Source organism: Pogoniulus pusillus, chromosome 1 (assembly GCF_015220805.1).
Source record: "Pogoniulus pusillus isolate bPogPus1 chromosome 1, bPogPus1.pri, whole genome shotgun sequence".
Lineage (NCBI taxonomy): Eukaryota > Metazoa > Chordata > Aves > Piciformes > Lybiidae > Pogoniulus > Pogoniulus pusillus.
The window spans coordinates 18,199,246-18,270,636 of NC_087264.1; the positions used below are offsets into that span (position 1 = coordinate 18,199,246).

General features: G+C 47.9%; 1 long non-coding RNA gene across 1 annotated transcript; it reads left to right on the forward strand.

Annotated features, from left to right (window-relative positions):
- Nucleotides 1–10,494: 10,494 nt before the first annotated feature.
- On the forward strand, nucleotides 10,495–34,946 carry LOC135180591 (uncharacterized). The gene is made up of 3 exons (XR_010304496.1): nucleotides 10,495–10,697; nucleotides 20,601–20,730; nucleotides 34,385–34,946. It is a non-coding gene; the product is annotated as an uncharacterized LOC135180591 (long non-coding RNA).
- Nucleotides 34,947–71,391: the final 36,445 nt, after the last annotated feature.

Genomic DNA, 71,391 nt, shown 5'->3' on the forward strand with positions numbered 1-71,391 from the left:
GGTTTGTAAAAGCTTTCCATTACATCAGGTCTGAGCAGAAGGCTAAAACAAAGGTCCTTTGACTTCCTCACTCAGGGGCCTCATGGTGCATTCCTTGAGCACCTGTCATTGTAAGGGGTGTGTCAAGTGCCCACAGGGTTCCTGGTCAGGCCACCTGCCAGAGATATGTGTTTATAAAGTGCTGTTGAAAAGGCTTAGCAAGTGCTGGGTTTTGATCCCAGCTTAGAGCTCCTGTAGTAATTTTCACCATCCAAGCACACTTTCATCAGTTTAGTTATTAACAGTGACATTTAATGGAATGGGATGAAGATGCCTACAATAAAGTCATGGCAGAGTACACAATCCAGTTCTCTCTCCTGAAAGCATACAGGACTATACTGAAATCAGTGAAAACGTTTTTAGTTTCTTTGGGGGGGGGGGTGCTGGTTTGTTGTTGTTTTTTTTAACATCTCATCCCATGGTACCAGTAGTTGCTTTTTACTTAGCAACTGGATTGTGTTATTTCTGTTTATGGGGATGGCAAGGATTTAGCCAGTGAAGAGCCATGTTAATAATGTGGAACAGAGCACTGGCAGCAAGAAACTATATTCTGTTCTTGGTTTAAAGCTGAATTTACCTTAACTTGGTGAACTGGTGACTAGTTTGAACTTGGAATGTGTTCTGCTTTTTTTAACATGTAAAAGGTCATCGTAAGAAGAACCCACACTGCATATTAATGAGACACATGAGGTACAGCTTAAGGAACCTTCAAGTTCCTTAAACTTTACCTACACATGAGTTAAAGCTTAAGGAACTTCTCTAGAGTTACTGTAATACACTTGAAGACTCGAGCGGCACCACTGGAGACTTTTAAAATGAATTTGTTTACATTTCAGTCCCAGCCTATTCTCATTTATACTACAATCTGTATTTCCAGATGTAACTGATTAAGCACATTTTGACTTTCAAAGCCCTTCTGTGTTCACTCCTGTTTGCTGAGTTTGACACATGAGCAGCTCTTTGCTGATTCCTGAATGAGTCCAGGTATAACAGGACCAGGCCCACCATGACTTATGCTGATTTTCTGAGGATGTTATTTTATTACACTTAATTTACATAGTGAAACTTTGATATTTTTTTTCCCTTTACAGAGCTCCCTGTCGGCAATATGACTTTGTGTGAATGGTATAGAATCTTGAACCCTTTTGCATTCATGTGGTCTAATGCCAACTTTTTGTTTAGAAAGGGCGTGAAAGGATTTGATCTACAAGAAGCTTACGCTAAACGTTAACTGTGGCATCATTTTGAGCACCTGCCTCCTGAGTAACCCCGGATACTCTCACAGATGCAGAGCAGAACAGAATGGAGGCTTTTCAAAATCAACGTCAGCAAGAATTCTGTCATAAAAATCCCATCTGTCTTTCCGCCTTTAGTTGCAAACTTACACAGAAGTTATGTTTCTGTTTGATGAACAAAGAATTTTTAGCTGACACAGAATGCCTAATTACTATAAACTCTCTGCTCTGGACAAAGGCCAACAATGATAACCATACTTTGCCTTAGTCAGCTTCTAATTAATTTTGTAAGCTGTTTAAGGTGGTTGTCGACTTTCCATCTCCACTTGTGCAATGTTGCTAGGCGCTCTTACAACACCTATGATTCACCCCTGCTCAGCTGGTTTTCTGAGTTCTCTTCTGGGCACAGAAAGCTTTTAACATGCATAGCCTGTGTTACGGTAATAAAGGCATCACCCACAGAAACAATGAATAGAGATTAGTGCAGATTAAAATGGAATATGCAGAAGATTTGTTAATTTTCTAACTGTTTATACCTTCTGCCTTGGAATGAGTATTTATTTAAATAAGAGTCAGTGGCCACAAGCACTTCCATGATTTGCATGTGAAGCACTGCATGAAAATTGGAACGTAATTGTCTTGAGTACTTTCTGCCACGTTCTCTTCAGAGGCTGTTTTCACAGTATCACAGTATCACCAAGGTTGGAAGAGACCTCACAGATCATCAAGTCCAACCCTTTACCACAGAGCTCAAGGCTAGACCATGGCACCAAGTGCCACGTCCAATCCTGCCTTGAACAGCTCCAGGGATGGCGACTCCACCACCTCCCCGGGCAGCCCATTCCAGTGTCCAATGACTCTCTCAGTGAAGAACTTTCTCCTCACCTCCAGCCTAAATCTCCCCTGGCACAGCCTGAGGCTGTGTCCTCTCGTTCTGGTGCTGGCCACGTGAGAGAAGAGAGCAACCTCCTCCTGGCCACAACCTCCCCTCAGGTAGTTGTAGACAGCAATAAGGTCTCCCCTGAGCCTCCTCTTCTCCAGGCTAACCAATCCCAGCTGCCTCAGCCTCTCCTCGTAGGGCTGTGCTCAAGGCCTCTCACCAGCCTCGTCGTCCATCTCTGGACACGCTCAAGCATCTCAATGTCCCTCCTAAACTGGGGGGCCCAGAACTGAACACAGTACTCAAGGTGTGGTCTAACCAGTGCCGAGCACAGTTCTTGTGGAACAGGCAAAACAAATTATTATTCATCCTCTCCACTGCTGTTATTTTTGTGAAAGGCTTAAGTGTTAAGGTAAGATCTCAATGTGAAAAGCTCTGCCTTTCTATTATTGTAGAGACTTCCTCTAAGTGCTTCTTTGTATGCAGCTGAGGGGAAGAAAGAGACTTGTACCCAAACACGCAAGTCTTTGCTCATAAATATTATGTTCCAGTTAGGGGTGGCTGCGGCCAGGAGGAGGTTGCTCTCTTCTCTCAGGTGGCCAGCACCAGAACAAGAGGACACATCCTCAGGCTGTGCCAGGGAAAATTTAGGCTCGAGGTGAGGATAAAGTTCTTCACTGAGAGAGTCGTTGGACACTGGAATGGGCTGCCCGGGGAGGTGGTGGAGTCACTGTCCCTGGAGCTGTTCAAGGCAGGATTGGACGTGGCACTTGGTGCCATGGTCTAGCCTTGAGCTCTGTGGTAAAGGGTTGGACTTGATGATCTATGAGGTCTCTTCCAACCTTGGTGATACTGTGATACTGTGAAATGAAGCAAACAAACAAAACCCCAAAATAACACACAAATAATTTTAAGTGACGGAAAGAAAATGGGGAGTGGAATAAAAAGAGCTAACAACATCTCATCAAATTCAGTCACCAGAGATAGGGCTGGGGAAGTCAAAAGACAGATCAAAATCACACTGTAACTGAATGTTTGGGTTTGGCATTTCACAAATAAATCAAAACTCCTGCAACAGAACTGCCCTCCTTACAGACAGCTTCCACCTCCAGTGACTCTGAACAGAGTTGCAGACAAAATTAACTTCAGCTGAGTAACTGCTGTAGAAAGGTGGTTGCCTGAATTTGTCAATGAATCATAGAATCAACCAGGTTGGAAGAGACCTCCAAGATCATCCAGTCCAACCTATCCCCCAGCCCTATCCAGTGAACTAGACCATGGCACCAAGTGCCTCATCCAGTCTTTTCTTGAACACCTCCAGGCACAGTTCCTCCACCACCTCCCTGGGCAGCCCATTGCAATGCCAATCACTCTCTCTGGCAAGAACTTCCTCCTAACATCCAGCCTATCTGAAAAAGGGTCTTCCCTACACTCCCTTGAGATGCTGAGCAGAAGCCATTTTAAGAGAGCACCTTTTCTGTGAGGATAACAGCCACTTGAAACCATTGGAGTTACTTTTGTGTCATGGGTTGAGTTGAATCTGCTGCTGGTATTCAATACCATGTTGGTGTCTTGTCAGCTTCAAAATCAAAGTGCTGGCTGCAGCAAAGTATCATGAGGCTTGAAGTTCAGATTGTAACATGAGGGGCTTCCTGTTCTGGTTGCTGCTTCCCATTCCCGGTTTTGGAGTGCTGGTCTTTTCTGCTGTGCTGGCTGCTGCATGCTCAGGTGGGGGCAATGGTTTTATCACTGCATTTTGCTGCAAACAGGTTCAGGTAACTCTATAATATAATTTCCAGTAAAACTCTTTATCTCAACCAAGAGGTTTGTTACTTTCCCTTCTAGCTTCTGTGAGGGGTTGTAACAATGGGGGCTTGTAAGAGTGGACAATGTTAACCCAGGACATTTTGAAATGTAGCTTCTAGTGGTATGCTATTCCTAAGGAAAATGAGATTTGTCTTATAAAGTTACAGAATCATCATTAACTTTCCTTTATTTTCTTGATAAATTACTCATTGCATGAGGTACATTCCACATGTATGGAGTAGGAAAAAAAGTAGAAGACTTCGGAGTAAGCCATATCCAAGCGAGTATGGGGCAGTAAAAAAACGATGTGCACTTCTTTCTGTGAGTTTACACATCTGTTTTATGTTTAACTGTATCTATACAGAGGTATCTGCAGAAGGAACTGTAGATAAATCTAGTAGAAGAACCTCAAGATAGTTGTGTGCAGAGTGAGGTCCAGCGAAGAACAGAGAAGTCCAAAAGGTAGAAGGCAGCTGACAGGAGCAGCAGAGTTGAGTTTGTCTAGACACTTAGGCTGCTCTGGCAACACCAGGCATTTCTGAAAACTATTTGGTTATTCAGTGCACTCTTTGTGCTTTAGAATGCTCTAGATTAAATAAAACCAAACATAACCCTTTTCCATAACTGTCGAGTTAAAGCATAAGATGGCAAAAACTAAAGTAACTTTCATGCTCAAATGATGCATTTTTCATGTCTTTAAAGTGCTAGGTTTTTGTTAACCTTAATTCTGAGTTTCCTAGGTTTATCATGTTTAGTTTAGGAGTATAACAACACTACTCTGAAGTCATCTGGAAAAAATTGCCTGGATTTTACTTTACATTATGAAATCCATTTTCAAGTAGTTCTGTCAGAGAATGTAATTCCCAAGCATTGGTTGAAACAGTTTTGGCGGAAAATTAGATCTTTATTAAATGCACATTTTCAAACAAAAAGCTGCTTTCTGGGGAAAACCTTGTTTGCTTTTAAATTAACTAAATGAAAACTCAGAACTAGTCTTCTAGCCAAAAGCTGAAAAGCTTCACTTTGGAAATACTCCCATCTCTTCCCATGGGAGCTGTAGCTCAAATGCCTCATTGTCCTCTATTAGGAGTTGCTCTTTCTAAGGAGACTGCAACTCCAAAGAAGCACTTTAGGCAACTGACAAGACAGGAGGCTGGCATTTACAAGCCAAATCTGCATCCTCAGTTACAGCTCCAAGGACCCAGCAGGATGACAACTTCTAGACTCAAGCTTTTGGAACTCTTAGGGAATGGCTGGAAATGAGACTTCCTCTTGTGTTCCAAGATTCAATACTTTTTCTGCAACATAAAATTTCCAAGAGCATTGAAAAAAAAAATACTACCAGCTTCTCTTGCTTGGTCCTTAAAAGCTGGCATTACTCACATATATCTGGACATGAGAACTAGACAAGGGTTTGATGTTGGCTGCAGGTGCTTGGCATCTGGTGGTACCGGTCCCACCATGTTCCAGAACTCTCACCTGCCAGTTCACTTAAATCATGTTATACTCAGTGTCTGTAAATTTGTTTGCCTGTACCAATTAGAATTTATATAACCCTTAACAATATTGTAAAAGAAAGTTCATGCACAAAATATCCATCAGCATAGCCTAATAAACAGCCTTATCTGCATTTACGTTAGGCTTCCACTCTTTCCCACTCAACATATGGTTTCACTTTGAAAGAGCAGACTTACAGTAAACTGTGTCATCAGTAGGCTGATAAATGCTGTAATTCATAACAGTATGACTGTTTGAGGAAGATTTCCCATGCCCAGTGAATACTTTATGGATTTCTGAAAAACACATTTTATATATATGGTGGAGTCACCGTCCCTGGAGGTCTTCAAGAGAAGACTGGATGAGGCACTTAGTGCCATGGTCTAGTTGACTGGCTAGGGCTGGGTGCTAGGTTGGACTGAATGGTCTTGGAGGTCTCTTCCAACCTGGTTGACTCTATGATTCTATGATTCTATATTTTGACAATGAGTCCTGTACATAAAAAAGAACTGATGGTTCTTGCCCATCTCTAAGAATTTTAACTTTTCATTTATTTCACAAATTCCTGCCGATGTTTGGATACTGACAGAGATACTAACTACAGGATCCTTTGTACTTAAAAAGGCAAATGAGATCTTGGATCTACCTCAATGCCCCTGGGTTTTCTCATCATGTAATGTGGCACTAGAAGTTCTGGAATGATCTCATTTACATTTTATAATCCGCAGCACACTGGATGTGGGAAGATGAAGACCTGGGCCTTCCTGTACTGAAACCCTTTCCTTGGAGGTCAGATGAGGTGCAGAAGTGATAAGAGGTCTTTGAGGTTTTTGAAGCTCCTTGGACCTTATTTTTTTTTTTCTTCCTTTTGTGAATGAGCAAAGCTGGTCATCCTTGGAACACATCCCTAATTAACAGGTGAGAAAGCTAGTTCCTGCTTGAACTGTCAGTGTCCTTTGCCCCTGGCAGTGAAGCAGATGACTACAGTCAGACTATTTCTCTGTATGTGGCAATTGTGGATCATCTACACAGCCCCAAATGCAGGCAAAATGCACACACCCTTAAAATAACAAGTCTGGTGCAAGTTAATGAGCAGTGCTTTGTCTTCGTAGACTCCAGTTTCCAAGGGCTTGGAGTCTGCCTGGTAAAGTACTACCATGACCTGTAAACATGAGGAAGGATTAAGGTTGTATCAACATGCTGATGCAGGAGGTTTATGGCTAAGTTAATTGTTCTGTTTGAAATGCAAACTTGCACCTGTAAGAAAGGCATGCACATAAAAATTCCCAGATTCTGCTCTCGGAGGCAGGGTAACTGGCAAAGGCAGGTTCTGTAGAGGGATCAGATGTAAAGCAAGAGAAAATGGGACTACAACATCCCGACACTCCTTCCCTAAGTGGCACAGAATTCTGCTACTAACTGTAGCAAAATCATCTCCCTACCCTTGGTGTTGCATGCAATGACTTAAGCCTCAGGATAACAAGTCCTGGATCATTTGTGAAGGGAAAGAGGTAAACACTGACCAAGCTTTCATCAATCTTTCCGCATTATTAAAAATCAATTCCGCACCACCTTCAGGAAGATGATGCTGTGATGCATACACTGGTCCTGAAGTTATAGCCTGGAATCACAGAGACTGTTCATGGTTGGAAAGTGCCTTAAACATCAGCTAGTTCCATGAACTCCTGCTGTGGGCAGGGACACCTTCCACTACATCACTCAGCTCAATGCTCCATTCAACTAGCAGACCAATGAATTGAAACGTATCTACTGAGTAATATGTTTATATGGCTAGAGAGACAAAGATACAGTTTGTAAAGCTGATTCTGGAGCCCCTGCTCAAAGTGCCAACTTGAAGCAACATTTCAACTGCTGCTACTTAAAGGATATGATCCAGGAAACACCCTAATCATCAACAACATAATTAAATCAAGCTTTGTTAATTATGCTTTTTGAAGAGCAACTTGAGTAGCTAACCAAAGGAAGTCGCTCATCAAAAGGAGCAGGTTGTCTTTATACAAACTCCTGAAAGCGACTCTGAACAACCAACAGTGAAGATAAGCAATGAATACTGACTTTGAAACTTACAGGGAAAAGTGTAAACAACCCAGGGAAAAGTATAAACAACGCACTGAGATGCAGAGTTCAAGTTCACCCTCTTACTGTTACTAGCTTTGCCTGGCTATGAACTAAGGAAGCTGACATTTGATGACTGTCTTTGCAATCAGAACAATATTTCTTCTTCTCACCCCCCACCCCCGCTCGCCCCCCTTTTCTTCCCTAATAGATTTTACAGTAATTCATAGATTCTGTGTCAAATTCTACAGTCCTCAAATTGAGTTCCAGCTGAACAAATGAGCAGAAGTTTGGTACATGCTGATGACTTCTTATTAAGTGCTTCTCTGTTTTTCACTTCGCAGTGCACAATGAAAACCAATCTCAAAGGACTAGCAATTTAACAAGACCAAGTAAAAAGATCGCATGAATGAGTAAGTCTTTGTGAACTGAGTAAATCTGAGTAACTTTCAGGTTTTTTTCTTACTCTAGGCTCTTTTGTTTGTTCCATTTGGACGTTTATGCCTCTTTTGGCCAGTGACAGATTTATTCTGCTTCCTCATTCCACGTACACCCAAGTCTCTCTTGAAGCTTAGCCAGAGGATCAGCTGTTGAAAAAGGATTAGTTTTGTCATAGTTGTTTCTTGGAGCAATAAGGTCTTCAGCTGTTTAGTTACAAACCTGTAATTAATGCAAAGCTGTTACTTGTAGAAGTGAGAGGTTTTAAAGTTTTATGTGAGTAGTCATCCTGTCAGGCCAGCTTAATCAAACTTTTAGCAAGCTAAGTAGCTCCACTGAGACCACTGCCCACATTCACACGCTGTAAATACATTCTAGGTGTTTTAGAAACCCAGGCCATATGCATGTTGCCTTTCAGAATTAATACTGTTCTGTAAAACTCTACAATGTACCATAAGAAATGGAAGACAAACACTTTGGCCATTGAACTGCAGCACGGGTTTGTAAAACAGAAGCCTTCTCCAAACAAGGTATCAGGCACAGATCCATTACAGAATTCCTAAGCATTCCCGCAGTGAGCAAACAAGAAATTAACAGTTACATTTGCATGCCTTAAATCTTTAATTTTCATGAAAACATTTGCTTAAAATTCAGCTGGTGTTCCATGTAACTTTTGTAAACCCTTATGGGTGTTTCTGTGCCTTTGCCCATTTTTGCAGCCTTGGATTTCAACATCAGCTGTTCCCATGGTTATGTTCAACACCGTTCTCTAAACACAGTCTGTATCGCCTGAAGTGTGTTATGACACAGTGGCTTTGCTTAAGAGATGTAGATTTGAACTGTTTTATTGTGGTTTTGTCTTTTAGTCTGGCCATTATCTAAGCAAATGTACTGAGACTGTAGCTCATTAGGCAAACTACATTGTAGACAATCACATCTGTATGACCCAACTCTCATTCTGTTGTCTGCAAGCCACAGAGTCAGCACCAGCTCTTTCTCTTTGTATGTGCTGACTACTTCAAATAGTTGAGCGTGTCCAGAGAAGGGCGACGAGGCTGGGGAGAGGCCTTGAGCACAGCCCTACGAGGAGAGGCTGAGGGAGCTGGGGTTGTTTAGCCTGGAGAAGAGGAGGCTCAGGGGTGACCTTATTGCTGTCTACAACTACCTGAGGGGTGGTTGTGGCCAGGAGGAGGTTGCTCTCTTCTCTCAGGTGGCCAGCACCAGAACAAGAGGACACAGCCTCAAGCTGCTCCAGGGGAGATTTAGGCTGGAGGTGAGGAGAAAGTTCTTCACTGAGAGAGTCATTGGACACTGGAATGGGCTGCCCGGGGAGGTGGTGGAGTCGCCGTCCCTGGGGCAGTTCAAGGCAAGGTTGGACGTGGCACTTGGTGCCATGGTCTAGCCTTGAGCTCTGTGGTAAAGAGTTGGACTTGATGATCTACGAGGTCTCTTCCAACCCTGATGATACTGTGATACCTCTTCAGCCTTTAGTATCTAATAAAAAATCAACATGCAAACCCCACAATTTTAGAATTTAAACTCCCCATCAGGGCATATACAATCTGTCAAGAATTCCATTCAGCATCAATCTTAAACACTGAAATGGAACTAATTAAAACCCTGCTTGTCCTTGAGACGCCTTTTTTGCCGTTACATGTGGATAACGACACACATGTGGATAACGACACACATGTGGATAACGGCACACATGTGGATAACGGCACACATGTGGATAACGGCACACCAGTTCTTTCAGTTCAGTGGCCAAACTAAACAGATGGGAAATAATTTTGGTCTGGGTAGAGCAGAAAACATTTCAATAAACACAAAACAAAAGGGTTTATTTTGATTTCTTGTTATGCATTGCATGGAAAAAAAGCAAGTTGGAAATGAAAATGTAACTGTACCACTGGAACCATCTCCCGAGTGTGCACCACCAACATATGTTGACCTTTCTCTATTATTTCCAAGCCTTCAGAAAACTTTCATTAAGTGGCATCTGACTTCGTTGTATGTTCTGAAAGCATGTTTATAGAAAATGCAGTATTTACTAAAGACAGAGCTCCCTAACACTGCTGTGAACATGGGTCAATGCTTTCTCTGTCTCTTCCATGGAACATCAGACTGTAAAGAAGGGAAAAGCCAGTTCAGTATTCCCGTCGCGCCAGCAGCAACTCCCTGGCGTTCTACTTATTGTTCTCCACTGAGGGGTTGATTTTTAACTTCAGTTTTGGTTCTTTGGCCTGGCTGTCCTGCACATCCATGTCCAGACACCTCTTTCTGCTCAGAACCAGCTCTCCCACGGTCCACAGCCGCCGGTCAAACCCTGCGCCTCGGGGGCTCCTCCGGACCGGGCACCTCTGCTGACAGCCCCTCCTGGACGCCCGCCCAGGGCTGGGGAACGAGGTCTCCGGGCAGTGAAACTTGCGCCAGGTGTTGGCCCAGGCCATTTACTGAACGAACTGCCTTCACGTGGGCTTTTTTCGCATCCTCAGAATTAATTTACGCTCAACTAACAGCACACCTGCTCGCCTAGCGGCTACTGTTCCCCCAGCATCGCCTCACCCCGGCGCCGCGGAGCTCTGCCAGGCGCCTGCGCCCGTCACGCAGACAAGATGGCGCCTGCGTTCTGCCGGCGGCCGCCTCGGGCAGTCATAGTCTTGGTCTCTTCTGCCACTCAGTGGCTGCTGCGGAGAATTGCCCGAGAACCACATGGCAGACCTGCGGTAAGTGCGGAGTTGTGAACGGCGAGGTGACCCTGAGGGTCTTTTCCAGCCGGGATGTTTCTGTGAGTCTGTGGTTGCGCCGCCCGGCTTTGGTCAGTTCGAAGTGCAATTGACTGCCCCTTCCTTAGCCTCGGTTCCATTCCTGGGGTCCCACATCCAAGCTTGCACACGAGCACACTCTGAGCCCTCTTCCAGGCTCTTTCCCAAGCACCTGAGCTGTTCCTTACCTCTCTTTTCTTTTGGTGTGTGTGTGTGGGGAGGGTGGACCATGAACAGAAACAGTAATGAGTTTGGTCTGTTTAGCGCCGTTGCTGATCTTGTAAGCTGACCGTTTGAAAACCAGGTACAAACCATAGAATCAGCCAGGTTGGAAGAGACCTCCAAGATCATCCAGTCCAACCTAGCACCCAGCCCCTAGCCAGTCAACCAGACCATGGCACCAAGTGCCTCATCCAGGCTTTTCTTGAACACCTCCAGGGACGGTGCCTCCACCACCTCCCTGGGCAGCCCATTCCAATGCCAATCTCTCTCTGTGAAGAACTCCCTCCTAACATCCAACCTATACTTTCCCTGGCACAACTTGAGACTGTGTCCCCTTGTTCTGTTGCTGGTTGCCTGGCAGAAGAGGCCACCCCCACCTGGCTACAATGTCCCTTGAGGTAGTGTGTCGCTCTACGCAGCCAGTGCGGCCTTCTAGGTGTTCCCACGCCGGTGCCGTTCTGAAGCGACAAGGGTGCCACTAAAACATGCAGCGCAGCAGGACTGCTGAGCCCACGCTCATAGGGGTTATGTGTCTCTGGGATCTGAGCTGATGGCTTCCACCTGTGCTGAGAATTGCTCATTAGCTCCAGCCTCTTCAGTGGGAAACTGTACCGAATCATAAAGGCACTGCTTTAGCTGCCGCCAAAGTTGAAACCAGAGACAAGCACTATTAGGGAGCTGTAGTAGGAACAAAGTAGCCCCGTATCCTCTTAGAGTTGATTTAAAGGGGAACAGGCCTTCTCAACTTGGTTTGGTAATTTTAGCACAAGTGGCTACCTTCAGTGAGGTGAGGGAACCTGCTGAGTTCTTCATTGCACAGGATATAAGTGCCTAGCAGGGAGCTGTTTTTTAATTCATAACTGACAGAAATGGATTTATGGTGTGCATAGTCTCTGATAAGAAGCATACTGAAGTAAGGAGACAGCTGATGCATATGTCTGATGAACTGGAAACACAGATTTCCCCACAACTTTGATCCACTTCAGAATGGACAGAGGCTGGGAAGTGTTTCTCTTTGCTTGTTACAGTAGGCTAAGAAGATTGTTAAACCTGTGTCTTGCCTTCTGCCTCATTTCTGATACTACTTGGCAGAATGAATTCCTGCTCTCCCTTGAAAAGGAACTTTTTCCATTTAAGGTTTCAAACTGTACAATCAGGATGGTATTACTTTCTATTTAGACTGTCCAAGAAAAGTTCAATGTAAAAATATGGCTCAGTTATGCTGAAAAAAATTAAAAGTTTCCATGTTATTTGAAAAGGAACAGTGACAGCCTTGTGCTTCCAACAGTTTGCATACACGTGTACAAAACAGATGGTTTCTCAGTTGTCTGATTGAACACTCTGAGGGTTTAGCCTTTTAGGGTCCAGATTGATAAGACAGACACTTTCAGTTATTTTAATCTTAGAACCTCGGAGACTCTCTCTTCAGGTATTACTCTCTGAGTGTTGGAGAAATTCTTGTTAGCAGAGCACACAAGAATTGATAAACAATGAGTAACCCGTGCTGGGAATGTCCTTGAATCCATCTTGGGAGTTTAGATACCAGGCACAGGGTAGCTTCCCCCCACATGCAGCTGCAGGGGGTGGAGTGCAGCTGCAGGTGGGCAGAGTTTAGACAGCCCCAGAGGCTGACCCTCAGATTGTTATGGAATGCTGACCTATTGATGCCTTACAAGTAACTCTGGACCCTCTGACTGTAACCAATCTTAAGCTGAGCACGCCTCTTGCTAGAATGCGTATAAGTTACTGTATCATGGAAATAAAGTGGATTTGACCATCTAACCATATTGGTGAACAAAGAGTCATCTTCCCATAGCGCTCCACCGAACGTGTTTTCTAACATTTGGGTATGAGGGAGCTGGGGTTGTTTAGCCTGGAGAAGAGGAGGCTCAGGGGTGACCTCATTGCTGTCTACAACTACCTGAAGGGAGGTTGTAGCCAGGTGGGGGGTGGCCTCTTCTCCCAGGCAAGCAGCAATAGAACAAGGGGACACAGTCTCAGGTTGTGCTGGGGTAGGTGTAGGCTGAATGTTAGGAGGAAGTTCTTCACAGAGAGAGTGATTTGGCGTTGGAATGGGCTGCCCAGAGAGGTGGTGGAGTCTCTGTGGCTGGAAGTGTTCAAGAAAAGCCTGGATGAGGCACTCAGTGCCATGGTCTAGTTGACTGGCTAGGGCTGGGTGCTAGGTTGGACTGGATGATCTTGGAGGTCTCTTCCAACCTGGTTGATTCTATATTACTAAAGGGTCTGATTCATTGTTCATTGAAGCCAATGGCAGATTCTCCCCTGACTGACGCAGTGGTCACAGATGAGGGCCAGGCACGGAGCAGGTCCCTGTTCTGCCAAGTTTCAGCCAAAGACACACACACGCGAAAAGGCGATGCTTCTTCCAGAGAACTTGCAGTCTAAGATAAAAGATAACAGTACTTGGCTATTTCCTGCTGTTCCTAAAGAACAGTTTGAGGGTTCATAAATTCCAAAGACTTCACTGCAAAAAAATTCTTCAGTTTTAACATAACTGTACCGATCTGTTTCATTTGGGACACCCTAAAAGTTTTCTCCATCTAATAATTCACATTCCTGTATTAGTTGAGAGACACGTATTAGCACTAGAATGAACTTCAGGAAAAAACTCCTTTTAAACAGATGCACTCAGCCAAGCAGTTTCCATATTGCCTCTCTAATTCTGGACCTAAATGTATTTGAATGGAAATGCATTTCCTTAACCTTTGTTTTCTCATTTGGCTAAGTCTACAGGGATCCTGTGTTCTATGTTTGCAAAACGACATTTGCTGCTACAGATTTACTTCAAGGTCAAGTATGATGCAAAAGTATGCTGAGAGAAAGCCAAAGCCTTCTTAAAACGTAGATGTCTTAAATATTATATATGTCTTCTTGCTTAGCAAATAGAGTAGGTGGTTGGATATAACTGAATGGAATGGTGGTGAGTGATTTACTTTCCACTTTTGGACCACTAGTCTTAAGCAAGCACAGAACCATGATGATTATATTATAGAAGGCCTTCATCCATTTCAGAGTGAACAAATCTGCACTTCTTAAACACCTACAGCAACATAAGAACTAGTTGCTTTATCACAGGCATCAACTAGTATAAAACATTTGTTCTTGGCCCGCACCTCTTCTACTATGAAAGAGTTCAGGCTTTAGGAGCATAAAGAGCGCTCCCAGTAGTAGCAAGAAATTCAGAACATAAGAAGTCAGTCAAAACTTACAGAAATTAGACTCTGGGACACCACTGACCTTTAGATACTCTGTAATGGAAACAGAGTGTGCTATTTACAAGAAGTATTTTGTCTTCCTTGAGACTAATAGAAATGAGCTTGGCAGTATGGACTATGGTATGAAATACTTTATCCTTCCCAGTGATTGTTCAGGCTTGTTCATGATTGACCATCCGGCGAGCACTGAATTTGGGAGAATATTACTACACTTCTTTGAATTAAACTTCTCTTTACTATAAAAGCTTCCTTTATTTCTGATTTTTCTTCTCTTTAAATATTCTTTCCCTTCAAATATTATTTGCTGTTGTTTAAAGTGGTAATTTTCAGTACTAAGTACAACTTTCTACAGCTTAATTGTCGTGGTTTACTGGCTTATCATTGCTTTTGCAACACAATGTTTGGCTAACCATTGCTCTCCTACAGCAATGATGTTCTGATATCATAATGATAACATGGTCTTATTTTTAAGAAACTGACCCAACTGCTTCTGTAATACATAAAATTGTTTGTGCAGATTACAGTGCGCTTTGGATCAGTGTTGGAAATCAGAGACTGAAATTCTGAGATCAAAAGTCTTCCCTTGGCTATATTAGAGACATTTTTAGGTGAGCTAGGGACAACAGTTTTCACCACCATGTCTTGTTTTCACCATCTGCTGTGTGACTGTACCTTGTCTGCATCTCAGGCATGTTGGAACTCAGCTTGCTGGCATTTGCAAAATACTTCAACATCTTTGCAAGTGTTACTTGCAGTTACATTTAATTCTGTGGCCTGGACATTGTAATATATATGTGGTGTTCTAAAGTGGTGTATATTGTGACAAGTTTCACTGTGAAAGGCTTATTGCTGTTGTCATTTTCATGATTCTGTTTATTTAAGAGGCTGTTCCTGTATCTTATAAACATTTGTATTTATATGTATATATTAATATGCACAGGATATGTATAAGCTATGTAGAGGAGTATTGTTGCTGCTGGTTTTATTCCTTCAGTCAGTTCCTGATTCCACCTGTTGAACTTCATTTTGCAGTTTACTCCAGTGGACATTTGCCACGGATGACCAATTATTTCCTGGTTTTATTATCCAGCATGTCAAGCTCTTCTTTATAGTGGGGGGAGGGGGTGAGGGTGTGAAGGGGAAATTTAGATGTGCTGATATCATCACCGTATGGTGTTTGGCCAGCTAGAAATGCCTAAAGCTTTGTGGGCAATATATTCTTTCACAGCTGTTTATGGCACACTAAGGTGCATCCACACTTGGCTTTCTCTGTGTTCTGCAAGGGAGTGGAGAAAATGCAGAGCATCAAGCTGAGTGATGCTTTCTCGCTGTCTGTAGAGAGATAAGTATGGGTACTTGTAAAAGAGACAGCATCTTTGAAAACAAGGGCCATTAGCTATTCTCTTTCAGTTTTGTTCTTCACCATACTTGGTCTGGAGTCCAAGAGATCTGTCATAAGCCTGTCAGAGGAAATAATGTATCTCATACCAATTCACAGTATGATCAGATGATTGCAAGCAGATGTGTGAGGGCTGCTTCTGATGTTGCTAACTGCTAAATTCAGCTGGCTGCAAGCACGCATCTAATTATTCCCCCTAGAGGAGAGAATTGTGGCAGGCAGCTCTGGTTGTCAATTTTTCTTTAAAAACTGCTAAAGGGTAAACACAAGCTGCTGCTCTGATCTTCATGGGATCAGAGTGACCCCATGAGGGTGAACTTCAGCACTGTAGTGACTGAAGCAGTTGAGACAAAACTGCTGTCCAAGGCATGAGAGGAAACAAGGCCAACAGCCCTTGGTTCATTCTCACAGGTGATCTGCAGTTCCATTTTGCTAAAGGGGAAAGCCTGGTCACAGGGGACAGTTGGAACTACCAGTGGTCACCTCAGGCAGATGAGTGTGTCCTAGCCAAGGAGCCATGGCCACTGGTTGCCAGCCCAGCAGGGCACAGATGAGGTAGCCCTGTGAGGTATCATCAGGTGTAGTGGGGAGGAGAAAGAAATGGTCTCTCCTGATGACTGCATTGCAGCTGTGCTAGACAGAAGGACTGTAATGCCATCCAGATGGACCTCAGCATCCTGGAGGTGTAGGAGTAGGGATCTGTGAACATTCAATGTAAAGAAGAGAAGGTTTGGGAGAATCTTATCAATGTGTACAAACACCTGAAGAGAGAGTGCATAGAGAATGGAGCCAGGCTCTTTTCAGTGTTCAGTGACAGACCAGAGGCAGTGTGCATAAACTAAATTACAGGCATTTCCTTCTGAACAGTGGAAAACACTTTTACTGCCATGTTATCTGAGCACTGGCACAAAGTACCTGCTGTGAAGTCTCCATCCTTGGAGACAGTCAAAAGCTGACAGGACATGACCCTGGGTACCCAGCTCTCTGTGACTGTGCTTGCCCAAAATATGTTGTGCTGTGACAAGGAGTTGGCCCCAGCAGAACAAGAATATGTGACATCTAAGCTAATTTTTCAGTCCCTTTCTCACTAAGGCCTGATATAGCATTGATGTTCCAGCTTGTTTCTTCCCCCCAAAACCCAAATCATTCAAATTAGAGAACAGTTTTCTGTCTAGTCTGCTTTGCTGAGGCTTTCCAGGCTTTGTCCTAGTCTACAGTCATGTTAACCTCGCTTCATTAGAACATCTGGAAACATCTGTGTTCTTGTGCAAAGACAGGTTAATAGAAACTAGATAAATCATAATGCAACTTGCTAGCGTAGGTTGTGCAACTCCAGTTCTGATTTTGTTGCCACTTAAATAGTTGCAGGTATCATAGCCATTCTACGTGTGTCTGTTTTTGTTAACTTTCCTAAAACACAGAAAACTTAATTTTTTTCTTTGATTTTTTTTTTCTTTTCATTTCCAAAGACTTTGCTGGTAGAAATGCAGTAATGAAATGATGAGTAAAGCATCTACTTCTTACTATAGCAGAAGTATAGCCTGGAGAAGAGGAGGCTCAAGGGAGACCTTATTGCTGTCTACAACTACCTGAGGGGAGGTTGTAGCCAGGAGGAGGTTGCTCTCTTCTCTCAGGTGGCCAGCACCAGAACAAGAGGACACAGCCTCAAGCTACACCAGGGGAAATTTAGGCTGGAGGTGAGGAGAAAGTTCTTCACTGAGAGAGTCATTGGACACTGGAATGGGCTGCCCGGGGAGGTGGTGGAGTCGCCGTCCCTGGAGCTGTTCAAGGCAGGATTGGACGTGGCACTTGGTGCCATGGTCTGGCCTTGAGCTCTGTGGTAAAGGGTTGGACTTGATGATCTATGAGGTCTCTTCCAACCTTGGTGATACTGTGAAATGACTGGAGTTTAGTCTTTATAAACTATTTTGAAATAACATGTCTCCCTACTTCAGAGTTCACATCCAGAATCATGCTGGCATATGCAATTTCAAACTCCTGCCTTTTGTGCATTAATACTCTCTTTCAGCATCGCTGTTGCTTATATTTGTGTTTTGGAAAATACCTGGTTTTCATATTATATTTCTTGTAGCAAAGTGGCTTAAACTTTCCTACATTGAATCCTTGTTATAGTCTCCTATTTACCAAAAAAAAAAAAGGAAAAAAAAAAGACCTCTATATTTCTCAGAGTTCATTTATGCCTGCAAACTCTCCCATCATAATAAAACCAATTCAGAAGCATCCCACAATTGCATAGCACTTGGCAACCAAACTCCCTGGTTCATGTGAACATCTCTCAAGTAGTGCCGGGGTAGGTCTAGGCTGGATATTAGGAGGAAGTCCTTCACAGAGAAAGTGATTGGCATTGGAATGGGCTGCCCAGGGAGGTGGTGGAGACACCGTCCCTGGAGGTGTTCAAGACAAGACTGGATGAGGCACTTAGTGCCATGGTCTAGTTGACTGGATAGGGCTGGGTGCTAGGTTGGAGTGCATGATCTTGGAGGTCTCTTCCAACCTGGTTGATTCTATGATCTCAGTTCTTAATTGTCAAGTATCTCTTTGATTTTAGAGCTACTCAATCTCTTAGATTTTATCCTACTTATAATATTCATCCACATCTTCTGGCGGAAGGAACAAAACCACACGATTTTGACATGTCAACACATGGAAATGTTAAAGCTGGATGGCGAGAATCTTGTGCTTTCTAACCGTGCTCAGCAAAGCAATACGGAATCCTGCCCTCATGCCCTTACCTCTTAGGGCGCCTGGTGACAAGAGCACCACCTTGAGCACAGAGAGCAAAGGACACCTGTTGATAAAACCATGCTGGGAAGTGACACTCGAGGTACAGCTCTTTACTGAGATGAGGATTCTTTCTCGCTAGTTCATGTAGCATTCATGTGAGACAGTTTCAACTTAGGGAAAAAGAAATAGCTTGCACACAAGTCAGTATATATAGACAAATATTTTGAATTATACATTAGTGTCACTCAAACTTTGCACATATTTTGTACAAGCAAATCATCATTTGATGTACCACATCAAATACCAGTGCCTAGTTTTTAGTATTGCTTAGCATAGCTGTTTAAATTCAAAACAGCTACTCTTGCAATGCAGATTGGAAGCAACCTTTGAGAACTCCAGACACTGAGCGCTTGACTACTGAGTGTGGCCATCCAGCCAATTCCTTTTCCAGTGAGTGGTCCACCCCTCAAGTCCACGCTCTTCCAATGCGGTGACCAAGGTGTCATGTGGGACAGTATGAAATGCTTTAGAGAAGTCCAAGTAGATGGCATCACTCCTGAGCCAGGCCAGGATGCCATTGGCTCTCCTGCCCACCTGGGCACATTGCTGGCTCATCTTCAGCTACTATCTGCCGGTACACCCAGGTCCCTTTCCTCCTGGCTGCTCTTCAGCCACTCTGTCCCCAGCCTGTAGTGCTGCTTGGGGTCGTTGTGGCCAAAGTGTAGAACCCTGTGCTTGGCCTCGTTAAATCTCACCCCATTGGCCTCTGCCCACCTACCCAGCCTGTCAAGGTCCCTCTGCAGGGCTCTCCTACCTTCCAACATCTCCACACCTGTTCCTAGCTTGGTGTCCTCTGAAAACTTACTGATGCTGGACTCAATCCCCTCATCCAGATCACCAACAAAGATGTTGAACAGAAGTGGGCCTAGCACTGATCCTGGTGCCACCTTCTACTCTACAACTCCCTAAATGGAGGTTGGAGCCAGATGGGGTGTTGATCTCTTTTCCCAGGGAACAAGTGACAGTACAAAAGGAAACAGCCTGAAATTGTGCCAGGGGGAGTTTAGCTTGGACATCAGAAGAAATTTCACTGAAAGTCTTCTCAGGCCTTGGAACAGGCTGCACAGGGAGGTGGTCGAATCCTCATCTCTGGAGGTGAAGAAAGTCAGAGATGTGCTGCTGAGGGACATGGTTTAGCACCAGCCTTGATCACATTACAGGGTGGATGGACAGGATGATCTTAAAGGTCTTTTCCAAACAAAATGAGCCCTCAGCACTAGAAGGACATGGAACTGTTGGAGTCACTCCAGAGGAGGCCACCAAGATGCTGAGAGGGCTGCAGCAGCTCTGCAATGATCATAGGCTGAGAGAGTTGGGGCTCTGCAGCCTGGAAAAGAGAAGGCTTCCAGGAGACCTTGGAGTGGCCTTCTAGGATCTGAAGGGGGCTAGAGGAAGGCTGGGGAGGGACTATTGAGAAGGTCTTGTGATGAGAGGAGGAGGAGAAATGGGTTTAAAGTGGCAGAGAGGAGATTTAAAGTGGATGGTAGGAAGAAGTTGTTTGCAGTGAGGGTGGTGAGACACTGGCACAGGTTGTCCAGGCAACTTCCCTGGAGGAGTTCAAGACCAGGGTGGATGAAGCCTTGAGTGACCTGTTCTAGCAGGAGGTGTCCCTACCTATGGCAGGGGGTTGGAACCGGCTGAGCTTTGAGGTCCCTTCCAACCTAAACCATTCTATGGTTCTATAAATGTCTCAAAATCACACTTAATTCCTGGCAGTTTTGTGCTTTAGACTCCAGAGTTCCCTTCTGACCTAAACCATTCTATGATTCTAAGAAGACAACAGTAAATCTATCCTATAACCATTAACTTAAACAGGGACTGTAATTAGAGCTCTGAAAGCACAGGCAGGCTGTCGTGTATCTTTGCCAGAAGATTAAATGGTGGAGTTTCCTATTTGAGACAGGAAAGGAGGGAAGTTAACTTGCATAAGGCATGCAACAAAAGAACTGCTTTAAGCAGCTGCCTGCCTCTCCCTGCTAATGAGAGGCACAGCTCCTGGAGTCAGGTGCTTGATATTTAGATTAGCCCCAGTAATTAGGCTTAGAAACTTAGGTTTGGCTAAGGAATGACCTCACTTTTTACTGTAATTGACCAAATGCCTGTAAATAGAAAGGAGCAAAAATCATGCTGGATGTTTTTTTTTTTTTGGCTTCTAGTTGGTATTTTTTTTTCTCTAATTAAAGTCTTTTGGGCTTCTTACAGGGAATGCAGGAGCTAATTAGCACCTCAGGTTATATGTCACACAAGGATCCTGTGCCTGCTGTTAGACAGAATTTCTGGGAATTCCTGTGTGGAGGAGGAAGATGCAGGTATGCAGTGTGAAGAATCAAAGGTAAGTGTATATCCAAGGAGGGGTGTCATGAGCTGTAAAGAAAATAATAAAATGAGAAGCGTAGGAGAGCAGGTTATGTGGAAGAGGAGTGTTGTGAGAAGAGATTCTGTGGTCTTGGAGGCCTTTAGTAAAGGCTTCATGTGTTTCTGAGTTGTTAAAGAGGAGAAAATCCCTAGATGGATTAAAATCTGGGGGTGAACGAGCTAGGCAAGTGCTGCCAGTTACACAGTGTTCTATGAATGCTCGGGGGTCAAGAGCAAGATTTCAGAGGTGTTCAGTCACAGAAGAGATCTCTGGAATAGTTGTTGGTGCCTGCTGCTGGCCTTGGCTTTGTGGATGGTTCCTTCTGAGGTCCTTTGTGATCTCTGTAGAAGGTCATAGTGTTGGTGGGGAGAACAGTTGGAGAAGGCAGCGGAGGAAAACGAAGTAAAAGCATGAAAAAGTCAAAACAGGAATGGCAAAATACAGACTGTTTGCATTTCACCTGAGCTGCTGGATGTCTGATGGTGGTTTGTATACAGCTGGCTGTCCAGACAGTTGTTATGGTGTCCTGGGTTCACTGAGATGGAGGCTGTTAGCAGTTGGTAATCAGTCAGGACAGCTGCTCCAGGCTGGCACCAGGTGTATCCCGTGCTCTCTTTACCACTTCGTTGTGATGTGTGCTGCATTGTAATGGTTCAGCTCCTCTTAAAAGGAAAAACAAACAAAACTCAAGCAATATCCCAAAACCCTTCATCTCACAATTTATTCCATGTTTCCAGTGACATCTTGTTGCTGTCACAGTTCCTTAAATACTCATCAGATCAGTATTTTAGCCTTTAGAAGCCCAGCAGTGGGGTCTGACTGGTAACACAGCAGCTTCCACTGTGGTGTCAGGTTCTAGCTTGGCTTGGTGTGATGGCCATAGCATGTTTCTTCACTGATCATTTGTTTGGATTGCTTCGGTGTTCACCCTTTCCCTTCTTGTATAAACCATTGACCCCTTCTGAGCCTGCACAGCTCACTAAAGGAGGAGCATTCCTCTGCCTTCTCCCTTCCTGTGTTCTTGGCCATTTTCATAGAATCAGTCAGGGTTGGAAGGGACCACAAGGATCATCCAGTTCCAGCCCCTCTGCCGTGGGCAGGGACACCCCACAGTAGATCAGGCTGTTCTGAGCCTCATCCAGCCTGTCCCTAAGCACCTTCAGGGATGAGGCTTCCACCATCTCCCTGGGCAACCCCTCCCAGATTCTCACCACTCTCATGCTGAACAACTTCTTCCTAACATCCGCTCTGAATCTGCCCATTTCTAGCTTTGTTCCACTCCCCACAGTCCTTTTACTCCCTGACAGCCTGAAAAGTCCCTCCCCAGCTTTCTTGTAGCCCCCTTCAGATACTTCAAGGCCACAAGAAGGTCACCTGGGAGCCTTCTCTCCAGACTGAACAGTCCCAACTCCCTCAGTTTTTTTTTTGCTGGCTTTGCTCACTCCATCAGAACAGCAGTTCCTGGATATCAGAACCAAGATGATGGCAGGGTCACACTGAGAGAAGAAACATGTATCTGCCTCAGCTTTGTGATTTTGTTTACCACATTGTTGTGGTTCTTGTGTTGGCCTTCTCTAGCTTTCTATGGCGAATCAGCACAGAAATGCTGATAGAAGGAGAAATGTCACCTGTAGAGGAGTACTCAAGATAGCTGTAATTGCAAGAGAAGCTACAGAGTATCACAGAACACTTTAGGCTGTAAAAGACCTTTCAAGATTATCAAATCCAGTCATTCTCTAACTTGCTAAACCATTCCCTCAGCACCACACCTCTGCCTCTTAGAAACACCTCTGAGGATGGGGATTCAACCACCTCCCTCAGCAGCCTGTTCCAGGGCTTGAGAACCTTTTCAGTGAAAATGTTTCTTCTGATATCCAACCTAAACCTTCCCTGGTGCAACTTGAGGTTGTTTTTTTCTTGCCCTATCACTTGTTCCTTGGGACAAGAGCAACTTGGCTCCAACTTCCTTTCAGGAAGTTGTAGAGAGCAATGAGGTCTCCCAGGCTGAACAGCTCCAGGCACCTCAGCTGCTCTTCACCAGACCTGCTCTACAGACTGTTCACCAGCTTCACTGCTCTTCTCTGGACCTGCTGCAGCCCCTCAATGTCCTTCTTGGAATGAGTGACCCAAAACTGAACCTACTGGTCAAGTTGTGGCCTCACTAGTGCTGAGTACAAGGGGACAGTCTCTACCCTGGTCTGGCTGGATTGCTGATCCAGGCTGGGATGCTGCATCCAGATGGAAAGGCCCAAGAAGCATTTCCATATGGGAAACACAGAAGCCAGAAACCCTGGATTTTGTTAAAGCTGGTGTGATGTGGAATGATGCAGCAACATGCTGAGGAGCTCGCGTCCACGAGATGGCAGGAGCTGCCTGCTGTGCTTCGCCTGCCTCTGGCCAGCTCACCCAGCTCTGCCTGCAACTCCTCCTTCTACAAACAAAGTTATGATCCTGGTAACGTTTAGCGATTCAGTGCCCTTTTCTGTGATTCTTAGAGACGAGAATGAGGGAGGCCTTGAAAACATGTTCTCTGGGGCACAGCTAAGCTTGTGCCTGAGTCAGGAAAGCTGTGCCTCTTCTGCATGCTCCACTGCTGGTTACAGCTCCTTTCATGGGTCCTCGGACTAGACAGGAGGCTCTGCAGGCTGGATTTTGCTGTCTTACAGGACGTAAAATTTCCTGCCTTGTTTCAGTTGGACTTGCAGGAGAGATGAGCACCTGCTAGGGAAGGATTTCTGATCTGGCCCAGAAGCCAACCACAGGTGTAGAGTCCAAGAATAGAATATTTTCAGTTGGAAAAGACCTTTAAGAACTTGTGTGAGGTGTCCCTGCCCATGTCAGGGGTGTGGAACTAGGTGATCCTTGTGGTCCCTTCCAACTCTGACTGATTCCATAAAGATCATCCAGTCCAAGCATTCTCTGGCTCTATCAAGGCTGGTGCTGAACCATGTCCTTCAGCACCACATCCCTGCAGCTTTGTGACACTTCTGGGGATGAGGATTCAGCTACCTCCCTTGCTAGCTTGTTCTGTGGTTCAGGAACACTTTCAGTCAAGAAGTTTCTTCTAATGTTCAACCTAAATCTCCTCTGGTGCAACTTGAAGCCGTTTCCTCTCATCCTGTCACTTGTTCCTTGGGATGAGAGACCATCACCCTCCTGCCTTCAACCTCCTTTCAGGGAGTTAGAGAGTCAGAAGGGGACAGTGTCTGCTGTGCAAGTTTGCTGCTGACACCAAGCTGGGAGGCTTGGCTGATAGAGCTGAAGGCTGTGTGGCCATGCAGCGAGACCTGGACAGACTGAGGGCTGGGCACAGAGAAACCAAATGAGGTTCAACAAGGACAAGTGCAGAGTCCTGCACCTGGGCAGCAATAATAAAGTGCACCAGTACAGGCTGGGAGGTGACCTGCTGGAGAGCAGCCCTGTGGAGAGGGACCTGGGAGTGCTGGTGGAGAACATCCATGGCACAGCAATGTGGCCTGGCGGCCAAGAGGGCCAATGGGATCCTGGGGTGTATTAGGAAGAGTGTGTCCAGCAGATCAAGGGAGGTTCTCCTCTGCCTCTACTCTGCCCTGGTCAGACCTCATCTTAAGTACTGCCTTCAGTTTTGGGTTCCCCAGTTTAAGAGGGACAGGGATCTGCTGGAGAGAGGCCAAGGGAGGGCTATGAAGATGATGAAGGGACTGGAGCACTGCCTGATGAGAAGAGGCTGAGGGATCTGGGGCTGCTTAGTCTGGAGAAGAGAAGAATGAGAGGGGATTTAATCAATGTTTATCAATGTCTGAGGCGGGGGGGAGGGGGAACAAACTCTGCTCACTTGCTCCCTGGGATAGGACAAGGAGAACTGGATGGAAGCTGCAGCACAGGAGGTTCCAGCTCAACACAAGGGGCAACTTCTTTCCTGGAAGGATCCCAGAGCACTGGAACAGGCTGCCCAGAGAGGTTGTGGAGTCTCCTTCTCTGGAGCCTTTCAAGGCCTGTCTGGATGTGTTCCTTTGTGATCTGTGCTAGATTGTATGGTCCTGCTGTGGCAGGGGGGTTGGACTCGATGATCTCCTTGGGTCCCTTCCAACCCCTAACATCTTGTGAGCCTGTGAAGGTCTCCCCTCAGCCTTCTTTTCTCCAGACTAAAAAAAAAAAAATTCCCTCAGCTGCTCCTCACCAGACCTGTTCTCCAGACACTTCACAGCTTTGCTGTCTCTTTCTGAACCTGCTCCAGCCTTGTAATGTCCTCCTTGTAGTAATGGCAAGCCTCACTGAGTACTTCCAGTGCCTCTGCCTTCTTGGTGTTAAAACTGAGTGCTCTGCCTCCCACATGAAATGCTTTCCCATCAGTTCCTAGAGGCTTCCTTTTCTCAGCTTCTGATAGAGCCAAAGCTTTGAAAACATTGAGAAAATTAGCCAAGGAAATGCTTTTCAGAGCCAACACAGCAATGGCTTTGATGTTACCTGAGAACTGTGTGGGGCTGGCACTGTTTGTGGCTGATTAATGACCTGCTTAGTTCCTTGCTGGTGAGGGTTTATTATGGCTTGTGTCTGTCACTTCCCTTCTTATTCCTGTGTATCTCACAAGTGAATACTGCAGCTCATAGATTCCAGGGAACAAGTCTGAGGTTTCTTAAGGAGAGGTGATTTTAATCACCCTGTTAAGAGGACAACACCACTAGGTTACAGAGTTTGATGTTATTTCCCAGACAGGTGAGATAGCTTCACAGTGTCATGGAATCTCAGGCTGGTTTGGATGGGAAGGGACCTTTAGAGGTAATCCTGTCCAGTTCCCTGCAGTCAGGAGGGACATCCCCAACTAGGGCAGGTTGCTCAGAGCCCCCAAAAACCTCACCTGGAAGAGTTCCAGGGATGGGGCATTCAGCATTTCTCTGGGCAACCTGGGCCAGACTTTCACCACCCTCAGTGTCAAACATTTCTCCCTTCTCCCCTGTCTTGATCTCCCTCTTTCAGTTCTAACCATCACCCCTTGTCCTGTCACAACAGGCCCTGCTCAAAAGTCTGTCCTCAGCTTTCTGCTTGGCTCCTTGAAAGGCCACCAGAAGGTCTCCCTAGATCCTTCTCCAGTTTGAACAATCCCAACTCTCTCAGCTTGGCCTCACAGCAGAGTGCTTCCAGTCCTCACATCATTGCTGTGGTCTCCTTTCATCCTCCTCTGGCAGCTCCATGTCTCTGCTGTGCTGAGGACTCCAGAGCTGCCCCCAATTCTGAACATGGAGTCTCAGCAGAGTGGAACAGAGGGGCACAATCCCTCTCTGGGAGATTGTACAAGCAGTTCTGCAGAAATAACAGCAGTTTACAAATTCTGGTAGATGGATTTGGCTGTGGTGGTCCTTTTCTGGCAGTGTTATTTTGCACTATTTGCATTCATGGGCAGCGAACCACCCCAGGTGTAACATACTTCAGAGCTTAGGTACTTGAAGTTCCTGACCTAAAAGTTGCAAACTAGGGCAGTGCTTTGGGCAGAGGCATTTGTGTTTTTACTGCTTTTGTCTTCCTCCCACATCTGCTTAGGCCAGCATCAGAGGCAGGGTGCTGAGCTACACAACACTTTGATTCTCCTGCTTTTCTGTAGTCAAGGTGATTTGCCTGAAATGCTGAGCAAAGTTCATTGAGTCAATTCCTGGTCCAAAGGGCTTCCAGCCTTGTTGAATCAAAGAGGAGAAGAAACATCCAGACCCCAGGTTGAGTGAGTGATCTGGGTCTGTGCAGAGCTGTAGCTTCTAGGCCTGTGTTTTAAGAGGGACACAAAGGGGTCCTTGTGGATCAGGGCAGAGGCCCACGTAGGGCAGTGCCCTTGCTCTGCTTGTAGCTGTTGGTGGGTACTTGGGCAGAGAACACACTAAGAGAAGCAGGCAGTGATGCCTTTCTGTTGTGGCCTCAGAGCACAGTCCCATTTACTTGCCCAGAACCAGTCCTGAAGAGCCTTTCTGTTGTAGCCTCAGAGCACAGCCCCATTTACTTGCCCAGAACCAGTCCTGAAGAGCCTTTCTGTTGTGACCTCAGAGCACAGTCCCATTTACTTGCCCAGAACCAGTCCTGAAGAGCCTTTCTGTTGTGGCCTCAGAGCACAGTCCCATTTACTTGCCCAGAACCAGCCCTGAAGAGCCTTTCTGTTGTCAGTAGTGGTGCAGGACAGGACATGAGTTAGGCTAGAGACATCTGAACCTGAGAGACTTCAGCCAAAAGCGTGTGCTGGACAATTTAAGCCAAGGTAAAGGCAAAGTGCTTGGCCAGCCTAGTGCCTGTGAAGCCTGAACAGCTGCTTTGAAATATCCCATTGCAGTAGCATTGGTATTAAGGGTTAGAATGGATTTGGTTGGAAAAGATGTTTAAGATCATCCAGGCCAACTCTTCTCTAACTCTGCCAAGGCTGGTGCTAAACCATGATCCTGAGCACCACACCTCAGCTTTGAAGCACCTCTAGGAATGGAGATTAAACCACCTCCCTGGGCAGCCTGTTTCAGTAACTCCTTTCAGTGAAGAAGCTTCTTTTAATGTCCAACATAAACTGCCTGGGTGCAACCTGAGGCCATTTCTCCTTGTCCTGTGTCCTAAGGAGAAGACTGACTCCTCTGATCAGGGAGATCAGGGGTGTCCTCACTGCTGTCTATAACTCCCTGAAGGGAGGCTGTAGCCAGGTGGGGTTGGTCTCCTCTGCCAGGCACGCAGCAACAGAACAAGGGGACACTCTCTCAAGCTGTGCCAGGGGAGGTCTAGGCTGGATGTTAGGAGGAAGTTCTTGCCAGAGAGAGTGATTGGCATTGAAATGGGCTGCCGAGGGAGGTGGTGGAGTTGCCTTCTCTGGAGGTGTTGAAGCCAAGCCTGTCTGGGGCACTTAATGCCATGGTCTGGTTGATTGGTTAGGGCTGGGTGCTAGGTTGGACTGGATGAGCTTGGAGGTGTCTTCCAACCTGCTTGATTCTATAATTCCTTTCAGGGAGTTCACAGGCTCACAGGATGTCAGGGGTTGGAAAGGACCCAAAAAGATGGGAGTCCAACCCACCTGCCAGAGCAGGACCATACAATCTAGCTCAGGGCGCACAAAAACACTTCCAGACAGGCCTTGAAAGGCCCTAGAGAAGGAGACTCCACAACCTCTCTGGGCAGCCTGTGCCAGTGCTCTGGGACCCTTACAGTCAACAGATTGCCCCTTGTGTTGAGCTGGAACCTCCTGTGCTGCAGCTTCCATCCATTGCTCCTTGTCCTATCCCAGGGAGCAGTGAGCAGAGCCTGTCCCCCCTCCTGACCCCCAGCCCTCAGATATTTAGAAACCTTGATTAAATCCCCTCTCAGTCTTCTCTTCTGCAGACTAAACAACCCCAGGTCCCTCAGCCTCTCCTAATCAGACAGTGCTCCAGTCCCCTCATCATCCTCATAGCCCTCATGGTTGTAGAGAACCAGAAGGTCTCCTCTCAGCCTCCTTTTCTCCAGGCTGAACATAGAGTACTATCATAGAATCAACCAGTTTGGAAGAGACCTCCAAGATCATCCAGTCCAACCTAGCACCAACCCCAGGTTCCTCAGCTGCTCCTCACAGGACCTCTTCTTCAGCCCCTGTTGATGGATGCTGAACTGTGAGCTCTACATTAGATCTGCACTGTGTGGTAGCAGAGGGAGAGCCACCTCTGGTCCCAGGGACACCTTCTTCCCAATCCTGCCACTTAGGAGACACTGTGATCTGTCAGCCTGCTGGCTGCTAATGCTTGTTCTTACCACAGCACAGATTACCAAGCCATTAGCAGAGTGGATGTTGGCTACCTGCAGATTACTCATCGGTGAGCACTTGTAACAGTTGGAAATCGCTGTTACCATTTTTTAAGCGCCTCGTTTTCCCAGCCCCCTGGATGTCTGCCAGATGTCTTGCTAGGGGCAGGCCTGAGAAGGACATTTTTCAGGTTTGAGAGCTCCTGTGTCCCTCAGCATCGCATCTCTGGCTCTTTAAACCCCCTCCAGGGACTGGGGGAGGGGTGGGATTCAACCAGCTCCCTGGACAGCCTTGTTCCAGTCTTTGAGAACCCTTTCAGGGTTCTTCTCATGTTCAACCTAAACGTCCCCTGTGGGCAACCTAAGACCATTTTAATCAGTCCAATTCACATTTACATAGAATCAACCAGGTTGCAAGAGACCTCCAAGATCATCCAGTCCAACCTATCCACCAGCCCTAGCCAGTCAACTAGACCATGGCACTAAGTGCTTCATCCAGGCTTTGCTTCAACACCTCCAGGGACGGCGACTCCACCACCTCCCTGGGCAGCCCATTCCAATGCTAATCACTCTCTCTGTGAAGAACGTCTTCCTAACATCCAACCTAAACCTCCCCTGGCATAGCTTGAGACTGTGTCCTCTTGTTCTGTCCCTGGGTGCCTGGCAGAAGAGACCAACCCCACCTGGCTACAGCCTCCCTTCAGGTGGTTGTAGACAGCAATGAGGTCTGCCCTGAGCCTCCTCTTCTCCAGGCTAAACAACCCCAGCTCCCTCAGCCTCTCCTCATATTTTTTTTCCACTTCCATGCAGGAAGAGGAACTTTTCCTGAGGAGCTACTGTGTGTTCCTGGGATAATCCAACCTGGTGCCGCTTCTAGCCGTGCCCTGGGTAGACCCCCAGAGGTGGGAAGGGTGTTTGCAGGTGCTCCCTGCTCAAAGCAGAGTCACTTTGTTAAGGGAGAGTGGCTGCTAGGGAGTATCTGTCACTTATTTAGTGTCTGCCAGCTCTAACCCTTGCCAGGGTTGCTCTGGGTTGTGTCGAGGAGAGTTTTCACTGCCTTTTGAGGGTGGGCAATCCAAACCTTAATGCAGGCAGCCTGTTCCAGGGTCCAGTCACCCTTGGTCTGGAGTTTTCTTTCTTATGTTCAGATGTTAATTCACATATTTACACCTGTGCCTGCTGTCTCTTCACTGGGTGCCGCTGAGAAGAACACAGATCTGTCTTCTTTGTACCCTGCCTTTAGGAACTGGCAAGATCTGCAGCCTTCTTCAGGCTGAACAGTCCCAGCTCTCTCAGGCTTTCTACAGGCAAGGGATGCTCCCATCCTTTCCTCTTTGTGGGTCTTCACTGGACTCTGAGGCTAGCCCCATCCCTTGATGCAGCCCAGCATGCTGGTGTTTGTCTATCATGCCATTGGCTCATGTTCAATTTGTTGTACACCAAAACCCTGAGTGTTTTCCAGCCAGTTGGCCACCAGCATATACTGGTTCAGGGAGTTATTCCTCCTCAGCTGCAGGACTTGGCTTTTCCTTTTATTGAACTCCTTGAGGTTCTTCTCAGCCCATTTTTCCAGCCTATCCAGGTCTTAAGTTTCAGCACAGCCTTGCAGTCTATCGGTTACTCTTCCTGGTTGCCTCACAGAGTCATTTAGGCTGGAAAAGACAGTTAAGATCATAGACTACAACCATTGCCCCAACACTGCAAAGTCCACCACTAAACCTGGCTTAGTGCTGGTTCCTCAGCACCACATCTACACAGCTTTGAAACCTCTTCAGGAATGGCAACTCCACCAGTACTCTGGGCAGCCTAAGCTAGGCCTTGGCAATCTCTTTGGTCAGCTTGCTGAGGATGCTGTGTTTTGTGCCACCATCCAGGTCGAGAGTAAAGATAATGAAGAGATTTGGCTTGAATATTCACCTCTGGGATATGATCTGAGGAGCAGTGGAAAAACATGCTTGGAATCATCTAGCAAGGCCAGGCTAAGAAGGTGTCTCTCCTGACTCCCTTTTCCCCATTGTAACAACTCCTCTGTTAAATTTCAGCTCTTTCATGCCTTTTCCAGAATAAAATTACTTGATCAGTGTTTGCATTTGCTTGGGCTGGAAATGAGAGTTGGTGGAGAAACCTTTCTGGTCAATAACTCTTTTCAGAGCCTAAAGCTGCAGCAGAAGGGCTGAGAGCTGGCCACAGACACAGCAAGCAGCCAATCTCCTGTCCTCAGCCTCCTCCATTACCCCCTGAGTTATGAGTGGTGGCATTAAATCTGGCTTTGCTGGGTGAATGAGCAGTCTGTGCTAGGCTGGGGCTGCCAGTGAGCCAGCAGGTGCTGACTCAGAAACATGGAATTGTTTGGGTTGGAAAAGGCCTCTAAGATCAACCTCTATGGTCCAGTCTTCACCCTAACACCACTGTGGCCATCAAACCATGCCCCCAAGTGCTATGTTCACATGTTTCTTGAATGGCCCATCTCTGGAGGTCTTTAAGACCAGGCTAAATGGGGCTCTGAGCAGCTCTGTTCTAGTGTGAGGTGTCCTTGCCCATGGCAGGGGAGTTAGAACTTAGATGATCCTGTGGTCCCTTCCAGCCCTGATAATTCTATGGTGACTCCACCACCTCCCTGTGCAGCCTATTCCAATGCCTGACCACTCTTGGGGGGTGTTAAATTGTTCCTTATGTACAACCAGAAGTTTCCCTGGTAGAATTTCAGGCTGTTTCCTCTTGTTCTATTGCTTGATACAAGGGAGAAGAGACCAACCCCTACCTGACTCCAACCTTCTTTCAGGGAGTGGTAGAGAACCAGAAGGTCTCCCTTCCAGGCAAAGCAACCTCAGTTCTCTCAGATGCTCCTTACCAGCCCTGTTCTCCAGACCTGTCACCAGCTTCCTTGACCTTCTTGGGCTTGCTCCAGCCCCTCAATGTCCTTCTGGGAGTGAGGGGCCCAAAACTGAACCCAGTATTCAAGGTGTGGCCTCACCAGTGCCCAGTCAGGGGTGCAGTCACATCCCTCCTACTGCTGGCCATGCTACCAGGATGCTGGTGGCCTTCTTAGTCACCTGAGCACACAGTGGCTCATCTTCAGCTGCTCTTGACCAACAGCTCCAGGTGCTTCTCTGCTGGGCAGTTTCCAGCCACTCTGTTCCAAGCATGGAGCATTGATGGGGTTGTTGTGACCTAAGTGGAGGATGCAGTACTTGGCCTTGTTGAACCTCATCCCATTGGATCCAGCCCTTGGATCTTGGCTGTTCAGATCCCTTTGCAGAGCCTTCCTACTTATCAGCAGATCAACACTGTCACTCATTGTAGTGTCCTCTGCAAGGCTGGAGAGCTAAGGTTTGTAGTCCTGGTGGCAGTGAGACTCCAAGACACCTCTCAGTAGTGGTGGTGGAGGCAGAAACCCTCTGCTTTGCTTCATGATGCAGTTTGCTCAGCCTGCAAGGATGATGATATGAGAAGGGCTTTTAAAAATGGTTGGCCAAGGGGAGCAAACCAGATGTAGCTTACATCAGTGCTACTATCAGAGAGCTTCCATCTGGATGGCAGGTGATAGAATGAGAGGAAATGGCCTGAAATTGTGCCAGGGGAGGTTTAGTTTGGGTATGAGGAATAATTTCTTTCCTGCAAGAGTGGTCAGGCATTGGAACAGGCTGCCCAGGGGGAGGGTGAAGTCACCATCCCCCATGGAGGTGTTCAAGAAAGGTGGGCATGGTTTAATGGCCATGGTGGTGTTGGATTGATGGTTGGGCTCGATGATCTCAGAGGCTTTTCTCTGAGCCAAACAAGTCTGATTTATGATTATTTTATCCCATTTACAATTGTGGCAGCATTTTTGCTTTCTAGTTTTACCGGCCCTTTTCCCTCCCTGATGTTTGCATCCCTGAACACACCAAAGAAAAATGGTCTCTTCCAGCCTTTGGTTTAGGTTTGGTTTGTTTTTCTTATGGCTGAAATCAACCAAGTTCTTCCTGGGGCCGCTCGGGTCATGCTGTGAGCATGGTGCAGAGATCTCTCATCCTGCAGAGCTCTTGCTGGCCTGGTGACAGATGTGCAGTGGCACTGTTCCCTTAGCTAATACATCCTGTGAAAGGGCTGATGCTGGTCAGTGCTGCAAGTTCCCAGCTCAGGCTCTGATCACTGAGGCACTTGCTAAAGTTCAGGGCAGGTTTGCACAGCCAGAAGCTGCTTCTAGCAGGGAGAAGCTGATGGGGAGAGTTGCAGCCAAGGGCTGGGCTGCAGAAAGGCTCTGCCTGAGACTTGCTGTCCTGCAGACCAAGGACATTGCCATGGCGTGCAGAGGTGACAGCTACAGGGAGGAGCAGCCAGAACAGGTGACCCTCAACTGACCTGGGAGTGCTGATGGACAAGTTCCCCATGAGGGAGCAATGTGTCCTGTTGTCCAAGAAGGTCAATGGTTTCCCAGGGTGCATAAAGAAGTATGGCCAGCAGCTCAAAGGAGGTTCTCCTCCTCCTCTACTCTGTCCTAGTAAGGGCACTTCTGGAGTCTTGGGTCCAGTTTTGGGGTATTCAGTTCCAGACACAGGGAACTACTGGAGAGGGTACAGTGAAGGCTCCGAAGATGCTGAGAGGCCTGGAGCATCTCTGAAGAGGAACAGCTGAGACTCCTGGGGCTGTTTAGTGCTTGGTTAATAGCTGGACTCGATCTCAAAGGTCTCTTCCAACCCAAACCACTCTGTGATACAGAAATGATTGCACCAGTCTAGTGAGGCTAAGCACCAATGGCATCTTTTTCCTTTCCCTCTCTGTATCCCTTTCAAGATGACAAGAAGAAAAGCTGTTAATAAAATGATTTTCAAAGATGCTTAACATCTCAGCTGGCTGGAGATCAGTGGGACCTGCAGCTTATGCAGTATGATGGAACATCAGCAGTGTAGGAGAGAAACTCTAATGCAGAAGGAAGGGAAATTGATGTCCACTGTGGGTTGCTATGGCTACTAGGTACATCTTGCTCCTCTTTCCCTTTGGATGTCTTCATTTCTTCCTCAGAACTGTGGTCACTGATAGCAGAATTTTAGACTAGCACGAGGTAGCTTAGGATTGGACGTCAGGGAGAAGTTGGGGAGGGATTATTGACAAGGTCTTGTGATGACAGAACAAGGAGCAATGGGTTTAAACTGGGAAAGGGGAGATTGAAACTGGGTGTTGGGGAGAAGTTCTTTGCAGTAAGGGTGGTGAGACATTGGCATAGGTCAGGGAAAGTTGTGGATGCCTCATCCCTGGAAGTGAGTATTCAAGGCTATGGTGGATAATGCCTTGAGCAACCTGGGCTAGTGGAAGGTGTCCCTGCCCATGGCAGGGAGATTGGGACTGGATCATAGACTCACAGGATATTAGGGGTTGGAAGGGACCCAAAGAGCTCATCGAGTCCAACCCCCCTGCCAGAGCAGGACCATACAATCTAGTGCAGGTCACACAGGAATGCATCCAGACAGGCCTTGAGAGGCTCCAGAGAAGGAGGCTCCACAACCTCTCCAGGGAGCCTGTTCCTGTGCTCTGGGACCCTTCCAGTCAAGATGTTCCCCCTTGTGTTGAGCTGGAACCTCCTGTGCTGCAGCTTCCATCCATTGCTCCTTGTCCTATCCCAGGGAGCAGTGAGCAGAGCCTGTCCTCTACCTCCTGACCCCAACCCTCAGATAGTTATAGACATTGATTAAATCCCCTCTCAGTCTTCTCTTCTCCAGGTCCCTCAGCCTCTCCTCGTCAGACAGTGCTCCAGTCCCCTCATCATCATCGTAGCTCTCCCTTGGACTCTCTCCAGCAGATTCCTGTCCCTCTTCAACTGGGGAGCCCAAAGCTGAAGGCCGTACACAAGATGGGGTCTCAGCCAGGCAGAGTAGAGGGGGAGAAGAACATCCCTCCCAAACCATTCTGTGATTCATTGTGACCAGGAGATGATTAATTGTAGGTGCAGCTTGATGCCCCCAGTAACACCTATCACAGGATGCAGGGCAGCTGGAGCTGCTGGTCTTTTCCACCAGGACAATGTACAGGACACCATGTGCTGGTTTCTCACGGAGATGAGGAGAAGAGATCACTGCTGGGGCAGTGAGAGTGCGAAGGATCTCTGAGTCAGGGCTGCTGCTGGGCAGTGACATCCTCCCCTAGGGAGTGTGGAGAGTGAGTGAATTATTCCCTGGCTTCTTTTGGAAGAATTATAAAAAGGTCTAAAAAGAGATCCTGAAGCTGCAGTCTTTTAGTTGCCTCAGAGCTGAAGGTTTCTATTTTAGGGAGTGATGAATGAGCTAATCTTTTGGAAGTGGTTTTATTCTTCAGAGGTGTCTTTTGCAATAAAGAGAAGACCTTCATTTTCACAGATGCTTCAACCATGTCTGGTGGTGCCCTTTTAGTTCCTCAGAGTGATCCTTTCTATTGAAATTAAGGCATGAGCTCTCATTTGATTGCTACAGATGCTGACAGGTCTGACTTTGTTTTCCTAGCATGAGCAGAGCATCCCCTGTAAGACCTCTTTCCTCAGGGGTTATCAGTTAAATTTGGAGAGCAGCTCCCATTTTTTACAGCTCTGAACAATTCCAAACACTGCGGCTTTGTGGTGCACCCTTTGCTCCAAAGGACCTTGGAGTCCGGGTGGACAACAAGTTCCCCATGAGCCAGCTATGTGCCCTTGTAGCCAAGAAGGCAAATGGTCTCCTGTGGTGCATGAAGTCCAACCACTAACCCAGCACTGCCAGGTCACCACTAAACCATCTCACTCAGCGCCACATCTCCATGGCTTTAAAACTTCCTCCAGGGATAGGGACTCCACCACTGCCTTGGGCAGCCTGGTCCAGAGCTTGACAGCCCTTTTGGGGAAGAAGTTGTTCCTCATGTCCAATCTAAACCTTTCTTCCCATAACTTGAGGCCATTTCCTCTTGTCATATGGCTTGTTCATTGAGAGAAGAGACCAAGCCCCACCTGGTTCCAACCTCCTTTCATGGAGTTGTAGAGAGTGAGAAGGTCTCCCCCCAGCCTCCTACTGTATTTCAGATGTGTCCTTGTAGTAAGGATGTCTTCCTTAGGCAGCCTTTTCCAGGGTTTGGCTCAGGAGGTTCAAGGAAATGTGTCAGGTATCATCAGCTCTGTTAAAAAAGTAGTTTTGACCTGGCAATTTACTTTCTCACATCTAACCTAAACCTCCCCTGGTGCAGCTTGAGGCCATTTCCTCTTATCACTTGTTCCTTCCAAGAACAGACCAACACCCATCCATATGTTTTGGTGGGTCTAAGCAGGGGTGGAGAGTGAAGAACACAATTAGATCATGTCCATCACAAGAGCTAGGGACTGAGTTTTAGAATCATAGAATGGGTTAGGTTGGAAGGGACCTCAAAGCTCAGCCAGTTCCAACTCCCTGCCATAGGTAGGGACACCTCCCACTAGAACAGGTTCCTCAAGGCCTCATTCAGCCTGGCCTTGAACACCTCCAGGGACGTTGTGGTGCACAGAAGCACAGAATGTGATCAGAGATCAGCTTCTGTGCTCTGTAACCTCCCTGGGTAACCTGTGCCAGTGTCTCACCACCCTCACTGCAAACAACTTCTTCTTAACATCCAGTTTCAGTTTCCCTTCTGCCAGTTCAAACCCATTACCCCTTTTGCTCAAGTGCAAACCAGAAACTGAGAGGAACATAAACCAGAAATGAGTTTCTACTGCCAACGCAGTAGAAAATGCCACTGGCTGATGGAATCCAGAGATGAATTTAACAACTACACTTCCTCTCTGCTGGCTCCTCAGACTTTGCCTGGGGTTTGCAAGTCAAGTGAGGTTTTGTTGACTCATGGAGCTTCAGGGAATCAGGACTGCAAGTCAGATTCTGTTTTGTTTCACAACCAGAGTCTTCAGCAGCCTTTGGAGACACCAGAGGAAGCTGACACAACATCTATTCTCCACCAACAAGACAAATGCTAGCTCTTGGTTACCAAACATCAACCCTTTGCAAAACAAATGTTAACCCTTGCTGAGTCTTATCAGGATAGGGATCTGGAGTGCATGGAGTGTGGCCAGCAGCTCAAGACAGGTTTTGCTCCCCCTCCACTTTCCTCCTGTGATACCACATCTGGAGGATTGGGTCCAGTGCTGGGCTTCCCAAGTCACCTTCATTGGAGAGATTCCAAACCCTCCTGGACCTTGTGATCCTGGGCAGAAAGCTGTGGGTGACCCTGCTTCAGCAAGGGAGTTTGGACTGGATGATCTCCAGAGATCACTTCCAAACCCCCACCATGCTGGGATTCTGGGATCTGTGGCAAAGAGCAGAACAAATGGTAGAAGGAGAACTTACCAACGTTCTCCTGAAGAGCTGGCAAACATCTGCTGATTGAGATTAGTGACCATCAAAACCTTTTTCATTGCATTCACTGGTTGGTAGCAAATGTTCTTAAGGGGTCATCAGTGATGGAAAGCCCAGGAATGTGTTTCAGTGGCCAGAATGAACATGGAAAGAGAAGAATCTGGGAAGGGAAGGAGTGGAGATTTCACAGCTGCTGGTCAATCATAGAATCAACCAGGTTGGAAGACACCTCCAAGCTCATCCAGTCCAACCTAGCACCCAGCCCTATCCAGTCAACCAGACCATGGCACTAAATGCCTCATCCAGACTTTGCTTGAACACCTCCAGGGATGGCAACTCCACCACCTTTTGGGCTCCTCCTGCCAGCCAGCACAGAGCTACTATGTTGCAGGATTGCGAAGTGGTTAAGTACAGATGCAACCATACAAGGCAGCAGTAAAACATTGGTAGCTGTAGCTGAATCATTAATCACTTGTCAAAGGTTAAAAGAGAAGAGCCTGCAGTAGAAATGTGCTGTGCTTTATGCAGCACAAGGTCCATCATGGATAAAAAATTCATCCTGTCGCTGCCCTTGTTAATAGGATGCCAAAAGTGAGCATCTACTGCATCTATAAATAAACTACCAAGGCTGACTTGTTCCAACTGCACTTAATGGTAGGAAATTGCATAAAAGAGTTGCTCTGGCAGGCAGTGACCTTGAGAGGTTGATGTGAAGTGAATGCATATGGCTTGATGGTGCTCTCCTGAGGTGGGCTTCTGAGAGAGGTTACGTCAGGAAAAGTGCAGCAGAGCTGCAGTTTGCTGCTCTGTGTCGTGGGAAGTCAGAGTGGAGCTCGAGTCAGCTGAGTTAGACATGGGCTGGGTTCTGATCTTGATTTATTTATGTATTTGACAGAAAATGGATCAATGGAGTTTTTGCTCTCAGAGCTGAACACAAACCTGGCTCTGTGGAAACAGCTCTTCAACTTCTTACTTATTGCTATCTTTTCAGAGAATCCCAGCATGGTAGGGGCTGAAAGGGACCTCTGGAGATCATCCAGCCCAACCTCCCTGCTAAAGCAGGGACACCTGCAGCAGCTTGCCCCAGGTCACACTGGCCAGCTGGCTTTGGAGTCGTTCCAGAGAAGAAGGCTCCACAACCTCTCTGGGCAGTCTGCTCCAGGGCTCCAGCACCCTCACACCAAACAATTTCTCCTCCTCTTGAAATGGAACCTCCTGGGTTCCATTTTGTGCCCATTTCCCCTTGTCCTGTCACTAAGCATCACTGATAAAGGTCCTGCTCCATCTTCTTGCCCCTCACAGGTCCTTTGGCTCTTGCTGAGCATTAAGAAGATCCCACTTCAGCCTGCTCTTTTGCAGGTTAAACAGCCCCAGGTCTCTCAACCTTTCCTCCTCACAGAGACACTGCATGCCCTTCAGCATCTTCGCAGCCTCCACTGGACTCTCTCCACTAGTCCCCTGTCTCCCTTGAGCTGGAGAGCCCAGCACTGGACCCAGTCCTTCAGATGTGGCCTCATTAGGGCAGATTAGAGGGGGAAGAGAAACTTCCCTTGACCTGCTGGTCACACTCTCCTTCATGAACGCTAGGAGACCATTTGCCTTCTTGGCTAAGGTGAAAGAATTTCACCTTTGGGAAAGACTTTGTTAAAGAGTCTCCAGGTACAGGACCTGTGCCCAGATCTGATGTGAGCCTCCTGGGATTGGAAAGACCTCTGGAATTAAGGCAGTTAATCAAGTCTCAGGAGCTGCCAAAAGCTTGTCCCTGAGGCTCTTTGCCTTGTGTATCTTTGAGAAATGATGGTTTCAGCTTTCCACTTGGCTTCCCTTTTCAGCTTGCTGGTTCTCTCCAGAAGCACCTCAAGGTCACACCTGTGTCAGCTCATGGTGATGCTTGCCTCATGTTGAGCTATGAGCCCTGCTGTGACTGGCACTCATGGTCTTGGTGTTATAGAATTGTAGAACCATGGAATGGTTTGGGTTGGAAGGGATCTTCAAAATCATCTAATTCCAATCTTCTGCTGTGGGCAGGGGCACCACCCACTGGACAAGGTTGCTCAAGTTGTCACCCAGCCTGGCCTTGAACACCTCCAGGGAGGTGCTGTTGGGTGCTCTGGCATGAGCTTTAGTACAAGGTAGGAGCTAATGCTGCAGAGCTCTATCCAGTTTTGTCCAAACATTGAACTATTTCAGTGGCTAAATACACTAAAGGCCTGTGTATGGTGATGGGGAGATACTGCAGAGCAGGAGTGTGCCTGAGGCAGAGGCTGTGGTTGTGCTGTGTGCCTTCTGATGTCACCCAGAAACACTCATTAGCTGATCTTATTGAGTGATTTCAAATTAAGTGGCTCCTGAGGCTGACTGCTGACTTTGAACTGTCTTGCTGCATTTCTTACCCATCAAATCCAGCAGTGGGATTATCAGTGGGACAAAATTCTCTATGGGCTCTGCTCCCTGCACTGATTTTGGGCCATTCTACTGTGAAGTCTCCAGTGGGGAGGAGAGTGGGGAGATGGAGTGAACCCTGAGAGCATTCACACCTCATGGAGCTCTCTGAGTGCTGTGAATTCTGTATTACCTCCACGTTCAGCCTGAAGAAGACAAAGCTCCTGGGAGACCTTCTACCGCCCTTCTGGTAGCTGAAGGAGATCTCCAGGAGAGCTGGAGAGGAACTTTAGGCAGTGGCTTGTAGTGATAGAATGAGAGGTAGTGGTTTGAAACTAGAGCAGGGTAGATTTAAGCTGAACACCACGAAGAAGTTCTTTGGACATTAGGAGGAAGTTATTTGCTCTGAAGGTGGTGGAACACTGGAGCAGGTTGTCCAGGGAGGTGGTTGAGCCTGTATCTATTCAAGGCCAGGCTTAATAGAGATCTGAGCAAGCTGATCCAGTTGGGGGTGTCCATGCTTACTGCAGGGGTTTTGGATTAGATGACTTCTACAGGTCCCTCCCAACCCAGTGCATTCTGTGATTCTCAGATGGCAGCCCCTGTGTTTCTGGCAATGATGAGCTAAGGAACCGTTTGGAAGGACTTTAAACCCTTGGTGCATGTCAGTGAGATGTCCTCACTGGAGAGAGCAATGCAACAGTCAGCTCCTGATTGCTCTGCTGATTACAGGGCAGCTTTATGCATCCCTTTTGGAGCTTTCAGCTCTTTGCTTTGAAGCCAAGGACAGATAATGAAGGTGCAGAGCAGGGAGCACCTTCTCTCTCCTTATCTTCAGGTAAAACACCTTCTTTGATTTATTACCTACCCCTAAACAAAGCAGAGCATCGATTCCTGAGCCAATCTTCCAGCTCTCCTGGGCCAGACTGTTCACTAGACAGTCTCTTTAAAGGTCTTCTGGATGCTACTCAACAGCCCAGTAGCAGCTTACTTGGATATAGGAGTTCTTGGTAACTTTTGCTGTGAAAATACAAAGGAGTTTCTTTTCCTTCCCAGAACATGTATCTCAAATGCAGAACATGTTCAGGGGGTTCATTTGTAACCATGGCAGCATCTTAGAATGGCCTGAGTTGGAAGGGAGCTTGAAGATCATCTAGTTCAGCCTCCTTGCCATGGACATCTCCTGCCAGACAAGATTGATCAAAGCATCATTCAGCCTGTTCTTAAACACTTGCACAACCTTCCCAGGCATTCACACCCCCCTTGGGCAACCCATTTCAGTGTCTTGCCCTCTCACCCTTTTAGTACCCCTAAAGTGAGTACTTTTCCTACTCACTTTAGGAAGAGCAAAGAACTTCTTCCTAATGTCCAACCCAAATCTTCTGCTGGTGGAACTAGAGGCCATTTCCTTTTGTCTTGTTACTTGAAAGAAGAGACCAACCCCCACCTGGCTTCAACCTCCTTTCAGAGAGTTGTGGAGAGCAGTGAGGTCTCCCCTCAGTCTCCTTTTCTCCAGGCTGAAAAGTCCCAGCTCCCTCAGCTGTCCCTCACCAGCCCTGTTCTCCAGACCCTTCCCCAGTTTCCTTGCCTTTCTTTGGACCTGCTCCATCCCCTTAGCATCCTTCTTGGAGTGAGGAGCCCAAAACTGAACCCAGTACTCGATGTATAGCTTCACCAATGCCCAGTACAGGGGGACAATCCCTGCCATAGTCCTACTGACCACACTATCACTGATCCAAGCCATAATGGTCTTAGCCTTCGTGGCCGTCTGGGCACACACTGACTCGTCTTCAGCTGCTACTGACCAGCACCCTCAGGTCCTTTCTTACCAGGTAATTTCCAGCTACTCTGCCCTAAGCCTGCATCTCCTTCTCTGGAGACTTTCAAGGCCTGTCTGGATGTGTTCCTCTGTGATCTGTGTTAGCATTGTCCTGCTCCCTGTCCTGGGGAGTTGGACTCGATGATCTCCTTGGATCCCTTCCAACCCCTAACATCCTATGATGATCTTCATCCAACCTGGCCTTGAACACACATTCTGTGCTTCTGTGCTCCACAACCTCCCTGGGCAACCTGTGCCAGTGTCTCACCACCCTCACTGCAAACAACTTCTTCCTAACATCCACTTTCAATCTCCCCTCTGCCAGTTCAAACCCATTCCTCCTCCTCCTGTCATGACAAGACCTCGTAATGATATGTAATAATACGAGGTGGTGCAATCCATGCTGTGGTGCTCTGCTCCTCAATCTGGAATGCAAAGGCTTTGGCATGAAGGGAAGCTGCCTAGAAATCCTCCCTGGGGACTTCATAGAATGGTTTGGATTGAAAGAGACATTAAGGATTATCTAGTTCCAACCCCACTGCCATGGGCAGGGACATCTTCCACTAGAGCAGGTTGCTGAAGGCATTATCCAGCCTGCCCTTGAACACCTCCAGGGAGGGGGCAGCCATCTCAGGGTGTGTGTTGCACGCCTGAACACCCATCTGAACCTGTCTTGCTTAGGAGACAACCAACATGAAGCTTCTCATCCTCTGTCTTCCCCTCTTTGGCAAAAGATGCTGTGTTTGGATTCCAACTCAAGCCTTGTTCGCTTTCTGAGTTATGACTGTGAAGACACAGCTGTTTGTCTTCCTGCAGGCCTGCTGAGGTGATTGATACCTCCTGAATTTGTCAGAGGGAAATTTCAGAGTCATTACAACAAATGTGTGATTTATTTGTGGCAATGCAGATAGTCTGAAGACTTCAGTTTCCATGCAGATTGGAAGCAGGAGATGCATTCATCAGGTCAGGCAGGAAACGTGATGCTGTCCTGAATAAAATGGCTTGGGCACACCATCCTAAGGTGACACTGCTTTAAGGCATCTGGTTGATTCTCTTGATGGAGGCACCATTTCACTTCCTTCCAGATAACATATTAATGATCCTTTATCTTGTAATCACTTCCTTATCTTGGAATGAACATAGAAGCCTTCAGAAGCTGCTATCTGTAGATGTTATCCTCAAACCAAACTCATTTAGTATAATGGAGAATTGACTCCAACTTAGATCAGTTGGTCTGCTTACTGCAGGTTAGGGAGTGTCCTGGTTTGATCTGGAGCAGAAATGGTTCTGGTCAATGCTGTGACTTCTTTGTTTTCCTTTGGAACAAGCTGCCAGGGAGTGGTGGAGTCATTGTCCCTGGAGGTATTCAAGAAACCTGTGGAAATGTCACTTTGGGCCATGGTTTAATGGCCATGGTGGTGTTGGGTTGATGGTTGGAGTGATCTTAGAGGACTTTTCCAACCAAAACAGTTGTATGATTCTGTGATTCTCAGCTTAGGCTCTGCTCACTGAGACATTTTCTGAAGGGTTTGCACAGCCAGGAGCTGCTTCTAGCAGGGAGAAGCTGATGGAGAGAGCTCCTGCCAAGGCCTGAGCTGCAGAAAGGCTCTGCTTGGGACTGTGCACACCAAGGGCACTGCCACAGCTTGTGCTCCACCTTGAGGGGCAGGAAGGCAGAGGTGGCACCTGTGGGGAAGAGCAGCCAGGACAGGTGACCTTCAACTGCCCAACAAGGGATTGCAACCCATGGATGACATCTTCAAGATCAAGCTGAGGGATCTTGAAGTTCAAAACTCTCTTTCCCTGGCTCGTTTCCCAGATTTCTGTCTCTTCTGCCTTCTATCCTGATCTGTGTGATCCTGAACCCAGTTCTGGAATCCAGCTACTGAATCCAACTTGCACTTACTGCTGAGTCCAATCTGGGACTTGCCCATTGCCTGTCCCCATTAGTGATGCCAGTGGTGCTGCCATTGCCATCAGAGGTTGGCTCTTGGTTTGTGTCTCTGTTCCATGGGATTATTCTTGCCATCCCAGATGGTTAAGTTTCTTTCCTGCCCCATTGGTCTTGCTGCCTTCTTCCTGCTCTCTTTCCCTTGTGCAGGCAGAGGGCTCCATGGAGAATCTCTCTTCTGGCACTTCTCTACTGGCTGGCCCAGCCCTGACCTTTGACAGTCTCACCTGGCATCTCTCTTTGTTGGCAGGAGAAGAAACAACAGGCTACTTGGGCTACTCAGCACTCAGGGAGACACAGCCTAGGGGGTGGCACCATCTCTAGGCTCACAGGCAGGTTCTTTTTTTAATTCCCAAATCAATTGAGCCCTAAATTTCATTTCTCTTGTGATTCTCTTGATTGCTGCTTGCAGGAAAACATAAATAATTAATCACAGGAGAGGACTGTCACTCAGGCCCAGTTTTGCTTCACCTGAAGTTAAAAAATGACCACTTTATTTTTTCTTTAAATTGGCAGGCACTTAATCTTTCTTCTGCCTTGCTGTCTTTCCCCCTGCTTTAATATCCTGCTTCTCCATGTCACCAAGTCATTATGTGTGAAGGGGATGAGCCATCCTAATGCAGGGTGATTTATCAATGGTGATAGGATGTTATCCTGGCTTGACCCTAGAAAGGGAGGAAAGTGCCACCGAGTCTCTGCTGAAATTAATAGCAACAATGTGAAATCCTAGAAAGCCCTCAGAACTTTGCCAAGGCTGACCCACTTCCAGAGCTACTTCAGGACCATTTTTGAAGGACACATAACAGGTTTGATTTTGTTTTACAGCAAAAATCATCCAGACATGGAGGGGAAACAAGAGGTCTGAGTACAGTAAGATTTCATCTTTATCTCTGCTGGTTGTTTAGGAGCAGGCATAAAGCAGCATTGCTGGGATCAAACAGAGCTTTTTCCAGCCTTTCTCAGCAGTAAAGGTCAGTTCATTAACTGAGCAGCAAACTCTGTGAGCATGCAGATCCATACAATCATGGAATCATGGAATGGTAGGGATTGGAAGGGACTTTTGGGAGAGCATCTAGTCCAAGCTGCCTGCAAGAACAGGATCACTGAGGGCAGGTTGCACAGGAGCACATCCAGATGGGTCCTGAAAGTCTCTAGAGAAGGAGACTCCACAACCTCTCTGGGCAGCCTGCTCCAGGCCTCCAGCGCCCTCACACCAAACAAGTTTCTCTTCACTTTCAGACGGAACCTCCTGGATTCCAGTTTTTGCCCTGAATAGCACCAGGGACATGGTTCAGCATCAACCTTGGCAGAGTTAGAGAATGGTTGGACTTGATGGTCTTAAAGGTTGGACTTGATGACCTTAAAGGTCTTTTTCAGCTGCAGCCATCCTGTGGTTCTCAGGGCTGCTCTTTTCTGCTGTATTTAGGGCTGAAAGCACAGAAGCAGAGAGAGGAGGCAGAGTGCAGCCAACCTTGGAGCAGACTGTGGGGCTGTCACCATCAATGACTGCTGGCAATGAATTGGCTCTTCATTTTTATCTCTCCATCTCTATCCCATGGGATTGTTCTTCTTTCCATCCCATCTGGTTGAGTTTCCCACCCCATCAGTCTCTTGCTTCTTCCCTCTCCCTTCCATTTGCAAAGGCAGAGGGCTTCATGGAGTGCCTCTGGCGCTCCTCTGGTGGCCAGCTCAGCCCTGACCCTTGACATCTGTGAGTTTTGCAGGATATCTCTGTCCTGGATGATCGATTCCCCCTCCCGCAGCTGCCTGGGGATTTAATCTCAGAACAGATTTCAGTCATTTTTTTCTGCTGTTTATTCCCTGAGCAGAGTCTCCAGTGAGCTTCAAAGTCCTGCTTTGCATCCAAGTTGTATGAGTGGAGTGTCTGGAGCTTTTACTGCAGATAAGGCAGACTTCTGAAGTTCTTCCTCTTGAACCATTTCTGAGTTTCTAGGAAACACTTCACAGACCAGCAGAGCTCTCCTGTGGAGGGCAGGGTATTTAGGAAGCCACTGTGCTAGCAAATTATGATTATAAACCAAGTTTGACTTCAGATTCTTTGTGGGGAGGTGAGGAGATGCTTTGCGCTCATCTGCAGGTGACAATCCTTTCAGGCCTTCAAGCGTGGGTGCTCCCAGTGCTGGCAAAATCTGCTTCCTCACATCTCCTTGTGAGGCCTTCCAGAATGCCCACTTGAGGACTTCTCAGCCCTCTCTTTGTGCATCTGTTGCTCTGTTTGATTCCAAAGCTGTTGGCTTGATTCTTCAGTCACCATCTCCCAGGAATGGAAGAAAAAAGGTTTAAAATAAACATATCAGTTCCCTGGGTTTTTGTGTCTGATTTGAGGCATCAATAGCAACAGGAATTAAAACAAAGTCCTTCTGATGGCTACAAAACACTCAAAAGGAGCATCCCTTGAGCTGCCTGCTCATGCTTCCCTCAACATGCTGCTGCTGAGAGACAGATTCAATGTCAGGGCATTTGCAGCAGTGTCTGGAGAGCTGAGCAGCTACTGCTGGCCCTCCACATTATCCCAGAATCCCAGGGTGCAGGGGGTTGGAAGGTATCTCTGGAGATCATCCAGTCCAGACTCCCTTGCAGGGGCACTCACAACAGCTTGCCCAGGATCACAATGTCCAGGTGGGTTTGGAATCTCTCTAGAGAAGGAGATCCCACAACCTCTCTGGGCAGCCTGCTCCAGGGCTCCAGTACCCTCACACCAAACAAGTTTCTCTTCACCTTCAGACGGAACCTCCTGGATTCCAGTTTTTGCCCATTGTCCTTTGTCTTGTCACTGGGTACCATTGAGAATAGTCTAGCCCCATCCTCTTGCATCCTGTTTAGCTCTTGCTGAGCATTGAGAAGATCCCTGTGAGACTCCTCCAGGCTTAAGAGCTGCAGGTCCCTCAGCATCTTTGGAGCCTCCACTGGACTCTCTCCAGTAGTTCTCTGTCTCTCTTGAGCTTGGGAGCCCAGAACTGGACTCAGGACTCCTCATGAGAGCAGAGTAGAACAGGATTGTGTGAAACCTGGAGAATACTAAAACAGCTCTCAAGGTGAGCTATGTTTGTGATCGATCACCCTTCCTTGAAGACTTTTGTCTCCACTGGCTCACTGCAGTGCTAATTAACCTGAGCCTCCAGCCTTGCAAAATGTTCTCCACCCAGATAATGACTCTGTCAGTGCAGCAGTGGGGTCTCAGCAGAGTCTTTTTCCTGCTTTCCTGATCTCTAGCCTGAGGCAGGACACAATACTTCTGGCTGTGACAGGCATATGGATGCACAGGCATATCATAGAAGTCATAGAATCATTTGGATTGGAAGAGACCTTCAAGATCATGGAGTCCAACCATGAACCCAGCACTGCCAGGTCGACTCTCAGCCATGTCCCTCAACACCACATATCCATGGCTTAGAAACCTCTCCAGGGATGGGGGCTCCACCACTAATCTGAGCAGCCTGGGCCAGGCCTTGACAACCCTTTTAGGGAAGAACTTGTTCCTCCTTTCCAACCTAAACCTCCCCTGGTGCAACTTCATGTTGTTTTTTCTTGTCCTGTCACTTGTTACTGGAGAGAAGAGACCAATCCCCACCTCCAACCTCATCTCAAGGAGTTGTAGAGAGCCAAAAGGTCTTCTGCCAGACTCCTTTTCTCCAGGCTGAACACCCCCAGCTCCCTCAGCTGCCCCTCACCAGCCCTGTTCACCAGACCCTTACCCTGCTTAGTTGCCCTTTTCTACACCCACTCCAGCCCCTCAATGTCCTTCCTGGAGTGAAGGCCCCAAAACTGAACCCAGGATTTGAGATGCAGCCTCACCAGTGCTCAGTACAGGCAACAATCACTTCCCTGCTCCCTCTGGCCACATCTTTGCTGGCCACAATAATTAAGGAATTCCCCTGAAAGATTTTTGGGAGTGCAGATTTGGAGCCCAGAGAAATCAGTTGGTTTCTTTTACTGCTTACTCCCTATCAGCATTTTGGTTTGAAATTCATTAAGAGAAACAAACATCCTTCATTTCAGTGCTCTGATTGATGCCAACTAGGCATGAGTTTGCTCCAAAGAAGGTTTGTTAAACTGTCTGCAACTAAGCATTTAGATGATTTGTTTCTCTTCCCGTTTTAAACTCACATCAGAGTGACAGGAGTCTACAAGCAACATCCAGCACAGTTACTTCCAGTAAGAAGTAAAAAGATTCATATTTGAGATAAATTGTGGAGAATCACAGAGTCACAGAACTAACCAGGTTGGAAAATACCTCTAGGATCATTGAGTCTAACCTAGCACCTAATCCTTCTCATTAACTAACCCTTGGCCCTAAGTGCCTCATGCAGCCTCTTCTTAAACATCTTCAGGAATGGTGACTCCACCACCTCCCTGGGCAGCCCATTCCAATGCCAATCAATCTCTCTGACAACAACTTCCTCCTAACATCCAGCCTAGACCTCCCCTGGCACAACTTGAGACTGTGTCCCCTTGTTTTGTTACTCCTTGCCTGGCAGAAGAGCCCAACCCCACCTGGCTACAGCCTCCCTTCAGGTAGTTATCTTAGAGAGCAATGAGGTCTGCCCTGAGCCTCCTCTTCTGCAGGCTGCACACCCCCAGCTCCCTCAGTCTCTCCTCACAGGGCTGTGCTCCAGGTACTTCCCCAACCTTGCTGCCCTTCTCTGGGCACATTCAAGCACCTCAGTATCTCTCTTGAATGGAGGAGCCCAGAACTGGACAGAGCACTGAAGGTGTGGCCTGACCAGTGCTGAGTATATACACAGAAGGACTTCCCTTGTCCTGCTGGCCACACTGCTCCTGATCCAGGCCAGGATGCCATTAGCCTTCTTAACCAGCTAGGCACACTGCTGGCTCGTGTTCAGTTGGCTGTCAACCAGCTCATGAGGAGGGTGGTGCAGATTACTTTTGTGTAATTCACCGTGAGGATGTAATCCAGTGTGAATGACTGCACCAAGAGAGAAAGCACTGCTCCTAAGGGGCAGCAATTTCCTCCTCATCCCTATTTTAGGATTAGGTTTTACTATGTAATTACTCTAAATCAATTTTTCACATTTGAAAGGTCAGTACCACAGACCTGGAGATTAGTAATACGACAGTGTGAAAGGTTAGGTGAGGTTTTGAGAAACCTGGTCTAGTCTACAACTACCTGAAGGGTGGTTGTGGCCAGGAGGAGGTTGCTCTCTTCTCTCAGGTGGCCAGCACCAGAACGAGAGGACACAGCCTCAGGCTGCGCCAGGGGAGATTCAGGCTCGAGGTGAGGAGAAAGTTCTTCACTGAGAGAGTCATTGGACACTGGAATGGGCTGCCCGGGGAGGTGGTGGAGTCGCCATCCCTGGAGCTGTTCAAGGCAAGATTGGACGTGGCACTTGGTGCTGTGGTCTAGCCTTGAGCTCTGTGGTAAAGGGTTGGACTTGATGATCTATGAGGTCTCTTCCAACCTTGGTGATACTGTGATACTGTGATAGTTGAATATGTCTCTGCCTATGGTTGGAACTGGTTGGAAGATGTCCTTGCCTGTGGTTGTTTATCGATATCCAAAGGTGAGTGGCAGGAGGCTAGAGCCAGGCTCTGCTGGGTGATGCCCAGGGACAGCACAAGGGGCAATGGGTGGAAGCTGAGGCAGAGGAAGTTCCATGGAAACATAAGGACAATTTTTTTTCCCTGTGAGGGTGACAGAGCACTGGAAGAGGCTGCCCAGGGGGGTTGTGGAGTCTCCCTCTCTGGAGATATCCCAAACCTGCCTGGATGTGTTCCTGTGTGATGTGCTCTAGGAGATCCTGCTCTGGCAGAGGGGTTGGACTGGATGTGCTTTGGAGGTGCCTTCCAGCCCCTGGCACTCTGTGATTCTGTGATTCCCTAAACTACATGATCTTTAAGGTTCCTTCCAATCCAACCCATTCTGTGATTCTGTGGGTGCTGGAGCCCTGGAGCAGGCTGCCCAGAGAAGCTGTGGAGTGTCTGTTGGGGGAGGGGAAATTAATTGGTGCGAGATGATATTTTCCACAAAGAATCTTGTTTATTAATGTTGCTTTTCAGAGCTCTCCCCACCCCCACCACTAATGTTAATAATATTTGGGTTCTTACATGGTTATGGTAACATTCTCTGGACAATATCTACATCTAATATAACCAGCAAAACACATGAACATTAATTGAGCTGGAAGAGACTATTCCTGTGGTCAATGCTGCTTGCAGTCACTATGCAGTTTGCCCAGTAGCTGGGCCCAAGCTCTTTCTGCTCTATGGCAGAAGGCAGTGGGGAATTACAAAGAGGCATTTAAGCATTTACTCACAGATTATTGTTATTACCCTTGTGGGGGCTGGCCACAGTCCAGACAGTGCCCAAATGCTTTCAAGGGACTCTGTCTTGTTGGATGTTGAGGCTTGAATCTTCCTGGCTCCTGGGGAAAGGATGCAGACAATCTCTGACCTTGTCTGCTGGCTTCCTCTGGACCATCTGTGTATATGTCCAGGGATTCTGGGCAGGACCTTCAGGTGCAGAGGCAGCTGTGGTGCAGTCTCAGCACGATGTCACACTGGCCACACAGGCCAATGGTGTGCAGACATCCAGGGTCTGCTCCTGGTAACTGGCAGCAGTGGAGTTTAGCAGGCAAGCAATAAGGCAGTGTGCAAGAGCAGCAGGGCTGGGCACAGCAGAGAGAGCAGGCACAGAGCAGGGAAGCAAAAGCAGATTGTTCACCTGCCTATCTCCTTTTATCAATGTGGGCTGAGATGAATTGCCCTTTGGACACAGAATAGTCAATCAGGATGACAGTTAGCCAAACCTTACCACATTAGGTAGAGCCACAGGCTCTCTTTTCCCTAATCTGGGAAAAGCACAGGCCTTGCACTAGGCAGGCACAAGCTAAGTGTGTGTACCTTACACCACAGGACCCTGGGCAGGCCAGACTCAGCAGCTCCAGGTTCTTTTGTGTCCCATTTCCTGCGCTTGCCTCTCTGGTGGAGCAGAAAAACATGCCTAGGCAAGGCAGGACATGTATAAGCCTATTTTGGGCCTATCAGGCCTACCACAACAGTGTCTTTCTCTGGAGAGATTCCAAACTCACCTGCTTTGGATTCCAAAACCACCTGGTCATTGTGATCCTGGGCAAGCTGCTGTGGTTGGCCTTGTGTTAGCTGGGAGAGGTTGGACTGAGCAATCTTCAGAGGTGCCTTCCAACCCCCACCATGTTGGCATTCTATGAAGATCCCTGAATAACCTCTCAGCTGTTGCAAACTGCCCTGAATTGTGAAAAAAAACCCAACAACCTGAAGAAATGTGCAAAGCTCTCATTTATTTGGTTAATGTGGAGAGGAAGAGAAAGTTAAATGGGAAGTGGAACCACAGGGTCCCCATTAACACCAGGAGCAAAATCTAATTAAGCAGTTTTAACGAGTGTGATAGGAAGGTGTGAGGTTTATTGAGCACTTGGTTAACTATTCAATTAGCCCCTGGGTTTTGTGAGCTGGGCTCATTCTAATTCCTCTGAGGATCAATTCTTTGATTGAACAGAAAGCAGAACAGAAAGGAGTTTTAATTCAAAGAACAGTAGGTGTTAAATAATTGTCACAAATTGATTTCACTCACTGTAGTCGTTACTAAGTATTTTAACCAAACAGATAAATATTGCTTGGGAGGTTGGAAAATGATTTGTCTTAGAATCATAAAGTCAGAGAATGGTTTGAGTTGGCAGGGACCTTAAAGATCATCTAGTTCCAACCCCACTGCCTTATGCAGGGACACCTCACAGTAGAGCAGGTTGCTAAAGGCCTCATGCAGACTGGCCTTGGACAGCTTCAGGGAGGGAGCATCCAAAACCAAGCTGGGCAACCTGTTGTAATGGAAATAGGCTTTGTTTGCTCTGATGGCATTGCTGGTTTTAACTGGTGGTTGACACATGTTCTGCCAGGCTCCTTCAGTGTGCTGACAAATGAGGAAACTGAGGCACAAAGGATCATAGAATTGTTATGGTTGGAAAAGACCTCCAAGTTCATCAAATCCAGCCATTGAGTGATCCACGGCACAGCAATGTGCCCTTGTGGCCAAGAGGGCCAGTGGGATCCTGGGGTCCATTAAGCAGAGTGTGGACAGCAGATCAAGAGAGGTCCTTCTCACCCTCTACTCTGCCCTGCTGAGACTCCATCTCGAGTACTGTCTTCAGTTTTGGGCTCCTCAGTTGAAGAGGGACAGAGATCTGTAGAGGACTACGTGGATGATGAAGGGACTGGGGCACTGCCTGATGAGGAGGGGCTGAGGGACCTGGGGATGCTTAGTCTGGAGAAGAGAAGACTGAGAGGGCATTTAATAAATGTTTATAACTATCTGAGGGCTGGGGGTCAGGAGCAGGGTACAGGCTCTGCTCACTGCTCTCTGGGATAGGACAAGGAGCAATGGATGGAAGCTGCAGCACAGGAGGTTCCAGCTCAACACAAGGGGCAACTTCATTGCCTTAAGAGTCCCAGAGCACTGGAACAGGCTGCCCAGAGAGGTTGTGGAGTCTCCTTCTGTGGAGCCTTTGCAGTCCTGTTTGGGTGTGTTTCTGTGTGCCCTGAGCTAGATTGTATGGTCCTGCTCTGGCAGGGGGTTTGGACTCGATGAGCTGTTAGGGTCCCTTCCAACCACTAACATCCTCTGAGCCTGTGATCAGCACACACCGCCACAGCTGTTCAACTGCTTCCCAGAGTGCCATGGCCACACTTTTCCTGACCACCTCCAAAGATGGAGATTCAATCACTTTCCTCTGCAGCATGTTCCAGTGCTTGAGAAGCCTCCACAGGATCATAGAATCAAAGAATCACTCAGGGTTGGAAGGGACCACAAAGATCATCTAGTTCCAACCCCTCTGCCATAGGCAGGGACACCTCACACTAGATCAGGGAGAGAGACTCCACAACTCCCCTGGGCAGCCTCTTCCAGTGCTCTGCCACCCTCACAGGGAAAAAATTCCTTCTCATGTTTCCATGGAACTTTCTCTGCCTCAGCTTCCACCCATTGCCACTTGTGCTGTCCCTGGGCATCACCCAGCAGAGCCTGGCCCCAGCTCCTGTCAATCACCTTTGCATATTGATAACCATTGCTGGGGCCACCTCTCAGTCTCCTCTTCTCCCAGCAGCACAGCCCCAGCTCCCTCAGGCTCTCCTCCTAACAGAGCTGTTCCATTCCCTTGAGCATCTTTGTGGCTCTGTGCTGGACTCTCTCAAGCACTTCTATGTCTCTCTTGAACTGGGAGGGGCAGAACTGGAAATCTTGCAGAATTTTCTTTTGTTGTCCAACCTAAACCTCCTTTGGTGCATCATGAGGCCATTTTTTCTCATCCTGTCATTTATTCCTTGACAGAAGACACCAACCCCCACCTGGCTCCAACCTCCTGTCAGATAGCTGTGGAGAGCCAGAAGGCCTCCCATAAGCCTCCATTCTTTTTGGCTGAATAATGTCTCTCAGCTACTCCTCACCAACTCAGTTCTCCACAGTCTTCACCAGCTTCTTTGCCCCTAAATGTCTCAAGAGTGAGGACTGTAAAACTGATCATAGAATCATGGAATAATAGAATTAAGCAGGTTGGAAGAGACCTCCAAGATCACCCAGCCCAACCTAGCACCCAGCCCTGTCCAATCAACCAGATCATGGCACTAATTGCCTCATCCAGGCTTTGCTTGAACACCTCCAGGGATGGTGATTCCACCACCTCCCTGGACAGCCCATTCCAATGTCAATCACTCTTGCTATGAAAAACTTCCTCCTATTATCCATGTGCAACCTCACCAGGTGCTGCAGCCTAACTGAGGAGCTTGCTCCCAGTTCTCTCTCTCCAGCTTGTTCTCTCTGTCCTTACAAAACCTTCACTGAACCTGTCCAAGCCAAGTGCTGGAAGGACTTGCAGGGCTGAATCCCTTTTCTTCTCCTTCTGCCCAGCCATGCCGTGATGAGTCCTCCCCTTCATCTCAAGTCAGGTGAGGAAAGAAACTGTTTCAAAACTTTATGGGTCAGAATCTTCCAGTTCTTAGCAACAGAAATCCCCCCAAAAAAATCCTGAATAATTTTGTCTTTATTTATTTATTTATTTACTCCAGGAAAAAGATTAAACTGAGGGGCAGGAGAGATTTGGGGAAATAATCCACTTCTCCACGGAAGCTCTTCTGATGCTTCCTGTTTCATAACAAATCAATGGGGATTAGCTTCCCCTCCCCCCCATCAGGTCTGTAAAACTTCATCCATTGATTGTATTCAGCCTGCCAGCTTAGTCTGGACAGGAGAGATGAGCGTGACAAATACCCTAAGGGACTTTTCATGGTCCTCCATCACAGTGATGCTCCTCAGAAGCCACCCAGCTCTTGGCTGGACAGACAAGCATAATTCTAAGCTGTCAGCAGACAGCACTCAGCCACAAAGGGGTTTATGGAAAGCACAGGGACCAGCTTCATTGAGGTATCAGTGTGATGCTTGAGGGGTGCATCAGATCTACTCACTCAGAGAAGGAATTCCAGAGAAGGCTTTTGCATCCTATACTGCTGATTTCTGGGCTTAGGCTAATGGCTGAATTAACCCAAAGTTAGTCTGGAGAAAAGGAGGCTTAGGGCAGACCTCACTGCTGTTTACAACTACCTGAAGGGAGGTTGTAGCCAGGTGGGGTTGGGCTCTTCTGCCAGGCATCCAGCAACAAAACAAGAGGACACAGTCTGAAGTTGTGCCAGGGGAGGTCTAGGCTGGATGTTAGGAGGAAGTTGTTGTCAGAGAGAATGATTGGCATTGGAATGGGCTGCCCAGGGAGGTGGTGGAGTCGCCTTCTCTGGAGGTGTTGAAGCAGAGCCTGAATGAGGCACTTAGTGCCATGGTCTGGTTGATTGTCTAGGGCTGGGTGCTAGGTTGGACTGGATGATCCTGGAGGTCTCTTCCAATCTGGTTGACTCTATGATTCTAAAGTGAGTCCTTGAGGACTACTGGATGCCCCAGATCTGCTGGTGCTGGGTTTGTATTTATTGTGTCACTGCAAAGGAAAGCAGGATGGGAAGGGGAACATTTCTATTCCCCTACCCTTCTTCTGGTTAAGAGAATCATAGAATCCTTAAGGTTGGAACAAACCTCTAAGATCATCAAGTCCAGCCTTCTATTCAACACCTCCATGACCACTAACCATCTCCTGAACTGCCACACTTAGAATCACAGAATCATAGAATCAGTCAGGGTTGGAAGGGACCACAGAGATCATCCAGTTCTAGCCCCTCTGCCATGGCAGGGACACCTCACACTAGATCAGGCTGCCCAGAGCCTCATCCAGCCTGCCCTTAGACACCTCCAGGGATGAGGCTTCCACTACCTCCCTGGCCAACCCCTTCCAGGCTCTCACCACCCTCATGCTGAACAACCTCTTTCTGATATCCATTCTGGATCTACCAATTTCTAGCTTGGTTCCATTCCTCCAAGTCCTATCACTCCCTGACAGCCTAAAAAGTCCCTCCCGAGCTTCCTTGTAGGCTCCTTAAGATATTGATAGGTCACATCCAGCCTAAACCTCCCCTGGTGCCTCCTAAGGCCAAAGATAAGCTTGAGGTAACTATTTCGTCTTCCATTTGCACTCCTGTGTTGTCCTCTGACACATGTAGTACCTGACTTCTCTCTGAGGGTGAAAGGAGCCTCCTGGAAATGCTGTGTTCCTACCACAGCCTCTGCTGTTCTCTTGCAGATGTTCAGTTTGACTCAAGAGAAGCTCTAAGCTCTTATTGCAGGGTTCACAGGAGCTCTAAAGCCATTGCAAGCCCAGACTGGTTAGAAGCTGGTCACCAGAGTTTGAAGGCAGGGTTGGTTTCATGAGGGCTGTGGCTGAGAGCTGTGCTGCAGGTGGCAGTCGTGGTCCGCTGATAGCAGCTATCACCATGGATGGGGAAGTCTCAGCTGACACAGCGCAGGTCTGCAAAGAAGCTTTGGCACCCTTGGGCTTGCATGTTGGAGTGCTGAGGCCACAGAGGTCTGCTGAGAGGCTGCTCCCAGGGGTGGACAGGGGCTCTGAGCGCCTGCTGTGACTGCTGCTGTTGTGAAGACATCTCTCTGTGGTTTTGCTCTTCTTGGACTTTTTCTATCACTGACAGCTTTTGCTACCAAAAAACAATCAAGCATTAAAACGAATGCAGGACGTTCCTGCAGGGCTTGTACCGGGAGAAAGAGGCTGAGGAGGTGAGGGATTGCCATAGAAACAGCAGAGCCCTGCCCTGCCCTGCTCATCTGCATGCTGCAGGATACCTGCGCCTGCGAGGACACCTTGTGCCTGCCTGCCTGCCCAGGGAGCTAACAGCCCTTCCTCATGTGCTGCAAGTGGGCTTCACTCTTTAATCGGCATTTGGGTTTTGCACCTCACCCCAGCAAGCTGTTGTGGTGATGCTAGGTTGTCCTTCCCATTTGCTGTCACCACACAGTTCCTTCTGTCCCTTGGCACTGAGCATTTTGTGTCTGTCTGCAGCTTGTTCTTCCCCACCACAGTTTCAGCATGGGCACAGAGGGACCTACTTTTTGCTCTTCTGGCTGTCACTGTGTGCTCCTGAAGCACAGAACAGGGGAGGATCTGCTCACCAGTGGGGGCATCACCAGCTGATGCCTGCTTCACAGTGGGGATTCTGCCTTAGTTCTGCCTTCTACCCCAAGAGTGGGATGGAGAAATGCTGGACTTTTCATCCTCTCTTGGCAACCAGGTTCTCCTTCACCTTTTCTTCCTTGCTGTATCCTCCTGCTCTCTCCACAACTTGGTCTGTGCCTTTTGTGAAGGCACGTGGCCTTCTGGGAGGAACAGAGATACTTCTGGCTCTATTTATTTAGGCTGCATCTAAGGAAGAATTATTTTTCTGCTGAAGGCGGTACCAGGTTGCCCAGACAAGTAGTAAGATGCCCCATCCCTAGAAGCATTCCAGATCAGGTTATTTGAGGCTCTGAGTGACCTGCTCTAGTTGCATATGTCCCTGCTGGGTGCAGAGGGGCTGGACTGGATGACCTTGAAAGGTCCCTTCCCACCCAAACCATTCTCTGATTGTATTTATCCCCATCCCTTCCTGCTGTTCCCAGTCTGACGCTTTGCAGTGCAGGACAGAGATGAGATTAAATGATTTTGAACCCTCAGCTGGGAACTGTGGGTGGGTGAAGTGACTGGAAAGGGTGCAGGTGGGATGAGCTGGGTCCATCTGAGGGTGCAGTTACATGGCTGTGCACCCAGCTCCACTGGGAGGCAGATCCTCCTGTTGCTTCTGCTGTCTAAATGCCAGCGAATCGCTGCTCTGTTCTTTAAACTCTTGTCCTCTGGCTTCTGCCCTGGAAGCAGAAGCTGAGAGTGCTCCTGAGCATGCTCCTGGCAGGTTTCTGGTTAGCTTTGTGACTGCAGTGAGAATGAGCAGGAAGGTCTGTGAGCAATGCAATCACTGGTGGCTCAGCCAAGGGCAGTGTGAGGAACCTCTTTTGAACTCAGCTGCATGAACACCTCCCTGCAGGTGTTCAAGGCCAGGTTGGACAGGACTTTGAGCAACCTGGTCTAGTGGAAGGTGTCTCTGGTCAAATCAGAGTCAAAACTAGATGATCTTTAAGGTCTCTTCCAACACAAACCATTCTATGACTTTATAATGCTTACAAACTTGCTAATAAGTGGCTGAAAGTCAACCAGTCCTAACCTGGTTACTTAGTACTTAGAGCTTGAGTCAGGAATTCCAGCTCTTGAGAGTTCAACCTCTCAAGATGATTCACAGATTCATAGAATGGTTTGGGCTGCAGGGGACCTTAGAGATCATCTAGCTCCAACCCTACCACCATGGGAGGGACACCTTCCTCTAGACCAGGTTCCTCAAGGCTTCATCTAACCTAGCCTTGAACACCTCCAGGAAGGGGGCATCCACAGCCTCCCTGGGCATCCTGTTCCAGTTCCCAGCCTGTTCCAGATACAGTAGACTGGTGAAAGTCAGGCCTGGAGCTGGGTGTTTTTCCTTCTAGGAGGGAACTTACCCAGCAGTAATTCTCCTGGTGACCTCTGGTGATGGTCAACTAAGCAAGAGAGCAGGCTCCTAGCAATGGGAGCTTTCCTGCTACTGAGTAGACATGTTTCATCCCATCTCAAATTCTGTCCACCTTCTAAGGAGATCTTGGAGTGGCTTTCCAGTATCTGAAGGGGACTACAGAAGGGCTGGGGAGGGACTATTGACAAGGTCTTGTGATGACAGGAGGAGGAGGAATGGTTTTAAAGTGACAGAGGGAAGATTGAAAGTGGATGTTAGGAAGAAGTTGTTTGCAGTGGTGAGACACTGGCACAGGTTGCCCAGGGAGGTTATGGAGCAGAGAATCACACTGATCACATTCTGTGCTCCACAACCTCCCTGCAAGTGTTCAAGGCCAGGTTGGATAAGGCCTTGAGGAACCTGTTCTAGTGGGAGGTGTCCCTGCCTATGGCAGGGTGGTTGGAACTGGCTGAGCTTTGAGGTCCTTCTAACCTAAACCATTCTATGAGTCTTTGAGTCTAAGATTAAAAGAAAGCAAAGAATTTATTAGCAATAGGAAAGATGTCCCAGACTCCTCGTGGCATCAGATAGAAACCCTGAAGCATGGGGTTCATTTCAGTATCTTAAGGGGGCTACAAGAAAGCTGGGGAGGAACTTTCTAGGCTGTCAGGTAGTGATAGGACTGGGGAGAATGGAACCAAGCTAGAAGTGGGTAGATTCAGAGTGGATGTTAGGAAGAGATTGTTCAGCATGAGAGTGGTGAGAGCCTGGAAGGGGTTGGCCAGGGAGGTGGTGGAAGCCTCATCCCTGGAGGTGTTTAAGGCCAGGCTGGACGAGGCTGTGGCCAGCCTGATCTAGTGTGAGATGTCCCTGCCCATGGCAGAGGGGTTGGAACTGGCTGATCCTTGTGGTCCCTTCCAGCCCTGACTGGTGCTATGATTCTACACCACATTGTGCAAAGATATGACAATTAAGACACCTTCCAACTTCTCCCAAGTTCCTCAATGTGTGGGACAGTTTGAGGCTTGTGACATAAGCTTTTCATTTCTTGCTCCAGCATCTCTTCCACCCCACGGCAGGGCTGTGGATGTGAGCTTGTCAGCCTCTGCCTCCCAGGAAGATGAAGCTCAGGCTCCCCAGAGTGTTCAGATACACAGAGCTTGTCCTCTTCTGCAAGACCTGGAGGCTTTCTTGTCATTTCCAGTCTAATTCATTACTAACTTGTGTTCACAGGAGGTTTCTCCTGGTGGTGTACTTCCTTTCTCCTAAGTGCTTTGTCATTCTGGCTTCCATCACAGAAACTCATGCACTTTATTCCTAACCATTTCATTAGACAACACAAATCAAACTGGGATAATCCCAGAATCCCAGCATGGTGGTGGTTGGAAGGCACTCCTGGAGATAATCCAGTGCAACTCACTCTGTTATAGCAGCTTGCCCAGGATCAGAGTGTTCTCCCCAGAGAAGGAGACACCACAACCTCTCTAGGCAGCCTGCTCCAGGGCTCCAGCACCCTCACACCAAACAAGTTACTCCTCATCTTCAGGTAGAACCTCCTGAGTTCTAGTTTGTGCCTGTTGCCCCTTGTCCTGTCACTGGGCACCACTGACAAGAGTCTGGTCCTATCCTCTTTCCTCTTGCCCAGCACAGGTCCTTTAGCTCTTGCTGAGCATTGCTAAGATCCCCACTGGGGCTGCTCTTCTCCAGGCTCAACAGCCCCAGGTCTCTCAGCCTTTCCTCCTCACAGAGGTGTTAGAAGCCTCTCATTATCTCTGTAGCCCTTCTCACTCTTTCTTACTCGATGCACAGCAGTGATGACTCAGACTGGTCTGAGAGTCTCTGCCCAGGTGAGATGTCTGGTGCTCATCTGCCTTGGAGGGAATCAGAAGGCTGATGTCCATCTCCTTTGGAAGATACCTCCAGTGTTGGTGACCTGCTGAATGGGCACAGGCTGCTCAGGGGTGAGATGGTGGAGCAAGATGGATGGATCCTCTACATGCAGCCCATGTTACCTGCTCTCCATCCAGACTGATCTTAGAAGTGCTTCCCTGGAGTGAGGTTAATTAACAGCCTCATGTCTTGAGAAGCTAAACAGAAGCTGCCCTAATGAAGGTCCTTTCTGTTACCATCACTGTTAAACCTTGAGCTATAAACCTCTGAACCATCCCTTCATTATCTGATGATCACTCCTCCAGTTTGTTTGGAGCTGGAGGCCAACAGTGCTCTGGCTTCAGCCTGTTTGGACACTTTCTGCTTGGAGTGGAGGAGAAAAACCCATTTTTCTTCCTGACAGCTCTCATCACTGCCATAACCTCCAGACATCAGCACTCGGGATGTTCTCCTGGCCTGTGATTTATGACCTCAGTTTAGAGAGGGAATGGACTTGGCAAGCACTGTTCTTGGGGACATCTAGTGCCACATTCATAAATTCCAGGAGCCAAGACAGCAAAGAAAACAAAATCTCTGGAGTTTCTATAAATTTACAGGGCTGTGTGATGGGCTCTGTGGTTGCCAGCATCTGTAGTTCTCAAGGACAAGGGACAATTCATGCTGCATGGATCTTCAACCCTGCTCTGGGTGCTGCAGGAGCCCTCCTTGAGTCAGCAGAGAACTTTTCTTTCAGGTGGCTAATGTCCGTCCCCACCTCACAATGTGTCTAGACCAAGGCAAGTACTTCATGAAACAAGACATGTTCCTTTAAGAAGACAACTGTCCAAGCTTGATTCCCTCAGGAGGTGAGGGATAGGCCTTTGGAATAACATGTTCTAAGCTGAAAAATCTTCTGGGAGAAGTTCATCATCTCATCATCTGCAAGATGTTCACCTGCATATGGCACTTCCTTGGCTTCCATCACCATTTCATGGACTCCCAGCATGGTGGGGTTGGAAGTGACCTCTAGAGATCATCCAGTTCAAGTCCCCTGCTAAAGCAGGGACACCACAGCAGCTTTCCTGGAATCTCAATATTCAGGGAGGTTTGGAATCCCTCCAGAGAAGGAGACTCCACAACCTCTCTAGGCAGCTAGTCACAACTGTCTTCTCCCTTGATACTTCTTGTGTCCCAATTCATAGACTCAGAATGGTTTAGGTTGGAAAGACCTCAAAGCTCATCCAGTTCCAACCACCCTGCCATAGGCAGGGACACCTCCCACTGAAATCAGTTGCTTAAGGCCTTATCCAACCTGCACTTGAACACCTGCAGGGAGGCTGTGGAGTACAGAAGGTGATAAAAAAAACACACTCTGTGCTTCTGTGCTCCACAACCTCCCTGGGCAACCTGTGCCAGTCTCTCACCACCCTCAATGCAAACAACTTATTAACATCCACTTTCAATCTCCCCTCTGCCAGTTCAAACCCATTTCTCCTCCTCCTGTCATGACAAGACCTTGTCAATAGTCCCTCCCCAGCCTTCCTGTAGCCTCCCTCAGATCCTGGAAGGCCACTCCAAGGTCTCCTGGAAGCCTTCTTTTCTCCAGGCTGCCGAGCCCCAACTCTCTCAGCCTGTCCTCATAGCAGAGCTGCTGCAACCCTCTCAGCATCTTCATGCCCCTAATTTGTGGGGTCTGTGCTGTCAGTGAGAGCCACTCAGTGTTGCTCTTCTCTGCTTGGCTCCTTCAAAACTACAAGGATAAAAGCTGGTCTTGTCAAGCAACTGCTTGCTGCTACTGTTGGCCCCTTGGAAGTCAGAGACTGTCACTCCAACCCATGTGTAGCTACAGGTGGCTTTTGTGCTCTGTTCTTATACAAGAAGAGGCCACCAGTATCTCTGAGGTACAGAGATCAGAGAATCAGCAAGCTGTTTTGATTCAAAGAGGCTTTTCAGATCATCAAGCCAGTGCTGCCAGGTCACCACTGAATCACGTCCCTCTACACCACATCTCTATGGCTTTAAAACTCCCTCCAGGGATAGGGACTCCACCACTGCCCTGGGCAGCCTGGGCCAGAGCTTGACAGCCCTTTTGGGGAAGAAATTATTCCTCTTGTCCAACCTAAACCTTTCTTCCCATAACTTGAGGCCATTTCCTCTTGTCATATGGCTTGTTCTTTGGGAGAAAAGACCAACCCCCACCTGGTTCCAACCTCCTTTCATGGAGTTGTAGGGAGTGAGAAGGCCTCCCCTCAGCCTTCTTCTGTGTTTCAGATGTGTCCTTGTGGTGAGGATGTCATCTTTAGGCAGCCTTTTCCAGGGCTTGGTTCAGGAGGTTCAAAAAAATGTGTGTCAGGTATCACCAGCTCTGTTAACAAAGTACAGTTTTGACCTGGCAATTTTCTTACACCCAGAAGAATCCACAATGAATCCACAAGGTGACAGACTCCATGTCAAAGTCAAGTGAGTTGCTTACTGCCCTTTGGTAACCCAGGACCTCCTTGCTATGTAGATCAAGTAACTCCTGAGTCTTTATTCTTTGAAGCTCAAGGAAAGTTCTTGAAAGGTTTATCTCACCCAGATGTAATTAGAACTGAATTTCAGCTCTTGAAACATGCAGACAGCAGTGATGAAATCAAGGCCCTCATTTTTCAAACTCATCTGTTTATGGATACTCAGAAGTTCAGGACCTCCACAGATTGAGTCCAACCCCCTGCTGGCACAGGACCACAGAAAGAGTGATTTGCATTGGAGTTGGCTGCCTGAGTCCTCATCCCTGGAGGTGTTTAAAAGCAGGCTGCATGAGGCACTTGGTGCCATAGTTTAGTTAATTAGAAGGGTTAGGTGATAGGTTGGACTTGATGATCTCAGAGGTCTTTTCCAACCTGGTTAATTTTGTGGGTCTGTGAGATGAGGAACATTTCTCATGGGTTCCTTTCAAATGTGGGATTAAAACACCACCACAAACCCCTTGGGTTAGAAACCTGCTGTGGAAGATGAATAGACAATGTAGTAAGAAGTCACATCACCTCTTCCCAAGCCTGGAAGAAGAGGCAGCAGTAAGAGATTGACAGCAAGCTAGAGGTGAAGACCTTCATAGGTTAGGGCTCAGTTCTTCCTTTGCTGACTTCTGTGTTGTCAATCATTTAGAGCTTCTCTTCACCTGAGGCTGCTGTCTCCTTCTCCCCACCTTTCATACACTTTCTGCTTGAGGTATTTAAAGGTCCTCATCTTCTGCTTAACAGAAATGTCACAAACCTCCCAATTACCTCCCGCCCTGCTAAATGTCAAACCAATCAAAAGGTTAGAAGGGGGAAATTAAAGCCTATTTGCAGTCACTAACCTATTACTGACCTTCAAGATAAGCACTGGGTAACAACGAAGTTCTTCAGTGTCTCTGCTGGCTTCCAGCCTCCAGGAGGAAGTCAGGAAGCTGAGATCTGGTGCAAAAATGGCCCTCAGCTAGTTTCAGTCTGATTTAAGCAAGGTGTCAGCCCAAAACTCTGATACCAGGACAGGGTCCAGAGGAGAACACAAAGGTGATCAGAAGGCTGGAGAACCTCTCCGATGAGGACAGGCTGTGGGAGTTTGGTTTATTCAGCCTGGAAAAGAGAAGGCTCTGGGCAGAGCTTACAGTAGCCTTCCAGTACCTGAAGGAGGCTACAGGAGAGCTGGGGTGGGACTTTGTACAGTGGCTTGTAGTGATAGGATGAGAGGGAATAGGTTGAAGCTGGAAGAGGGAAGATTTAGACTGGAGATTAGGAAGAAATTCTTTACAGGGAAGGTGGTGAGACAATGGAACAGGTTGTCCAGGAAAGTTGTGGCTACCTCATCCCTGGAAGTGCTCAAGGCGAGGCTGGCTGAGGCCTTGGACAACCTGCTCTAGTCAAAGGTGTTCCATCAGGGATGGAACTAGATGATCTTTAAGGTCCCTTCCAACCCAAACCATTCTATGAGTCTATGAATATTTATGCTAACCTGTAACACTTGGAATTTAATTGCTGTAGAGAGAAGATGGTTCTTTGAGAGTGAAAAGAGAAGTTCATAGGGGGTGGCATCAATACCTTCAGATAATTGGTGGCTTGCTAATATTTGCCTTGAGAAGATGATCTCAGAGGTTCTGTCATAGCAAATAAACACCTCTTGTGGCAAGATGTGCCCAGGGAAGTTACTGCTCTCATTAAACATTTATATTGTGGCTTCTGCCCAGAAATGGGAGAGGAAAAAAAAAGATTGGAAGATGTTTTGTTTTTTTTCAGCAAAGCCTGGTTAGATGGGAGGGGGAATTTCAACTCTGCCTTTTTGTAATGTGTCATCTTGCTCTCGTGAGTTTGCCATGCTGCTGAGATGTGCTGAAAGAGAGGACTGTCCCCATTACTCTGCAGTGCTGAGGCAGCATCTCAAATCCAGGGTTCAGTTTTAGGCCACTCAGGGGCTGCAGTGTGTCCAGAGAAAGGCCATGAAGGTACTGGTGTCTGGAGAACAGGTCTGGTGAGGAACAGCTGATGGGACTGGGGCTGAGAGAAGACCTTGTTTGCTTTCTGCATCTTCCCAAAAGGAGTTTGGAGTGAGATGGGGGTTGGTCTCTTCTTCCAAGGAACAAGTTGTACATGAGGAACAATTTCTTCATGGAAAGGGTTGTCAAGGGCTGGCCCAAGCTGCCTGGTGTAGTAGTGCAGTCCCCATCCCTGGAGAGGTTTCAAAGCCATTTAGGTGTGGTGCTGAGGCACATGATTCCGTGGTGACCTGGCAGTGCTGAGTTAATGGTTGGACTCAGTGATCTGAAAGATCTTTTTCAACCTAAACAATTCTGTGATTCTGTATGGCTCGCCTTGCTTGGTCTTTTCAAGGGATGCTTCTGTGCTGCTGTCCGTGGCAGACTGGCTGATGCCTGCCTGCAGGAGGACAAATCACTTGGGAACAAGATAGGTGCCAAGACAGGAGACCAACCTCACCATAGTCTAGGCATTGTGATCCTGAGCAAGCTGCTCTGGGTGCCCCTGCTTTATCAGGGGGGTTGGGCTGCATGATCACAGCATGACAGAGTGTCAGGGGCTGGAAGGCACCTCCAAAGCTCATCCAGTCCAACCCCTCTGCCAGAGCAGGATCTCCTGGAGCTGATCACACAGGGACACATCCAGGCAGGTTTGAATATCTCCAGGGAGGGAGACTCCACATGCCCCCTGGGCAGCGTCTTCCAGGGTTCTGTCACCCTCCTGGTGACTTTATGGTTATCTGTAGAGCATTCATTACATGCAGACACAGAAGTTACTTAAGAGCTTCCAATGTCTGGCCTGTGGCAGCATCCAGCACCAGCAAAGAGAATCAATGTGGCTGGAGATGTTCCTGTCCATCTCTGCAAGAGGGACAATCAGCTCTGCTGCTTACTCCTTCATGAGACAGATGGATGTGTGAGGAGTCACCAGGAGCATGGCCAGGCAGGTTTGGAATATCTCCACAGAGGGAGACTCCACAGACCCCCTGGGCAGCCTCTTCCAGTGCTCTGTCACCCTTACACTCAAGAAATTCCTCCTCAGGTTTCCATGGAACTTCCTCTGCCTCAGCTTCCACCCATTGCCCCTTGTGCTGTCCCTGGGCATCACCCAGCAGAGCCTGGCTCCAGCCTCCTGCCACTCACCTGCACATCTTGATAACCACTGCTGAGGTCACCTCTCAGTCTCCTCCTCTGCCAGCAGCACAGCCCCAGCTCCCTCAGTCTCTCCTCCTAACAGAGCTGTTCCACTCCCTTGAGCATCTTTGTGGCTCTGTGCTGGACTCTCTCAAGCACTTCTATGTCCCTCTTGAACTGGGTGGGCCCAGAACTGAACACAGTACTCCAGATGTGGCCTCAGCAGGGCAGAGCAGAGGAGCAGGAGAACCTCTCTCGACCTGCTAACCACAGCCCTTCTAATCCACCCCACAATGGCATTGGCCCCTCATGGCCACCAGAGCACATTGCTGGCTCGTGGCCTTCCCTCCCATCCAGCAGGACTCCCAGATCTTTTTCCCCTTTCAACAGGTCAGTCTCCTAGCTATCCTGCTCCTGGGGCTGTTCTTTCCCTGAGCAAGCTGCTGTGGGTGCCCCTGCTTTATCAGGGGATTGGACTGGATGATCTGCATAGGCCCCTTCCAACCCCCACCATAGTGGGATTCTGGGAACCCCTTCTGGTGCTCACAGCAGCAGAATGTATCTGGAATTAGCTGGTGTGAATCCTTTCCTTTCTCCTTTCTATGAAACCATGCATGAGGGTGAGACTCCGCCTGAGCAGGTTGTGTAGCTGCTGGAGTCCACACAGTATTCCTGCAGAACCTCCAGCCTTACACTCTGGAGGTTTTGATAGGAGATGATGTCTCTGGGTCACTGCTGGGGCTGGGATAGGCTGAGCTGGGAAAGGCTGCAGGACAGGACAGATTGCAGCATCAGGCTGCCAAGTCATTAGTGTCACCTCTTTCACTACCTGGAGTTTGTCACTGTGTTGTGGTGGCCTGATAGGTAGAGACAAAATGAATCAGATTGTGATGTGTCTCATATCTGCTCCCAGTGGAAGCAGGGTTAGTAAATTAAACATTGCTGGCTGCTTGGGTTCTCTTTACAGCACATTGCTCCTGGAAATCACTAACACTTGCAAACTGGGACTTGGGCTTTGTGACCAGTTCTGAGCAATCCTGTTCAGGAGAGACAGGGAGCTACTGGAGAGATTCCAGCAGAAGCTTGAGAGATGCTGACGGGCCTGGAGCATCTCTGTGAGGAGGATAAGGCTGAGAGACCTGGAGGCAGAAGTAGCTGGAGGGCTGGGGTCAGAGAGTGATGGTGAATGGTGCCAGTTGGCAGCTGTCGCTAGCAGTGTCCCCCAGGGATCAGTGCTGGGCCCAGTCCTGTTCGTTGTCTTTATTGATGATTTGGATGAAGGGATTGAGTCCAGCATCAGTAAGTTTGCAGATGACACCAAGCTAGGAGCAGGTGTGGAGCTGTTGGAGGGTAGGAGAGCCCTGCAGAGGGACCTTGGCAGGCTAGATGGGTGGGCAGAGGCCAATGGGATGAGACTGAAGAAAGCCAAGTGCAGGGTTCTGCACAACAACCTTGAGTAGAACTACAGGCTGAGGACAGAGTGGCTGGAGAGCAGCCAGGCAAACAGGGACCTGGGGACAGCCAGGACTGAGCCAGCAGTGTGCCCAGGTGGGCAGGAGAGCCAATGGCATCCTGGCCTGTATCAGGAGCAGTGTGGCCAGCAGGACAAGGGAGGTTATTCTGCCCATGTACTCAGCACTGGTCAGGCCACACCTTGAGTGCTGTGTCCAGTTCTGGGTCCCTGAATTCAAGAGAGATGTTGAGGTACTGGAATGTGTCTAGAGAGGGCATCAAGGTTGGTGAGGGGCCTGGAGCACAGCCCTGTGAGGAGAGGCTGAGCTGATCATCATAAAATCATAGAATCAAGCAGGTGGAAGAGACCTCCAAGCTCATCCAGTCCAACCTAGCACTCAGCCTTAGCCAATCAACCAGACTATGGCACTAAGTGCCTCATCCAGGCTTTGCTTGAACACCTCCAGGGACGGTGACTCCACCACCTCCCTGGGCAGCCCATTCCAATGCCAATCACTCTCTCTGCCAACAACTTCCTCCTAACATCCAGCCTAGACCTTCCCTGGCACAACCTGAGACTCTGCCCCCTTGTTCTATTGCTGGTTGCCTGGCAGAGGAGCCCAAACTCACCTGGCTACAACCTCCAAAAGGGAGAGGTTCTGCTCACCCAACTCCCGAGGTCAAATCCTGAATCTGTGCTGCTGCTTGGCAAAGGTTTACATGAAGGGAAATCGTCTGTGCTGGGGAAAGCTGTGTCCTCCTGTACTGAGGATCTCTCTCTTTCCTTTGAGTTCCTACAAACCCATCATCTCTGTTAGCACTCCTGCTTTGATCTGGGATGTCAGTTAACGCAGGCACAGGGGGTCTGGCAGTTTGCTTTCAACATCCTTGGGTATCAAAATGGTTCCTGGTTGCTTTTGCCTGTATTTTTCAACGAGTGATGCTAAAAAATTCATGGGGAAGGATTGGCTGGGAAGACTCCTGCCTGGCTGAGCTGGCATCTTTAGAGCCTGCAAAAGAGATCCATTGCTCCCAGCAATGCTGGCTTTGTTCTCACCCTGGTGGCTTTGTCACTGGTTTAGGGCTTTATTATTGCCCAATAAATATCTGTGGTCTCTTCACTAAAAAGGTTTCTCTTGCTGTCCTGGGAACTTTCTTCTTCTTAACCCATTTTTTCTGAGGAATTTGGCAACTGTTTTTGGAAATGGATTCAAACCCTACTGCTCTCTTGGTGGGAATAACCTCCTAAACTGCTGGAAGCAGTAGGAGGTGGAATTAATAATTCCCTTCCATCCTGCCCTTTCGAGGTGAGGCAAGGGGAGCTGGAGCTGCATTGGTTTAGCCTTCAGATTCCCTGGTTTGGCATCAAAAGAACGGTTGAGATCACTTTCTTCACCCCTTTGTCTGGCATTGATTGGCTTCTGGTCTGCTTGGGGAAGCAGGGAGAGGAGATTCAAAACTAGAAAGTGGCTGACAATGAATCCTTCTCCACAGAGGCACTCAGAACAGCAGTGTCATCTGCTCAAGTCCTCCCCATTGAGATCTCAGGTTCAGCCTTTGCTTCCTTCCCTCTAGCTGGGTGGGTCATGGTCTTGAACTACCCTCCAGCTGTCTGGGGGACAGATCTGGTGAGGAGCAGCTAAGGGAACTGGGGTTGTTTAGTCTGGAACTGGAGCAAAGGAAGCTGAGGGGAGACCTTCTGAGTCTTTACAACTTCCTGAAAGGAGGTTGGAGTGAGATGGGAGTTGGTCTCTTCTCCCTAGTGTCAGGTGATGGAACCAGGTGAAATGGCCTGGAATTGTGCCAAGGCAGGTTCAGGAAGTTAGGAACTATTTCTTCCCTGCAAGAGTGGTCAGTCGTGGATCAGGCTGCCCAGGGAGGTGATGGAGTCACCATGCCTGGAGGTATTCAAGAATCCTGTGGATGTGGCACTTTGGGACATGGTTCAATGACCATGGTGATGTTGGTTGATGGTTGGACTCAATGATCTCAAGAGAGCTTTTCCAACCCAAACAATTCTATGATTCTACTCTTTCACTTCATCCAGCTGAAAACCTAAGACTGCCCAACAAGCCTCTCCTTCCTTTTTTCTTCTCCACTCATAGAATCACAGATTGGGTTGGAAGGGACCTTAAGGATCATCTAGTTCCACCCCTCCCTGGGATTAGCGGGGACACCTTCCACTTCAGCAGAAGCTTCAGATAGTTTCCACAAGTAGTTATCAGGGAAGGTAATGAGCCTGGATACTCTTGTCCTCAAGAAGTGCTCCAGGAGAGCCTTCAGGATATTTCAGTAGTTCATTAAGGAGTGAAAAAAAGCAAACCCAACAAGTTATCTCTGCCAACCCTCTGAGGACCTCTCCAGCATAAAGAGTGAGGTAGTGCTGCTTCAAGGGAAGGCTTCAAACTCCATTTTGCCCATAATAATCAAACGTGAAGCTCCTCTGGGGAGAAGTCTTCATATTAAAAAAGGTGAAAACTAATTTCAGCCCTGTGTTTTCATTATGGAAATATCCCAGCAATATTCAGAAGAGAAGATGCAGAATTTCCAGTGGAAGAGCATGAGACAGGGAAACCAATGCCAGCATCACCTGAGAAACTCCCCTGTGAAGGTTGGTCTCCAGCTAATCAAGGAGCACAGGCACTGAACAAGTAATAAAGAAGATATGGCTGACTTCTGCTCACCAGTCCTTAAGCCACGGAAGGTTGACATCACAAAGAGTTCATTAGAGAATCAAAGAGAATGGTTTGGGGTTGGGAGTGATGTTAAAAGTCATCTAAGTCAAACCCCTGTGCCATTGACAAGGACAACTCCTGCTGGACCAGCTTCCTCAAGGCCCCATCCAGCCATGTTTTGAATACCTCCAGGCTTGGAGCCTCCACAGCTTCTCTGGGCAACCTGTTCCAGTGCCTCACCACCCTCATGGGTAAGAATTTCTTCCTGATATCTCATCCAAATCCAACTTCTTCCAGTCTGAAGTGATTGTCTCTTACCTTGTCACTTCTTGCCCCGTTACTCCAAGTCCTTTGTCAAAATTCCCTCTCTATCTCTCCTCTAGCCCACTTCAAATCCTGGCAGGTTACTCTGCTATCTCCCTGGAGCCTTCTTCAGACTGAAGAACCCAAACTCTCTCAGCTTGGCCTTACAGCAGGAGACTTCCAGCTCTACCATCGCTTTTCATGGCCTACTCTGGCCCTATTCTAACAGGTCCATGTTTGTCCTATGCTGAGGACTCCAGAGCTGGCTCCAGCACTGCAAGTGTGGTCTCAGCAGAGCAGAGGGGCAGAATCTCCTCCCTTTAGCTGCTTCCCACACTGCTAGGCATCAGTCCAGGAGATTGTTGGATGACAAAAAGTTTGTTGTCATCTCACACAGTCTGTGCCAGGGATCACAGCTGGTGGAGCCATAATCCAATTGCTTCTCTGGTTAGTGCTGCTTCAGTCAAACCCATGCGTGGTCAGTTGTGATATCAGAGTCATGGTGCCAGTCTGGGACCAAAAGGGCACAGTGCAGAGGTGAGGTGGTGGCATTGCCATCCCTGGAGGTGTTCAAGCAAAGCCTGGATGGGGCACTTAGTGCCATGGTCTGGTTGATTGGCTAGGGCTGGATGCTAGGTTGGACTGGATGATCCTGGAGGTCTCTTCCAACCTGTTTGATTCTCTGATTCTATCTGTGAAGGAATGTTTTGTTGTCACTGGAGAGAAGGAAATTGTAGGATTTGGACTGGTCTAACTCTGAACACGTCTGGAGGTGTTCAAGGCCAGGTTGGATGAGCTCTTGGGCAACCTGCTCTAGTGGAATGGGATAGTGTAAACAGATGATCCTGAAGGTCCCTTGCAACCCAAACTGCTTTATGAATCTATGATGAAGGGCTCCTAGAGGATGCTCTAAGTAGAGCTACCACTTTTAGAGCTGATGAAGACAGAGCAAAACTCAAGAGCTTACTTAGAACAAAACTTAACAGTGCCTCATGCTCCATGTGCCCTGCACAAAGAAGGTCTTATAGAATCAGAGAGTCATTTTGGTTGGAAAAGACATTGAAAATCATCAATGCCAACTGTTAACACAGCACTGCCAGGTCACCACTAAATCATGTCCCTCAGCACCACATCTCTACAACTACCCGAAGGGAGGCTGTAGTCAGGTGGAGTTGGTCTCTTCTGCCAGACAAACAGCAGCAGAACAAGGGGATACAGTCTCAAGCTGTGCCAGGGCAGGTTCAGGCTGGATGTTAGGAAGAAGTTGTTGGCAGAGAGATTGATTGGCATTGGAATGGGCTGCCCAGGGAGGTGGTGGAGTCTCCATCCCTGGAGGTGGGTGTCATAGTCTGGTTGATTGGCTAGGGCTGGGTGCTAGGTTGGACTGGATGAGCTTGGAGGTCTCTTCCAACCTGGCTGATTCTATGAGTCTATGATCTTCACAACTTTGAGACTCCTGGAATGATGACTCCACCACTGCCCTGGGCAGCCTCAAGGGGAAGAAATTGTTCCTGATTTCCAATCTAAACCTTCCTCGGGGTAAGTTATGGCCATTTCCTTGTGTCCTGTGAAGACCCACTGGAGTCTCAGGATCTATAGATGGGATATACCTTTTCTGTGTGTGTGTGTGTTAAAAGAAGCCACCACACTACAGTATGCTGCAGGCTTGTCACTAACCCATCTGTCAGCTCCAAGAAGTTCTAATGCTTCTGCCTTTATGCTGCTGCTCATCTCCCTGATTGTGCTCTCAGGTCAGGGCACAGGAGAGAGTCTATCAAAACCCAGAGTAATTAGTGAGCTGTGAAGTGCTTGCAGGGTCACAAACAGCTTGGCCTCCTGCCCTCCCCTGAGGAAGCTGTCCCACTGAGGCTGATTTCAGATGCAGCCCAACAGCTCATCCTATGCCAAGACAGAGTCCTCCTGACCTCTCCACTTTAGCTTGCCAGCATGTCTCAGCAACTGAGCACTCCTGCCCTTAGGGGGGTTTCATGACATGCATCCACTCAGAGCTTCCAAACAGGGACAAACCTTGCCCGTACCTGTGTGGCCAGGAACTATGGGGAGAACCAGGAAGGAGCTGCTGCCATGACAGCATTGGATCAGCCCAAGACTGTTGGTTCTCCTTCCCAAGAACAGGCAAAGCAGACTGGGCACAGCTGGTGTGCACTTGGCTCTTTATCTGGTGCTGCCATCTCACTAATAGAGATCAGTCCAGCAGTTTGCCAGCTAGTCAAGAATGCCAACCTTACCCTGGCTTGCAGCAGCAGTAGTGTGGCCAGCAGGGATTGTTCCTCTGGACTGGGCACTGGTGAGGCCACACCTTCAGTACTGAGTTCTGTTTTGGGCCCTTCACTCCAAGAAGAACATGGAGGTGCTGGAGCAAGTCCAGAGAAGGGCATCAAAGCTGAGGAAGAGTTTGGAGAACAGAGCTGGTGGGGAGCAACTGAGGGACTTAGAGTTGTTTAGTATGGAAACAGGGAGTCTGAGGCTGAGGGGATAGGTCATTCCTCTACACAACTGGCTGGAGTGATGTAGGGGTTGGTCTCTTCTCCTGAGGAACAAATGATAGGGCAAGAGGCTTCGAGTTT